Source organism: Apium graveolens, unplaced genomic scaffold (assembly GCF_009905375.1).
Source record: "Apium graveolens cultivar Ventura unplaced genomic scaffold, ASM990537v1 ctg499, whole genome shotgun sequence".
Classification (NCBI taxonomy): domain Eukaryota; kingdom Viridiplantae; phylum Streptophyta; class Magnoliopsida; order Apiales; family Apiaceae; genus Apium; species Apium graveolens.
The window spans coordinates 1-67,574 of NW_027418776.1; the positions used below are offsets into that span (position 1 = coordinate 1).

General features: G+C 37.2%; 1 non-coding gene across 1 annotated transcript; it reads right to left on the minus strand.

The window, feature by feature from the left end:
• Positions 1–30,848: 30,848 nt before the first annotated feature.
• Positions 30,849–30,955, minus strand: LOC141702400 (small nucleolar RNA R71). Its single transcript, XR_012567088.1, has one exon. It is a non-coding gene; the product is annotated as a small nucleolar RNA R71 (small nucleolar RNA).
• Between the last annotated feature and the right edge of the window lie 36,619 nt (positions 30,956–67,574).

A 67,574-nucleotide genomic window follows, 5' to 3' on the forward strand; every position in this document is an offset into this window, starting at 1 on the left:
GATGCTCAGTCCTAGCAGTTGATAGTGACAGTCAACAAAGCTGACAGAGGCACATGGATTGACAGAGATGTGGTAGCCTATTTCAGGAACAACAGAAAAAGCAGCCGTTTTTAGTCTGGTTCAAAATGGAAAGTCAACAGATAATTCCATATTATACTGGATAAAAATGGAACTGAAACAAGTGGAGAACTATTGTCTTATTGTACTTTATCTTTGTCTTCACTTGTAAACTTGGTGTTATATAAACCAAGTAGTAGCTAGTAATTAGATGTGAATTTTCCCTGAGCTGTTTAGAAATATCAAGAGAGAAAATCATCTAGTTTGTACTAGGAAGCAGCTGTGATTTAGTTTTGAATCACAGATTTTCTGAAATAACACATCTCTGGTGGAACAACAAATCCACCAGAAAAGTTTTTAAGTTCTTTGTGTTCATTACATTTGTGTTTGAATATATATCTGTCTGCATCAGCTCCAAGCAATTCACACACATTTGATCACTCAAACACTTAGTCTTACAAACTGCTCAAAACTTGAAAAAGTTTTGAGATTTACATTCAACCCCCCTTCTGTAAATCTCATTGTTAGTCCACTGGGAATAACAGTACGAAATAAAATACGGAAAAAGGCTATTTATATTTACGGAATATTAGTATCCCGTTGGATCATTCCGAATATAAAACGGTACGTTTATTTGTAAAAACTGATCCAAACAGTATCGGTTTTCGGGATAATTATCCAATATCAGTACAATTTGTACTGCGGTCTTGGTCTCAGCGCCTGGTTACACGTATTACGAAGTGATAATTGTGATAGTTTAATAAAAAGCTCCCGTTTATCGAAAATACGGGTTTTATTGATTTTCCGAAACGAATATTGTATCGGAAATGTTGCGCCGGGACCCGCGCAGGACAAACCGTACGCCGGATCGAAAAAGTCGAAACATGGAATATGCTCGGAATATTACAATTAGGTTAGGAAGGAGTTCTTGAAATAGTTTCGGGTTCCAAAAATGTAACAACGGTTGACGTCAGGTTGGTTCCCGTTTTTATAAAATAGATTTTAAATACTCGGAAAAAGATTTTATAAATTTCATATGATCCTTATAAATCCATAAATCAACATAAAAATAATTAGGAAGATATGACAATTATCTATGTTTTATTTTGGACATATAAAAATTAAAATACTCAATTAATATTATTTTTGAATATCCAAGTACAGATAACATTTAACAATTAACTCACAGAATAGATACTGAACTCACATAATAATTATTTAATAGCAAAATAATTACACGATATATCCCGGATATTACACTATGTCATATACACTTCCTCTTCAAGTTTCCCATTGAGGAAGGCCGTTTTCACGTCCATTTTCCAGATCTCATAGTCGTAGTAAGCAGCAATCGCAAGAAAATCCGAATTGATTTTAACAGGGCTATAGGCAAAAAAATTTCATCAAAGTCAATCCCTTGCCTTTGTCTGAATCCTTTTGCCACGAGCCTGACCTTATAGGTCTCCACCTGCCCATCTGCTCCAAATCTTTCTTTTGTATACCCACTTGCACCCAATAGGATTAACACCTTCAGGTGCCTCAACCAGAGTCCATACTTGGTTGCTATACATAGATTCCAATTCGGATTTCATGGCACTATGCCATTTCTCTGAGTCAACACTACTCATAGCCTCATTATAGGTCACAGGGTCGTCATCATCAATGATTGACAGCTCATTGTCATTCTCAATGACAAGGCCATAATACCTCTCAGGTTGGCGAGACACTCTCCCTGACCTACGAATAGGCTGTTCCACAGAAGGTTGTTCAGTCTGAACAGGTGTTTCCACTTGATCCGTAGTAGTTTGTGCTTCTTGAACTTCATCAAGTTCAATTTTGCTCCCACTGTTTCCTTCAAGGATAAACTGCTTTTCCAAGAAGGTAGCGTGTCTGGAGACAAACACCCGATGATCGGTGTAAAAGTAATACCCTAAAGTCTCTTAAGGATATCCCGCAAAATTACATTTTACAGATCGAGATTCCAGCTTATCTGGGTCAACTTTCTTGACATAAGCTGGACATCCCCAAATCTTAACGTGTTTAAGACTCGGTTTCCTTTCTTTCCGTATCTTATATGGAGTTTGAGGAACAGATTTGGAAGGCACCTTATTCAGTAAATATGCTGAGGTTTCCAATGCATAACCCCATAGGAATACTGGAAGATTCGTGTAATAACCCCAAAATTTTGGACTTTTTGTAACCCTTATGAATAGTGATTTTGCTGATTATGCTGAATAAGAAAACTTTTCATGCCACACTTTGTAGGGGTTCTTTTATGGTTATTCTGAGATCTTATTAGTACTCTATATGGTATATAAGTGTATGTAAAGATCGTCAGAATCCAAATTCGAACACTTTGAATTTTCCCGAAAATCCACCAGATACCGAAAAAATTGAGTATAAGGTAACATGACTAAAAGGATTTAAATTTAAGGATTATAAGAGAGGATCATAAAAGGAATATAATATATTCAGAAAGGTTAAGGGAACCCAAGTAATAAGATCCCGGATATGATCCCTCAAATGATTAGCAAGAACGAACGATAAACGAGTAGTAAAACAATTAAACGACAAGTAATGCAAGAGAGATTAGTGCAAGGATTATGGATGATAATCAAGCAATTAAGCAAGGATTAGCATAAGAAGATGCTTCCACTACCAAGTGATGACAAGTGGCAAATGATGAAGTCACCAAGATGATGTCATGCTTAGTCATACTCCACTCACTTTAATTACCAACAAATCATCCAAATATCCCATTCACTTCATTTTCCACCACAAAAGCATTCAACAAAGCAAACACTCTCCCAAGAACACCTAGCTCTCAGCTTTTTCATGTTTTCAAGGAGAACATTTCCAAAAATCAAGATTCTAGCTTTGTTGAATTGCAAGGTAATTACCCAAGGTCCCTTATGATTAGATAAGCATATCCTAGGAGTTTAAGCTTCTATTTCTTCATGAATCTCTTCCAATAAATCAAGGAAGAAGATGATGAATAGTGTTTTCAAGATTACTAACTTTATTTTCTTTGATTTCCTTTAAGATCCAAGCATTCCTAAGCTATCTCAAGGCTTCCTAGCTACTCTAATCACTCCAAGGAAGGTATAACCCCTCCAAACCCTAACTTTACTTTGAGTATTAGGTTTGATTTTGTTGTTATAGTTCATGAGAGACTGATTCATGTATATTTAGAGTTTGGTTGGATTTGTAATGAGTTTGAGTTGTAAATCTTGGTTATTGGTTAATGAACCTTAAGTATAGATAGTAGCTCTTGTTGTGATTGAATAAGATGGATAAAACATGAAGTAATGGACTGATTTAATAGGATTTGGATGAATTTTGGTTGTATGTTTGATTTGTGGTTGATTAGAGTAGTTTAAAATTTGGTAATCGCGTAAACATAGCCGTCGTAATGCCCGATTTACCTTAGACTGTTTTTGTTCTTAACATCAGGACCCGTGACCTCACTGTTAGGTTTTGACCATTACCATGATTAGATAGTTCATGTTACGAGCTTCGTTTTGATATAGTGGTTCGCTTGAATCCGATGTACGGTTTAGGAGAAACGACCGTTTTAAGTAACGGCGTTTCGCGAACAAACCATTACCCCTCGCCTTACTTTGAAACATTGGTTAAGGCCCTTAAATAACTAATTGGATTATGAAACAATTATGTAAAGTGGGTTAGACAGTTGGTAGGGTACTCGCGAAAGAATCGCCTTAAAACTCTTAATGGTTAATTTATTAAAAATGGTGGAGCCGAGGGTACTCGAGCGACTTAAATGAATCGTTAAGCGCAAAAGCGAACGTTAGGGTCTAATTGGTTAAAGTATAGATTCTTAAGCGACTTTGGTTTAATTCCAACTTATATGATGTTTATAGGTTACCAGACTAATCCCAGGACTTTTACCACCCCCAGTCGCTCAGGCAAGTTTTCTACCCGTTATACTGTTGTTGTGATGTATATATGTATATGCATTATCTTGTGATAGATGCATGATGGTTAATTAGCAAATCTTGCGATATATTGGAGCATGCTGATATGGGATATATGCATGTCTGTTTCATAATCTTGATATCTATCTGTTGATTCCAATGCTTATAGTTGCATAATACCTATGCTAGAGATAAGCAGTAGTTGCGTATACCCTTATTATAGGGGACCCAAAGGTGGATATTTTCTAAAACCGGGAGTCGATGTTCCCGAGTATATTATATCTATTTATATATATATATAGATATAGTTTTCAAAACTATTAATCGAATAAGGTTTATTCGATAACTTTATTTTATTTAATGAATATTACCTTAAATATTCATTCGAGGACTTATGACTCCGTTTATTTTATTTAATGAATATTATTTTGAATATTCATTCGAGGACTTACGATTCTGTTTATTATATTTAATGAATATTATTTTGAATATTCATTCGAGGACTTATGACTCCGCTTATTTACTAAATAATATTCTTTATTTTATTAAAGACTAATGTTTCGATAATCAAACTTATTTTCGATTATTCAAATAAAGATCATACTTTCGTATAAGTATATCTTTGGTTATTAATATTCATTTCAAGTATGAGTTTTAAAACTTCTACTTCAATTATTTTTATAAAAATTATTCTTTATGGAAATATTATTTAAATAATAATATTCAGATATTTTCTAAATATATTGGGACTGATTTATTTTATTAAATCAACATTACTCCAAACATTCTTAAAAATGTTTTCGAGTCTTCAAAATGATTTTTAAAAGTTAGGGCGGATCCCAAAACTCATTTTTATATTTAAGATCCTCCTTTCAAAGGGGATTAAAATACTCGCTCAAAACCTGAGGGATCCGGCTCTGTGGTGTATTTTATATTCACAACGAGGTTGTTGTTTTGACAAATGAATTGATTACTTACCCAACATTCGGGAAGTAAGCCCATCTAATTGAGTCGGCATAAGCGACATGCCGGGGTACGGTCTATCAAAGTGTAAGTGGCTGGGTGGCAGTCCATCAACGCATAAGAGGCCGGGTGGCGGTCCAGCACAAGGTCCTAATGAGGCCAGGGTGATGACCGGTGGGGGATTCATCCATCTACTAGTAGAAAAGGTTACTTATTGGTATCTTTGCCTGATCAGCAAGATATCAGGTTTATGCCAAAATTCTTTTCTTTCCAAAATTCATTGGATATTACAAACTCTGTTCATACTTTACATAACAGAGGTTTCCAGGAAATGTATAAGAGATATATATATGGATATATATATCGGGACTTAATGAAGTACCTCGTAACTTCATTTCATTCAATAATATTTCGAAGATTTAATCTATTCAAGTCTTAACTTGTGGTCTCATCTATGGGATGAACTTTTGAAACCTATTATACTTTGAACAGTGGTAGTTCAAGTAGTTTTTTAAAATGGTACAAGTATAGTGAAGTAATTGGTAACTTCATCTTCCCTTAAACTTATATCCAGTAAGTAATTACCTTACACTTGATAGAGGATTCTAGTAAGTTATCCATTTAGATACTTGCATTATTGTTTACACTATATATTATCTTGCGAGCTGTACTGCTCACTCTTGCTTCATTTCTTCATCACACAACAACAGTTAGGAAAGATGACCAGACTCAAGCAGACCCAGCGCAGGCGCGTGGGAAGCGTCCAGCGTCTTCCCGTTGATATCGTAGCTGCTATAGCTGCAGAGGTAGATCTATTTGTAGATCAAGCATTCTACTTTTGGGAATCAATTATGTATAATTATAACTTGTGGCAGATAATGGCAATTAACTGTAAACTTATCAAGTAATCATTTTGGGTTGTAATAACTTTTAAATTATGGATTGAAGGACTTGTACTTATTTCAATTTCATCTCTGAGACTATAACGTGTTGTGGTGTGTGTTAGTGTGGGGTCACAGTATGCGGTTATTTATTATTGATTAAGTTAAGTGATATTGTGGAAAGAAAGACCGTGATGACCCGGATTTCCGACCCCAGATCTGGGGGTGTTACGGAAATGGTATCAGAGCTAAGCGTTATAAACCTCAGAGATGATGCGACGATATAATAATAAACTCACAAAGATAATACGAACTCTTGCCAAGTTCATAGTCGGACTACTTAAAGTAGCATTGACAGTTAAAACTCTTACGGGAACCCTTATAAGTATCATGATAGTAACTTAGCTCGTTTAATGTGTAGGTTCATGAGATACAGGACCCAGAGATGTTCGAGCGTGAGCATGATGAGGCTGCTAGATGCCGAGAAACCGGAGGAGCCTGAGATGGAGGAGAAGGAGGACCCCTCAGAGGAGTCAGAGACGGAGGTTATTGCGAATTCAGATGAGGAGGACCCGGATGAGGTCCTAGTAGCTGAGGAGCATGTCGGAGCTATGGTAGAGTACACTGGTACCCCTTTACCCTCACTCCCGGTGGTCAGAGCTCCTACCCCTCCACCACTATCTTGGAGACCCTATGATGACAGCTCAGAGACCCATACTCCCGAGCCTAGGCAGACCGAGGAGGCACCCCCAGCGGCTCTGGATTCACCACCTCTCGACCCTGCCCATAGGCAGTCTTTGTTAGCTCACGGCTATATTCAGGATGTACAGAGGACCCGAGTGGCTGTTGCTGAGGCCTGACTGGATGAGGTCAGGAGGGAGTTGGATGCGGAGAGGGCGGGTAGGCGTGCCCGAGCTTATGAGACTAGGGCTACTATACCCCGATCCTTGAGGATGGAGCTGACGGGGGTAAAGCTCACGGCCCGTGCGAGACTCCGATCACTCCAGGGGGACAGGCACGACAGGATCTCTAGGAGGCAGGCTGACTACATCTTCCGTCGTGCGTTGGAAAGGGTGTGGGAGCTGACCCGCTCCGGTGTGTGATTCAGGACTGGTGATGGGGTAGTCTAGTCGTCTAGTTAGTCGAGGCCATAGTAAGAGCCAATTTTCCGGGATAGTTGACTTGTATATAGCATCCCTTTCTCTGACTAGACAGATAGACTCTTGTGTATCACTTTTGGGCAGATGGCTGTAGAACTGTTGAACTTTTGACCAGATCAAACTATGTATTTCCCGTATTATGTATATATTTGTTTCCTTTCAGTTCAGTTTCTTAGTGACGAGATCACTGTTTTTATCATTATTATTACTGCACTTCTTATTAGAACTGTCATAATATAATAGAATTGCGAGATACATTCTCCCCATTATAGAACTATGCAAGGCACAATTTTATGTATGAATGTGATTTAACGTTGAATTTCCCAAAAATTTATCAGTATCATGCCGCCAAGAAAGATTGGAACTAGGGGAACCCTGGATCTGAGGACCAGGGAAGCCATAACCAAGACGGTAGGAACCAAGAACACAGTGAAGAGGAAGATGGGGATTATTTTGAACAGGATGACTCCCTGTATGAAGAGGAGGAGGAAACATATGATGTTGAAGGATTTGAGATAGAGGCTGAAGAAAGAGAAACCGAGGTTGAGCAACCAGTACCAAACTCAGGCATGTTACCTATTGGACAATTCATGCAACTACTAAGGAAGAACTTGGAACGTCAACCCAACCCACCCCCTCAAGGAAATAACAATGTTATGGCAAACTCTTTCAGGGCTTTCAAGTCCCTTAAGCCCCCCTGAGTTCCACGGATCAGCCGACCCAGTTGAGGCAAAGGCATGGCTAAAGGAAATGGAGAAATCCTTCGAGATTCTGAGTACCGATGAGGCACAGAAAACTGTATTTGCTACCTACCTTCTGAAAGGAGAGGCTAACTATTGGTGGGAGGCCAAGAAAAACATGAAGACAGATGCTATTATAACCTGAGAGAGATTCAGTCAGTTGTTTTTGGGAAAGTATTTCCCGAGGTTTATGGAGAACCAGATGGAGCTCAAGTTCTTGGAGCTAAAGCAGAATAACTTATCTGGAGCAGAGTATGAAGCAAAATTTACTGAGTTATCAAGGTTTGTGCCGGAGTTTGTGAGCACCGAGGAAAAGAAAGCTAGAAGGTTTCAGCAGGGACTGAAACCGTGGATTCAGAATAGGGTGGCAATCCTTGAGCTTACTGATTATGCCACCCTGGTGCAAAAGGCAACAATTGTAGAAGCCGGAAGTGAACAGATGCAGAAGGAAAGAGAGAAGAAGGGAATAAAGAGAAAAAGTATGAGCATTGGTGGAGGTTCCGCAGGAAGGAGCTTCCCAACTAGATTTAATCGAGGAGCAGTGTCCCTACCGGGAAGGAACACTGGGTTTAAGCAGCCAATGAGTATGAATGTGAGCCAGAGCGGCCATAAGTCAAGAATGTCCTATTCCAACCAGTCTCGACCCCCATTGCCAGCCTGTAACACTTGTGGAAGAATGCATTCTGGGGATTGTAAAGGAAAGCCGATAATCTGCTTCATGTATGGTCAAGAAGGTCACTATTTGGACAAGTGCACTTTGCCAACCCCCATTACCCGCCCAACCACCACTTGTCATCAGTATGGACGCCCGGGTCATTGGAAGAGGGAATGCCCAATAAACAAACTAGCAGCTTCAGGAGCAAGCAGAGCTGCCTCCAATAAGCCACCTACTGCGAGGACTTTCTATGGCGCCCTCCAAACCCGGGTCAGAAGTTTGGGGTCCACACACACACATCTTATTTATAACCTGCTTATAACAATAATAAAGATAACAATAATATGCAGTGACCCTATTTACCAACTACCGCGGATCGCAACAGGTTAAAGTATGCACACAAGCCACACATCTACTTATATTACATATCGTTCAAATCTCAACCATTCAAACTCAAACTGAGTATTAAACTTTATTACAAACTTTTACAGACTTAAATTATTCCAAAAGAAGCCTACTAGCTCAGCTTTCTCAACCTGAACCCCTATCTCTCGCGCTGGACTGGGGATCCTCGTTACTAACTGGTTCCTTTTTAGCTGGAAAGAATATAAACAACATTGCACAAATGAGCTAACTAGCTCAGCAAGTTACAATGACAAAACTGAGAATAATGATCATCAGGTGAACATGATTATGATATCAAGTGAACAATGGATTATGATTTAGAATTGGATATTATACTTTTAATTTTGAAAAAAACAAGGTTAGGCTGCTGATCAGTCACGCGCTAACCCTGAGCAAGGCACACAGCATTGCTCTAACTACTGGATTCAAGGCACACATTAGCCTAACTTGACCATTATATGGTCTGACCACAAATCTGGTCCACAATTTTATAAAAACAATCCAATTCTAACATAATAACAGAATAAGCATTAATAAACAATAATCAGAATCATTAACAACAATGAGTGTTTAACAATGAAAGGGTTTCAATCCTTGTAAGGATCAATAAGATAATTTAAAAGCTTGGATTCTGGTATTGAAAGAATTTGATAACAAATGAATCAATACTTCAGGGTTTCAAAGATTTGGGCTTTCAAAGCATAGGATACAATGTTTGAGTATATAATTAATTGAGTTTAGTGTTTGGGATTTTGTTTGCATGTATTTGTGGAGTAGTATCGTATACTTGAGGTTCGTGTTTGGGTATACAACAATCAATGGTCTAGAAAGAATAAGGTTCATGGCTCAAGATCAATAACTGGAATCAGGGTTTAGTTTTCCGTGCTTCAAAGCACTTGCAATATCACAGGATTATCAAGTACTACAATATCTCGAGAAAGTTCAGAACACTTGCCTGGTATTAGCTTACTATTCTGCACTCGCTTCCAATCACAATCGTCTTACTCCTCAACTACCTGTTTCCCTTTCCTATGCCTTGACTCTTCTGCTCACATATCATAAACATCTATCAATAATGGACTCATAGAGTTCTATTCAACACATACTTCTATCTACCCTTCGTTTTACCCAAATCCGATTAACAGATTGAAAGTTATGCAATAATTAAGTAAACACCGAATATATAGACTGATAGTCAATCAACAAGTCACATATAGCACATAATACATCACGTAATCAATGATATATTATTTATAAAGAAGTCTCGGGTCATAAATAGGCTTTCGGGTATTTAAAATGATTTTTTAAACATTTTTCGGAATTAAAACGGGTCGTTGGATCAATTTCGGGTTAATAAACAGGGTTCGGTTGGCCAATTCTAGCTCCGAAATAATTTTATAATAATTATCGAGCCTTGGAAATAATTTAGAATAATATTTTAAAGCTCGAAACTATTTTTCGAAATTTTTAAATAATTTTTAAATAATTAAATCTAATTAAATAATTAACTAAAATCAATTAATAATTAATTAAATCAATTAATCAATTAATTTTCGAATTAATAGACCAATTAATCAATTAAAAATTAACTGAAATTAATTAACTAATTAATTCAGATTTATTTTTGAATTAAAAATAATTTTCGGAATTAAAATATTAATTTCTAGAATTTTCAGAAATTAAAAATGAATTTTTATAATAAAAATAAATAGGAAATACGATTTTTAAACATTTTTAAAACATGAATCCTAAATTTGCAAAGTCTGGAAACTTCAGGGACCAAACTGCATCGTTTTCAAAATTATAGGTACTAAACTGTAATTTTCCAGCCCCTTCGCTGGAAAATACAGGGGTGGCAGGAGAACACGTTCCCGGCGTCCTCACCCCACCAACACCTCCAGATCACATCTATAATTCACCAGGAACTTAACCATACCAACAAATCATTCTAATCATCCCTGAGTTGGCCGGAATTTGGCCGTGAAGTTTTCCAGTTTCCGGCGAACTTCGGAAAATTTCAAAAGACAACTCCCTTCTCTACAGACCTCGGTGATTCATGAAACTTATACGACTAGATTGCAAATTTCACAGAGAACACAATCCACTATATCACAACATCAATCTATTCCAGAATAAGAAACCCCCAAATTTTAATTAAGAACATTCATACGGGTTATAAACCCTAATTTTAAAATTCGAAAATCAAACTCAAATTTGAACATGTTATTGAACTCCAAATCAGACGTATAATATATCAAAATCATCAGGAAAACAAGCTCTACAACATGCGGTCATCAAATCATACACACAATCATCCGAACAAAAAATCATATTTTTAATAAATTTAATTCGAAAATAAATAAATTTCCAGAAAATAAACCTTTGATTCTGCAGTGAAACAAAGCTCAAAATCTGATATAACACTTCAAATCCTTCGTTTTGGTTACTCAAGCTTTGAAAATAGAGATTGGTAACGCCTTCGTTTTGCTGTTTGATTCTTAGAACAGTTTATGTAATTAGGGTTTTTCTCTGAAAATTATAAAATTAACTATCTGCAAATGATTTTGATACAAAATAAAATACGGTAAAAGGCTATTTATAATTACGGAAAATTAGTATCCCGCTGGATCATTCTGGATATAAAACGGTACGTTTATTTATAAAAACTGATCCAAACGATATCGATTTTCGGGATAATTATCCAAATCAATACAATTTGTACTGCGGTCTTGGTCTCAGCGCCTGGTTACACGTACTACGAAGTGATAATTGGGATAGTTTAATAAAAAGCTCGCATTTATCGAAAATACGGGTTTTATTGATTTACCGAAACAAATATTGTATCGAAAATGTTGCGCCGGGACCAACGCAGAACAAACCGTACGCCGGATCGAAAATGTCGAAACTTGGAATATGCTCGGAATATTACAATTAGGTTAGGAAGGAGTTCTCGGAAGAGTTTCGGGTTCCAAAAACGTAACAACGGTTGACGTCAGTTGGTTCCCGTTTTTATAAAATAGATTTTAAATACTCGGAAATTTTTTTTATAAATTTCATATGATCCTTATAAATCCATAAATCAACATAAAAATAATTAGGAAGATATGACAATTATCTATGTTTTATTTTGGACATATAAAAATTAAAATACTCAATTAATATTATTTTTAAATATCCAAGTACATATAACATTTAACAATTAACTCACAGAATATATACTGAACACACACATAATAATTATTTAATTAGCAAAAATAATTACACGGTATATCCCAGATATTACATCCTCCCCCCTTAAAAGGATTCTGTCCTCAGAATCTCCTAAAAAAACAAATGAGGGTACTTTTCTCTCATATCACTTTCTAATTTCTAGGTTGACTCTTCAACCTTTGGGTTTCTCCATAATACTCTTATTAACTTTACCACTTTATTTCTCAATACTTTCTCTCTCTCCTCTAAAATCTCTATCGGACTCTCTACATAAGACAAATCTGCCTGAAGCTCTATTGGCTCATATTCTATTACATGCCTGGAGTCTGGATTATATTTCTTGAGCATCGATACGTGAAAAACATTGTGAATGTGCTCCATGTGCGGTGGTAACACGAACTCGTAAGCTACTTTGCCAACACGCTTTAGGATCTCAAAAGGTCCGACATATCTTGGACTCAGCTTTCCTTTCTTTCCAAACCTCGTTAGTCCTTTCCACGGTGATACTTTCAGTAATACCAAGCTTCCTTCTTCAAATTCCATGTCTTTCCTTGACTGATCTGCATACTTCCTCTGACGATCTTGTGCGGCTATTAATCTCTTCTGGATAATTTTAACAACTTCCTTTGTCTGCTGCACCAATTCAGGTCCGAGTATTTTATGTTCTCCTACTTCGTCCCAATATACTGGAGATCTACATTTGCGTCCATAAAGGGCTTCATAGGATGGCATCACAATGCTGGCGTGATAGCTGTTGTTATAAGCAAACTTTACCAGGGGTAAATGCTCGTCCCAACTTCCTTTGAAATCAATAGCACAAACACGTAACATGTCCTCGATTGTCTGGATCGTTCTTACACTTTGGCCATCCGTCTGCGGGTGATAGGCCGTACTCATATTCAATTTTGTTCCTAAACATTCTTGAAAACTCTTCCAAAATCTTGAATTAAATTGTGGATCTCGATCAGATACAATAGACACTGGAACTCCATGACGAACTACAATTTCCTTTAGGTACATATGGACTAACTTGTCGAGCGAAAATCTTTCATTTATAGGCAGAAAATGAACTGACTTGGTAAGTCTATCCACTATAACCCAAATGGCATCATGATTAGCCCTTGTCCTTGGTAATCCAAATATAAAATCCATGGCAATGTGTTCCCATTTCCATTCTAGAATCTCCAATGGCTGTAGCAATCCACTTGGTCTCTGATGCTCTGCTTTAACTCTCTGACAGGTATAACATTTGCTAATCCATTCCGCAATTTCCCTCTTCATGTCTGGCCACCAATAATTCTTCTTTAAATCTCTATACATCCTGGTACTTCCTGGATGGATGGAATACCTTGAATTATGTGCCTCCTGTAGAATTTCATTCTTTAACTTTGTCACCGGTGGAATCCAAATTATAGATGAAAACCTCAGAATACCTTGTTCATCTTTCTGCGTGCATAACTCTTCCCCTACCAAATGATTTATATCTTGATCCATTACATCTTCCTGACATTTCTTTATTTTCTCTAATAATTCCGGTTGGAAAATCATACTATACACTTTTACTTCCTCAGGCTTGCAAACTCTAATCTCCAATTCCAATTTCTCAAATTCCTTATATATCTCTTCAGGTACGGACAACACATTTAACCTTTCCTTCCGACTTAACGTGTCTGCTACAACATTCGCTTTACCGGGATAATAATTAATCGAGCAATCATAATCCTTGATCAACTCTAACCATCTCCTTTGCCTCATATTAAGTTCCTTCTGGGTAAATATATACTTTAAGCTTTTGTGATCCGTGAAAATCTCGCACTTTTCTCCATACAAATAATGTCTCCAAATCTTCAAAGCGAAAACTATGGCTGCTAGCTCCAAATCATGAGTAGGATACTTCTGTTCATGTGGTTTCAATTGCCTTGACGTATACGCAATCACCTTTTTGTGTTACATTAGAACACATCCTAATCCTTTGTGAGAAGCATCACAATAAATTACGAAATTCCCTTGATCGTCTGGAAGTGACAAAACAGGTGACGTGATCAATCGTCGCTTCAACTCCTGAAAACTTTCCTCGCATTTGTCGTTCCATATAAACTTCTCATTCTTTCGTGTAAGCTTTGTTAATGGTGTGGCAATCCTCGAGAAATTTTGAACAAATCGACGATAATATCCCGCCAATCCTAAAAAACTTCTTACCTCGGTGGGTGTTTTCGGTCTCTCCCAATTCGTAATTGCCTCGATCTTTGCCGGGTCCACTTTGATCCCTTTATTACTAACTATGTGCCCTAAGAACTGAACTTCCTGTAGCCAAAACTCACACTTCAAGAATTTAGCATATAACTTCTTTTTCCTTAAAATCTCCAAAGCCGTTCTCACATGTTCCGCATGATCCTCTTCCGTCTTTGAATAGATTAAAATATCATCTATAAACACAATAACAAACTTATCCAAATACTCCTTGAAAATTCTGTTCATCAGGTCCATAAACGCTGCCGGGGCATTGATCAATCCAAAAGACATCACTAAAAACTCGTAATGTCCATATCTTGTTCTGAAAGCTGTCTTTGGTATATCTTCTGGCTTGATCTTTAGTTGATGATATCCTGATCTTAAATCAATTTTGGAGAAATACTTGGCTCCCTTCAACTAGTCGAACAGATCGTCAATTCTGGGTAACGGATACTTATTCTTGATCGTAAGCTTGTTGAGCTCACTGTAATCAATACACAGTCTCATGCTTCCATCTTTCTTCTTACCAAATAATATCGGGGCTCCCCACGGGGATACACTGGGTCTGATTACTCCTTTTTCTAACAGCTCTTGCAATTGCTTTGCTAGCTCTTTCATCTCAACAGGAGCCATTCTGTACGGGGCCTTGGATACTGGTTCTGTTTCGGTGCTAAGTCGATCGCAAATTTAATTTCTCTATCTAGAGGAAGTCCTGGTAACTCGTCAGGAAATATGTCTGGAAATTCATTCACAACTGGAATATCTTCAAGTTTTGTTGGTTCTTGACTTCTGTCAATCACATATGCCATGAAATGCTCACATCCTTGTCGTAGTAACTTCTTGGCTTGAATCATCGTTAAGAACTTCTTTACTTGTTTTTGACCTTTGAACGTTACTATCCTTTCGTCTGGCATTTTCACCATTACCTTCTTATTTCGATAATCTATCTGGGCATCGTGCCTGGATAACCAATCCATCCCTAATATAATGTCAAATTCTCCTAACTTAAATAGTATCAAATCTACACAAAACTTACTACCAGAAATCTCAACCTCACAATTCCCACAAACTTGATTCACAGTTACACGTTCTTGGTTTGCTAATTCCATAGTCATTATTTCATTTAAATACTCTACTGGACAAGTTAACTTGCTAAAAAAATCTTGTGAAACAAACGATCGAGTTGCTCCCGAATCTATTAACACTTTGGCACATAAAGAATTCATATTGAGCGTACCTGTCACGACATCTGTATCCTGGATAGCATCCTTTACTGACATGTTGAAAACTCTAGCCCTTGGAGTTTCATTCACTGTTGGGATAGATCCCATAATCCTCAATGTATTACTGACTGGGGATGGTGTCTTGCAATCCCTGGCCATATGTCCTGGCTTTCCACATTTGAAGCACGTAAATCCAATGGCTGGAACCTTCACTGCTGGATTCTGGATAGGTTGATCCTTATTTGCTGGCTCTCTTGCTGGCTGATTTCGGCACTCCCTCGAATAGTGCCCTTTCTGATTACATTTGAAACATACCACGTTCAACTTGTTACAAACTCCCCCATGCTTCTTTCCACAAACTTGACAATCTGGAAAAGTTAATCTCAACTGATTCGGCTGATTCACATTAGCTGGACGGTTGCCCTGGCCTCCGTCTCCTGCATTTTGTCTCCTGAAATTAAAATTTCTCCCTGGCTGAAACTTGCCCTTCTTAAAATTTGGAAACTTCCCTGGTTGTGACTGACCCTCACTTCCCTCAACTTTCCTTTTCTTGCTTTCCTTTTCCTTCTGGAACATCTCACTCTCTGTCTCTGCGATCATAGCCTTCTGTACTACTCCTGCATAACTATCCAATTCAAAAATGGCTACCTTCCCTCTTATCCATGGTTTCAAACCTTGCTGAAATCTTTTAGCTTTCTTCCTGTCAGTATCCACATACGACGGTACATACCTTGACAATTCCTCAAACTTACCCTCATAATCTGTTACCGACATGTTCCCTTGCTTGAATTCTAAAAACTTCAGCTCCATTTGATCCTGAACAAACTGAGGAAAATATTTTTCTAAAAACAATTCCTTAAACCTTTCCCAAGTAATAACATATGTGCCTTCCAATGTCTTCACCATTTCCCACCAATAGGTGGCTTCATTCTTCAGATAGTAACTTGCAAACTCAACCTTCTGTTCCTCTTTTACTTTCACTAAGGCAAATGCCTTCTCTATTTCGTTTAACCACACATTTGCTTCAATTGGCTCTAAGGAACCCTTGAATTCTGGTGGGTTTACTGCCTGAAAAGTTTTAAAAGTTACCTGGGGGTTGGTCTGTCTTTGTTGTTGTTGTGCCAGGTGAACTGTTTGTTGGGCCAAGATTTGAAGAATCTGGGCTATTGTTGGGTCTATGGGTCCTGGGTTCACATTTGGGTTCGTATCATCTTGGTTGTTATTGTTGTTGGTTTCTTCATTCTGGGTGTTGGTGCGGGTATTTCTTCTGGGAGGCATTTTCTGTAAAGAATCAAATAACTTATTCAGCTTTTGAATCAAATCTTTGTATAAAAGAATAGTTTTGTAAAACAGTTGTAATTAACCATAACAACATTGCTCAGCATCTCCATCTCTAAATCTCTGGCTCATGGCAAATCTGGACCTCCAATCTCCTCAAGCTCCTCTAGAACCCACTTAGCCCACTCCACTAAAAAATCAGGAGTGATATCCTCATGTGTAGCCTCAGTAATCCACACAGCAGCTGCTCTACGAAATGCCTGAAGCCTCTCCCTAAGTCGCCTCTCACCACTCCCCATCTCTCTGGTACGCATAATATGCAATAACTCCTGGATCTGACCTTGAAGGAATCGTTGCTCCATAAGGCAAGCCTCAAACTGATGATATGGGACAGGATAGGAAGAGAACTGAAAAGGTACTCCTGTAACTGGATGACTAGTAAAGCCTGAATCAGCAGGTGGGGATCCTCTAACAGGTGGCCTCATGCCTGAAGGTGGAATAGCCTGCAGTGGTACGGGCTGCAACACAGGTAGAGGTAGTATAGCCAGCACTGGTGGAACAACAGGACGTGGATCCGAAGACGGCACTCCAACTGAAGGCTCTGAGTGATCAGCTGATACAGGAATAAAAGAGTCGGCCATCGCTGCTATCTGAAATCATATCACAATATAAGAATCTCAACCCATAACGCGAATTACACTAATACCTGATATACCGAAGCACTCAACCTCTCAACGTTCTATCTTTATATTCCTTACTTCTAATCCTAACCCTCTACCCATTCCCATCAACCTAGGCTTGTGTCAGTGACTTATAACCTGTGGCTCTGATACCAAACCTGTGGCACCCTCCAAACCCGGGTCAGAAGTTTGGGGTCCACACACACACACATCTTATTTATAACATGCTTATAACAATAATAAAGATAACAATAATATGCAGTGACCCTATTTACCAACTACCACGGATCGCAACAGGTTAAAGTATGCACACAAGCCACACATCTACTTATATTACATATCGTTCAAATCCCAACCATTCAAACTCAAACTGAGTATTAAACTTTATTACAAACTTTTACAGACTTAAATTATTCCAAAAGAAGCCTACTAGCTCAGCTTTCTCAACCTGAACCCCTAGCTCTCGCGCTGGACTGGGGATCCTCGTTACCAACTGGTTCCTTTTTAGCTGGAAAGAATATAAACAACATTGCACAAATGAGCTAACTAGCTCAGCAAGTTACAATGACAAAACTGAGAATAATGATCATCAGGTGAACATGATTATGATATCAAGTGAACAATAGATTATGATTTAGAATTGGATATTATACTTTTAATTTAAAAAAACAAGGTTAGGTTGCTGATCAGTCACGCGCTAACCCCAAGCAAGGCACACAGCATTGCTCTAACTACTGGATTCAAGGCACACATTAGCCTAACTTGACCATTATATGGTCTGACCACGAATCTGGTCCACAATTTTATAAAAACAATCCAATTCTAACATAATAACAAAATAAGCAATAATAAACAATAATCAGAATCATTAACAACAATGAGTGTTTAACAATGAAAGGGTTTCAATCCTTGTAAGGATCAATAAGATAATTTAAAAGCTTGGATGCTGGTATTGAAAGAATTTGATAATAAATAAATCAACACTTCAGGGTTTCAAAGATTTGGGCTTTCAAAGCATAGGATACAATATTTGAGTATATAATTAATTGAGTTTAGTGTTTGGGATTTTGTTTGCATGTATTTGTGGAGTAGTATCGTATACTTGAGGTTCGTGTTTGGGTATACAACAATCAATGGTCTAGAAAGAATAAGGTTCATGGCTCAAGATCAATAACTGGAATCGGGGTTTAGGTTTCCGTGCTTCAAAGCACTTGCAATATCACAGGATTATCAAGTACAACAATATCTCGAGAAAGTTCAGAACACTTGCCTGGTATTAGCTTACTATTCTGCACTCGCTTCCAATCACAATCGTCTTACTCCTCAACTACCTGTTTCCCTTTCCTACGCCTTGACTCTTCTGCTCACATATCATAAACATCTATCAATAATGGACTCATAGAGTTCTATTCAACACATACTTCTATCTACCCTTCGTTTTACCCAAATCCGATTAACAGATTGAAAGTTATGCAATAATCAAGTAAACACCGAATATATAGACTGATAGTCAATCAACAAGTCACATATAGCACATAATACATCACGTAATCAATGATATATTATTTATAAAGAAGTCTCAGGTCATATATAGGCTTTTGGGTATTTAAAATGATTTTTTAAACATTTTTCGGAATTAAAACGGGTCGTTGGATCAATTTCGAGTTAATAAACAGGGTTCGGTTGGCCAATTCTGGCTCTGAAATAATTTTATAATAATTATCGAGCCTTGGAAATAATTTAGAATAATATTTTAAAGCTCGAAACTATTTTTTGAAATTTTTAAATCATTTTTAAATAATTAAATCTAATTAAATAATTAACTAAAATCAATTAATAATTAATTAAATCAATTAATCAATTAATTTTTGAATTAATTGACCAATTAATCAATTAAAAATTAACTAAAATTAATTAACTAATTAATTCAGATTTATTTTTGAATTAAAAATAATTTTCGGAATTAAAATATTAATTTTTAGAATTTTCAGAAATTAAAAATAAATTTTTATAATAAAAATAAATAGGAAATATGATTTTTAAACATTTTTAAAACAGGAATCCTAAATTTGCAAAGTCTGGAAACTTCATGGACCAAACTGCATCATTTTCAAAATTATAGGTACTAAACTGTAATTTTCCAGCCCCTTCGCTGGAAAATACAGGGGTGGCCGGAGAACACGTTCCCGGCGTTCTCACCCCACCAACACCTCCAGATCACGTCTATAATTCACCAGGAACTTAACCATACCAACAAATCATTCTAATCATCCCTGAGTTGGCCGGAATTTGGCCGTGAAGTTTTCCAGTTTCCGGCGAACTTCGGAAAATTTCAAAAGACAACTCCCTTCTCTACAGACCTCGGTGATTCATGAAACTTATACGACTAGATTGCAAATTTCACAGAGAACACAATCCACTATATCACAACATCAATCTATTCCAGAATAAGAAACCCCCAAATTTTAATTAAGAACATTCATACGGGTTATAAACCCTAATTTTAAAATTCGAAAATCAAACTCAAATTTGAACATATTATTCAACTCCAAATCAGACGTATAATATATCAAAATCATCAGGAAAACAAGCTCTACAACATACAGTCATCAAATCATACAAACAATCATCCGAACAAAAATCATATTTTTAATAAATTTAATTCGAAAATAAATAAATTTCCAGAAAATAAACCTTTGATTCTGCAGTGAAACAAAGCTCAGAATCTGATAGAACACTTCAAATCCTTCGTTTTGGTTACTCAAGCTTTGAAAACAGAGATTGGTAACGCCTTCGTTTTGCTGTTTGATTCTTAGAACAGTTTATGTAATTAGGGTTTTTCTCTGAAAATTATAAAATTAACTATCTGCAAATGATTTTGATACAAAATAAAATACGGTAAAAGGCTATTTATAATTACGGAAAACTAGTATCCCGCTGGATCATTCCGGATATAAAACGGTACGTTTATTTATAAAAACTGATCCAAACGGTATCGATTTTCGGGATAATTATCCAAATCAGTACAATTTGTACTGCGGTCTTGGTCTCAGCGCCTGGTTACATGTACTACGAAGTGATAATTGGGATAGTTTAATAAAAAGCTCCCATTTATCGAAAATACGGGTTTTATTGATTTACCGAAATGAATATTGTATCGAAAATGTTGCGCCGGGACCAGCGCAGAACAAACCGTACGCCGGATCGAAAATGTCGAAACATGGAATATGCTCGGAATATTATAATTAGGTTAGGAAGGAGTTCTCGGAAGAGTTTCGGGTTCCAAAAACGTAACCACGGTTGACGTCAGTTGGTTCCCGTTTTTATAAAATAGATTTTAAATACTCGGAAAAAGATTTTATAAATTTCATATGATCCTTATAAATCCATAAATCAACATAAAAAATAATTAGGAAGATATGACAATTATCTATGTTTTATTTTGGACATATAAAAATTAAAATACTCAATTAATATTATTTTTGAATATCCAACTACAGATAACATTGAATAATTAACTCACAGAATAGATACTGAACACACAAATAATAATTATTTAATTAGCAAAAATAATTACACGATATATCCCAGACAAGTTCATAATGTGTTCCATATGTCAATGCTAAGGAAGTATCATCGGGATGCCAGACACATAGTGGAGTACGAGCAGGTGGATAAGCAACCAGATCTGACTTACGTGGAGAAACCAGTAAAGATTATGGATAAGAAGGAGCAGGTGCTTCGAAACAAAGTGATCAAGCTAGTCAGAGTGCTATGGCAGAATCATAATGTGGAAGAATCAACTTTGGAACTAGAGAGCGTAATGCTAGAAAAGTACCCCCATTTGTTTTCCATCTGATTCCGGGACGGAATGCTTTTAAGGAGGGGAGACTGTAATAACCCCAAAATTTTGGACTTTTTGTAACCCTTATGAATAGTGATTTTGCTGATTATGCTGAATAAGAAAACTTTTCATGCCACACTTTCTAGGAGTTCTTTTATGGTTATTCTGAGATCTTACTAGTACTCTATATGGTATATAAGTGCATATAAAGTTCGTCAGAATCCAAATTCGAACACTTTAATTTTTCCCGAAAATCCACCAGATACCGAAAGAATTGAGTATAAGGTAACATGACTAAAAGGATTTAAATTCAAGGATTATAAGAGAGGATCATAAAAGGAATATAATATATTGAAAAGGTTAAGGGAACCCAAGTAATAAGATCCCGAATATGATCCCTCAAACGATTAGCAAGGACGAACGATAAACGAGTCGTAAAACAATTAAACGACAAGTAATGCAAGAGAGATTAGTGCAAGGATTATGGATGATAATCAAGCAATTAAGCAAGGATTAGCATAAGAAGATGCTTCCACCACCAAGTGATGACAAGTGGTAAATGATGAAGTCACCAAGATGATGTCATGCTTAGTCATACTCCACTCACTTTAATTAACCAACAAATCATCCAAATATCCCATTCACTTCATTTTCCACCACAAAAACATTCAACAAAGCAAACACTCTCCCAAGAACACCTAGCTCTCGGCTTTTTCATGTTTACAAGGAGAACATTTCCAAAAATCAAGATTCTAGCTTTGTTAAATAGCAAGGTAATTACCCATGGTCCCGTATGATTAGATAAGCATATCCTAGGAGTTTAAGCTTCTATTTCTTCATGAATCTCTTCCAATAAATCAAGGAAGAAGATGATGAATAGTGTTTCAAGATTACTAACTTTATTTTCTTTGATTTCCTTTAAGATCCAAGCATTCCTAAGTTATCTCAAGGCTTCCTAGCTACTCTAATCACTCCAAGGAAGGTATAACCCCTCCAAACCCTAACTTTACTTTTATTATTAGGTTTGGTTTTGTTGTTATAGTTCATGAGAGCGTGATTCATGTATATTTAGAGTTTGGTTGGATTTGTAATGAGTTTGAGTTGTAAATCTTGGTTATTGGTTAATGAACCTTAAGTATAGATAGTAGCTCTTGTTGTGATTGAATAAGATGGATAAAACATGAAGTAATGGACTGATTTAATAGGATTTGGATGAATTTTGGTTGTATGGTTGATTTGTGGTTGATTTGTGGTTAATTAGAGTAGTTTAAAATTTGGTAATCGCGTAAACATAGCCGTCGTAATGCCCGATTTACCTTAGACTGTTTTTGTTCTTAATATCAGGACCCGTGAACTCACTGTAAGGTTTTGACCATTGCCATGATTAGATAGTTCATGTTATGAGCTTCGTTTTGATATGTGGTTCGCTTGAATCTGATGTACGGTTTAGGAGAAACGACCGTTTTAAGTAACGGCATTTCGCGAACAAACCATTACCCCTCGCCTTACTTTGAAACATTGGTTAAGGCCCTTAAATGACTAATTGGATTATGAAACAATTATGTAAAGTGGGTTAGACAGTTGGTAGGGTACTCGCTAAAGAATCCCCTTAAAACTCTTAATGGTTAATTTATTAAAAATGGTGGAGCTGAGGGTACTCGAGCGACTTAAGTGAATCGTTAAGCGCAAAAGCGAACGTTAGGGTCTAATTGGTTAAAGTATAGATTCTTAAGAGACTTTGGTTTAATTCCAACTTATATGATGTTTATAGGTTACCAGACTCATCCCAGGACTTTTACCACCCCCAGTCGCTCAGGCAAGTTTTCTACCCGTTATACTGTTGTTGTGATGTATATATGTATATGCATTATCTTGTGATAAATGCATGATGGTTAATTAGCAAATCTTACGATATATTGGAGCATGCTAATATGGGATATATGCATGTCTGTTTCGTAATCTTGATATCTATCTGTTGATTCCAATGCTTATAGTTGCATAATACCTATGCTAGAGATAAGCAGTAGTTGCGTATACCCTTAGTATAGGGGACCCAAAGGTGGATATTTTCTAAAACCGGGAGTCGATGTTCCCGAGTATATTATATCTATTTATATATAGATATAGATATAGTTTTCAAAACTATTGATCGAATAAGGTTTATTCGATAACTTTATTTTATTTAATGAATATTACGTTGAATATTCATTCGAGGACTTATGACTCCGTTTATTTTATTTAATGAATATTATTTTGAATATTCATTCAAGGACTTACGACTCTGTTTATTCTATTTAATGAATATTATTTTGAATATTCATTTGAGGACTTATGACTCCGCTTATTTACTAAATAATATTCTTTATTTTATTAAAGAATAATGTTTCGATAATCAAACTTATTTTCGATTATTCAAATAAAGATCATACTTTCGTATAAGTATATCTTTGGTTATTAATATTCATTTCAAGTATGAGTTTTAAAACTTCTACTTCAATTATTTTTATAAAGATTATTCTTTATGGGAATATTATTTAAATAATAATATTCAGATATTTTCTAAATATATTGGGACTGATTTATTTTATTAAATCAGCATTACTCCAAACATTCTTAAAAATGTTTTCGAGTCTTCAAAATGATTTTTAAAAGTTAGGGCGGATCCCAAAACTCATTTTTATATTTAAGATCCTCCTTTCGAAGGGGATTTAAATACTCGCTCAAAACCTGAGGGATCCGGCTCTGTGGTGTATTTTATATTCACAATGAGGTTGTTGTTTTGACAAATGAATTGATTACTTACCCAACGTTCGGGAAGTAAGCCCATCTAATTGAGTCGGCATAAGTGACAGGCCGGGGTACGGTCTATCAAAGTGTAAGTGGCTGGGTGGCAGTCCATCAACGCGTAAGAGGCCGGGTGGCGGTCCAGCACAAGGTCCTAATGAGGCCAGGGTGATGACCGGTGGGGGATTCATCCATCTACTAGTAGAAAAGGTTACTTATTGGTATCTTTGCCTGATCAGCAAGATATCGGGTTTATGCCAAAATTCTTTTCTTTCCAAAATTCATTGGATATTACAAACTCTGTTCATACTTTACATAACAGAGGTTTCCAGGAAATGTATAAGAGGTATATATGTGGATATATATATATATATCGGGACTTAATGAAGTACCTCGTAACTTCATTTCATTCAAAAATATTTCAAAGATTTAATCTATTCAAGTCTTAACTTGTGGTCTCATCTATGGGATGAACTTTTGAAACCTATTATACTTTGAACAGTGGTAGTTCAAGTAGTTTTCTAAAATGGTATAAGTATAGTGAAGTAATTGGTAACTTCATCTTCCCTTAAGCCTATATCCAGTAAGTAATTACCTTACACTTGATAAAGGATTCTAGTAAGTTATCCATTTAGATACTTGCATTATTGTTTACACTATATATTATCTTGCGAGCTGTAATGCTCACTCTTGCTTCATTTCTTCATCACACAACAACAATTAGGAAAGATGGTCAGACTCAAGCAGACCCAGCGCAAGCACGTGGGAAGCCTCCAGCGTCTTCTTGTTGATATCGTAGCTGCTATAGCTGCAGAGGTAGATCTATTTGTAGATCAGGCATTCTACTTTTGGGAATCAATTATGTATAATTATAACTTGTGGCAGATAATGGCAATTAACTATAAACTTATTAAGTAATCATTTTAGGGTTGTAATAACTTTTAAATTGTGGATTCAAGGACTTGTACTTATTTCAATTTCATCTCTGAGACTATAACAGTGTTGTGGTGTGTGTTAGTGTGGGGTCACAGCATGAGGTTATTTATTATTAATTAAGTTAAGTGATATTGTGGAAAGAAAGACCGTGACGACCCGGATCCCCGACCCCAGATATGGGGGTGTTACAATTCGCATAGCTCATCATGGACCGAACCATGTCTAACAAAGTTCGATTTCTCCTTTCAGATACCCCTTTCAACCGTGGAGTATATGGAGGAGTCCACTAGGAGACTATACCATTTTCTTTGAGATAAGCTAGAAACTCTCCATTCAAGTATTCACCGCCTCGATCTGATCGAAGAGTTATAATACTATATTTGGTTTGTTTCTCCACTTCATACTTATATTCTTTGAACTTTTCAAAGGCTTCAGACTTGTGTTTCATCAAATACACATATTTGAATCTAGATCGATCATCTATGAAAGAAATGAAGTATGAAAATCCACTCATGGCTTGCGTAGTGGTCCACATACATCTGTGTGTACCAATCCTAGCAAATCTGCAGCCCTCTCTCCATGTCCACTAAATGGAGATTTTGTCATTTTACCCAATAGACAAGACTCGCATGTAGGATATGATTCAAAATCAAAGGGGTCAAGTAACCTTTCCTTATGTAATGTCCGCAGTCTATTTTCACTAATATGACCAAGTACGCAGTGCCACAAGAAAGTGAGATTTTCATCATCCCTTTTTCTTTTATTAGTATGTTCAATTTGTAGTAAATTATGCTCTACGTCACATACATACAGACCATTATTTAAAATACCACTTCCATAAAGAACGTTATATCTAAGAATTAAACATTTATTATGTTAGATATATTTGATAATGTCATGACTAATGTGATTTATGTTTAGTTTTCAGATCTTACTTAAACAGGACAAATCAGTACTTAACTGAAATCAGTACTTATACTGAAGTCAGAACTTAAGTCATCAGTACTTAAAGTTCAGGAGATATCTATCAGAAGATAATATTAGGACTTAAAGGAAACATTTAGATAAGGAAATCAGTTGATTTACAGGAAGAGAAGATCGAGACAAACATAAGAAGAGATATGCATGGAGAAGGAATTCTATGAAGAATAGAATACTTGGAAGAAAAGATATTTGATTGATATATTTTAGGAAGCAGAAATATATTCCATATCAATTAGTGATTATCTTGTAACTGTGTAGTATATAAACACAGACATAGGGTTTACACTAAAAGTGTTATCGTTATCGAGAAGATTATTCATTGTAACCCTAGCAGCTCTCGTGATATTTGTTCATCACTGAGAGAGGACAGTTCCATACTGTAACAGAGTTTATTGTTTTGAATAAAGTTTGTTTTCTGTTACTTGAGTTATTAAAGTTTGATTTGATTGTGCTATACACTGTATTCACCCCCCTCTACAGTGTGTGTGACCTAACAAGTGGTATCAGAGCCTATCTGTTAACACACAAACAATTTAAGATCCAAAAACAATCATGTCTGAAGTAGAAACTCCAACTAAGCCCACCAAAACTGAAGAACCTCCAAAGACACAAATTCAAAGCCGATATGAGACTATTAGAGTTCCTATATTGAGACCATCTGAATATCCCATATGGAAGGTGAGGATGCCCATGTTTCTGGAAGCTACAGATCCAGAATATCTTAATAGAATCAAGGAAGGGCCTCACAAACCAACCAAGCTCGCTGTTGCAGTTGCAGGTGAAGCAGCAAAGTCAGTACCAAAGGAAAAGAGTGACTACACTGCTGAAGATATCGCATCAATTGCTGAGGATGCTAAGGTACGACACTTACTGCATAGTGCCATTGATAATGTAATGTCAAAGAGGGTAATAAATTGCAAGACTGCAAAGGAGATATGGGATGCCTTGGAAACAAGATGTCAGGGAACTGATACGATTAAGAAGAACAGGAAGACAATACTCACTCAAGAGTGTGAACACTTTGACCCAAAGGCTAATGAGTCATTGACTGATTTATATGATAGATTTGTCAAACTCTTGAATGATTTGTCACTGGTTGATAAGGAATATGATCTTGAAGATTCAAACCTTAAATTCCTGTTGGCTCTTCCTGAAAGCTGGGATTTGAAGGCAACAACAATAAGAGACAACTATAATCTTGATGAAACAACTCTTGATGAAATTTATGGGATGCTCAAGACTCATGAACTTGAGATGGAACAAAGAAGAAAGAGGAAAGGAGGAAAGTCAAGGACAGTTGCTCTTAAGGCTGAAGAAGAATCCCCCAAGGCAGCTACCTCAAGGAAAGGCAAGGGTAAAGCTCTCTTCACAAAGTCTGATACTGAGTCATCAAGTTCTGAAAGTGATGATGACTCAGAATCTGAAAGCTTGCCTGAGACGGATGCTGATGAAGAGATGATGAAGCTGTGTGCTCTTATAGTGAAAGGAATCACAAAGATTGCATACAGGAAGTTCAGGGAGGGAAAGAAGTTGTCCAGGAAAGGTGCAAGTTCTGATAAGAAGAATTTCAGAAAATCTGAGGGCAGAGGAGGAAAGTCTGACAGAGGAGATTATACAAATGTCAAATGCTACAACTGTGGTGAGAAAGGCCACATATCTCCTGATTGCAAGAAAGTGAAGAGTGACAAAAGCAAGGCTCTTGTCACAAAGAAGAAAAGCTGGACAGACACCTCAGATTTTGAAAGTGAGGAGAATTATGCCTTGATGGCAAATGCTGATATGGCAAGTGTTGAAAGCAGTTCTGAAGCTGCTGAGTTAAAGGGCAACAGGAAAAACATCTTAGTTCTGGACAGTGGATGTTCAGGACATATGACTGGAAATAAAGCCCTGCTATCAGACTTTGTGGAGAAGGCTGGCCCAAGTGTTTCTTATGGAGGTGGCAACATTGGAAAAACATTGGGATATAGCAATATCAATCTCGGGAATGTCATCATTAAAGAAGTAGCTCTGGTCTCAGGACTTAAACACAATCTGCTGAGTGTTAGTCAAATCTCTGACAGAGGTTATCATGTGGATTTCTTTGAAGAACACTGTGAAGTTGTAAGTAAATCTACAGGCAAAGTTGTTCTGAAAGGATACAGGCGTGGTAACATCTATGAAGCCAAGCTTTCAACAAGTACTGATGGTTCTGCAATCTGTCTGATGAGTAGAGCATCAATTGAAGAAAGCTGGAATTGGCACAAGAAACTCCCTCATTTAAATTTCAACAATATAAATGAACTAGTCAAGAAAGATCTTGTGAGAGGACTGACAAAGTCAGTATTTGCTCCTGATGGCCTTTGTGATTCTTGTCAGAAGGCTAAATAAAGGAAATCCTCATTCAAGAGCATGACTGAATCATCAATTCTTGAGCCTTATCACCTACTGCATGTTGATCTATTTGGTCCAGTAAATGTCATGTCTATTGCAAAGAAGAAATATGCTATGGTCATAGTGGATGAGTTCACCAGATACACATGGGTGTATTTCTTGCACACAAAAAGTGGAACTGCATCTATCTTGATTGATCATGTCAGACAACTGGATAAATTGGTTAAAGATTCTGTGAAGATAATAAGAAGTGATAATGGTACTGAGTTCAAGAATTTGATAATGGAAGAGTTCTGCAAAAACCATGAAATCAAGCAGGAATTTTCTGCTCCTGGAACTCCACAGAAAATGGATTTATTGAAAGAAAGAATAGAACTCTCATTGAAGTTGCACGTATGATAAGTGGCATTTAATACCACTTAGAATATCTTAAAATGGCTTAAATGGGTGCCTTGAAATCAAGTATTTTGTGTATTTGATGCATTTTTCTAGTGTTTATGCATTTCAGGGTATTAGTTGTATTTCGGAGGAGTAATCATCAAGAATAAGCCTTGGCATGTGTTCACCATTGAGAGAGGAAAGGAAGGGGCAGATTACGGAGAAGAAACGGAGCAAACTCAGGAATTTTCCAGTAGGTCCTGAGCGCCCGCTCAGCAATGCTGAGCGGCCGCGCAGGAAGCTGAGCGCCCGCTCAGCTATGCTGAGCGGCCGCGTAGGGTCGGGAAAAAAGATAATTTATTTTAGGACTTCTACTTCTATTTGGCTTCCACTTCTATGTAATCTGAGTTTTATGGGACTATTATATAAGTAGATTTGGAGACATTTTCACGAGAGAGGATCGTGGTATTAAGCAAGGAGCGAAGGAGATAAGGAAGAAGACCGTTTTAGCACACAGCAACGAAGAGGAAGCATATTTTCTTGTGATTCTTGTTTCGTTGTAACGTTGGATGCTAGTTTTCTTACCTTGAACCTATCTACTCTTGTGACGTACTCTGATTTAATATAATTAGTTTAGTTATTATTTTCTTGTGTTTGTTTATCATGATTTCATATGAACCCATGATGACGATAAGTGCTATTATGGGCTAATCGTGATCATGGGGTCGCAATGGATTTACTATAGAATTCTTTAGTTAATTGTTTAATAATTTAGTGTGTGATGATTGTATGATATCTAGTATTGGTTGTGCGTATTCGTCTTATGTGCGTCGCGAACATATAAGATAGGGTGTTAATCTCTTGTGAAGCGACGGTGGATCTTGAGTTTTAGAACTTGCCATGCTAGCATAGGTTCATGTATGATGTGCATGATTAGTGGGTAACTCTAATAGTTTTATTCGCCCTGTGTAATCAAAAGGAATACTTTGTGCTTAAATCGTTGTGTTGTCAATTTCTGTAGACATATAGGAACTCAGCATAATTGATGACTATTCAACTTCTATCTTAATTGTTGATGTTTGGTAGAATGGTATTAGTACAATGAAAGTTGGCTTTTATCAGTTTTGTGTTATTCGATTAATATCATCACTGTCACATGCTAAAGGTAATAATAATAACTATTGAAGGAAGTAGTAATGAAGTTGTGATCTCATGAGTGTTTCAATATTGTTAATTTGAAGTGATTAATTAAGTAATTAATTGTAGTTAATATTTAGTCAACAATTCTAAGTGTTAGTGTCTTAACATTGAGAAGTAATCATACATTGGTGCGTGAGTTTAATTAGAAACTATAATTAGTCTGAGTCTCTGTGGGAATGAACTAGAAAGTATTCTATATTACTTGCGAACGCGTATACTTGCGTGAATATTAGCGCGTGTTTTCGCCCTAACAAGTTTTTGGCGCCGCTGCCGGGGACTCGGCGTATTTGTTTAGTTTATGTACTTACCATCATTGGTCATTAGGACTCAGTGATTAAGACATAGTAGTTACTTATTGTTTTCGGTTGTGTTTCAGGTACTTTAGCGAGCGTTTATGCAAACTCGTTCTCGTACTCGCAAGAGGACTTTAGATACAGCTGAGGAGACAGACGAAGTTCTTGATATTCCGGAGAAGATAGATTTTGAAGATTCGGATTCAGGAACTGAGCGGAAAGAACCAGTAAACATGGGTGATCATATTGTTCATGCTGATCCAGCTCTTATGGACTTTTCTTGGCCAAAAATTGATGGCATTCAGTCAAGCATTCTTCATCCGGCTATTCAAGCTAACACCTTTGAAATCAAGCCGGGCACTATTCAGATGGTGCAGAATTCTGTTTCTTTTGGAGGGGCTGCGACTGAAGACCCCAACATGCACATAAGGAATTTTGTCGAGATCTGCAGCACTTTTAAGTATAATGGCGTGACTGATGAGGCTATCAAGCTGAGGCTATCAAGCTGAGGCTTTTCCTATTCTCACTGAGGGACAAAGCTAAGGATTGGTTACATTCTGAACCAGCTGGGTCCATCACTGCTTGGCAAGATCTTGTGCAAAAGTTTCTGGTGAAGTTTTATCCGATGGCAAAGACTGCTGCTATGAGGAGTGCTCTTACTCAGTTTGCGCAGCAACCTACAGAATCTATGTGCGAAGCTTGGGAACGCTACAAGGAAATGTTGAGAAAGTGTCCACATCATGGAATGCCCGATTGGATGGTGATCACTGGTTTCTATAATGGTTTGGGGGCCCAATCTCGACCCATGCTCGATGCAGCAGCTGGAGGCGCCTTATGGGCTAAAAGCTATACTGAGGCTTATAATCTTATCGAGACTATGGCTGCAAATGAGCATCAAAACCCAACTCAAAGGATGATGCCTGGGAAGGTAGCAAGTATTCTGGAATTCGATACAGCCACCGCTATTGCAGCGTAGCTTCAAGCGCTGTCAATGAAGGTTGATTCTCTGGCTACATATGGAGTTAATCATATAGCTATGGTTTGTGAGCTTTGTGCAGGTTCTCATGCTATGGATCAGTGTTTTCTTGTCAACGAATCTGTTCAGTATGTGAATAATTATCAGCGACAACAGCAGCCTGTGCCAGCTACTTATCATCCTAATAACAGAAATCATCCAAATTTCAGCTGGGGTAATAATCAGAATGCTATTCAGCCACCATATCAGCAAGGTGTGAGTAAATAGTTTAATCCACCTGGATTCCAGCAAACACAGCAGTATGCTCCAAGGCAATCATATCCTCAACAGGGAAGTGCAGCTGCACCTACTAGTGCTGATTTTGAGGAACTTAAGCTGTTATGCAAAAGTCAGGCGGTTTCTATCAAGACCTTGGAAAACCAAATAGGTCAAATAGCCAATGCAGTGCTCAATCATCAACCTGGCACTCTTCCCAGTGACACTGAAGTACCAGGCAGGAAGGAAGCTAAAGAGCCAGTCAAGGCTATTACCTTAAGGTCTGGGAAAGTGGCTGATGCTGAAAAGCCAAAAGAAGGAGAAACTGAAATTAGAGATGAAGAAGCTAAGCAAAAGGAGAAAGCGGTGGAACCAAGGAAGACTACTGTTGAACACACTCTGCCTGAGGGTAATACAGGGGAGAAACAGCTCTATCCTTCACCACCTTTTCCTAAGAGATTGCAGCAACAAAACCTGGATAGACAGTTTGGTAAGTTTCTGGAGGTGTTCAAGAAACTTCACATCAATATACCTTTCGCTGAGGCTCTGGAGCAAATGCCTAGTTATGCGAAGTTTATGAAGAATATTCTTTCAAGGAAGGTGAAACTGGATGACCTTGAGACCGTTGCTCTCACGGAAGAATGCAGCGCTGTTCTGCAGCAAAAGTTGCCTCCAAAGCTAAAAGATCCAGATAGCTTCACCATTCCTTGCACCATTGGCAAGTTGACTTTTGACAAGTGCCTTTGTGATTTGGGAGCAAGCATCAATCTGATGTCGTTGTCGATCTTTAAAAAGTTGGATTTGCCTGATCCAAAACCCACATACATGTCTCTTGTAACACCCCCAAATCCGGGGTCGGGGATCCGGGTTGTCACGAGTTCCATTTCCCTTAATAACACCCAATCTTAATAAATAATCAACTACTCTGTACTGTGACCCCACATTAAACACACACACCACAAGTTATAGTCTCAGAGATGAATATCCAAAAATAATCACAAGTCAGTTTTATTCCACAATTATATGCCAATACACCTTAAAAGGGTTTCTGAATAAATTTACATTTCTTTGCCATTATTACAATTCATAAATATACATAAATCTGGTATATAAAAAGTTGAAGCCTAGCCTATTGGTAGTTCCTTCCTCAGCTACAGCGACATTCAATGCCTATAGGAAACTGCGGAACGTTTCCTATCCGCTCGCGAATTGGGAGCTTGGTCCTGTTCATCTTTTCTATCTGTTGTTGTGTGATGAAAGAAGAAAGCAAGGGTGAGCAGCAAGCCCACCAAAATAATATGTATAATGATTTACAGTATATGAGCCTTCTCATAGTACTCATGAAAGTCTTGGTCAAAAGAAATGAACCAAGTTTGATATCTTAATGCGATGAAGTCGCAAAATATTTAGTATATATACATATATACTTTTCAAAATCTTTGAAATCCTCTGACATGTATAATATACACAGAGTTCCCGTTTATAACTGTATAAACTATCGTTGCAAGGTGATCTCATATATCTAACCTTGTCTCAACGGTTTTCCGAAAATCTTTGACATGCACAAGATAATCATTTACTAGATATAAGTTTAAAAGATGAAGCTACAAGATACTCCAATATACTTATATCTGAATACTACTTGAACTACCACTGTTCAAGTTATAATCAGTTTCAAAAGTTCATCACATAGATGAGACTACAAGACCAGATTTGAATAGATTAAATCTTTAAAATATCATCAAAATAAAATGAAGTTACAAGATACTTTATTTGATGCAAACATCATTTTGAAAACTTGACCCTGCCAACACTCAACAATCGCCCAACCGTAGCCTTTCTATCGAAGTGCTCTGGGTAGTGTTGCAGAAATATCCAATTGGATGATGAACTCATTACGGGAGTTTGCCGCGCCAGGAAGACCACTTACGATGATCAGTCGTAGTAGTACAACCCCACCATTTTCTACATGTAGAGGAGAACCTGTCGGATTTACTTGTTAACCGAACACTGAACTCCTAAGGAATGGACCGCCTTAGCGGAACTTCCAGGCCATTTGGGCCAATATAATAAGGCTGGGCCGGTGCCACTCGACCACTTACGCCACTCCTAGTTCAGATGAAATCCATGACTCTGAAACGTAAAGCTCGTTCCCCTTTTCCCCAAGTAGAAACTTGTTGATACGGCTCCACCAAGAAGTCGTATCTAGTTGGAAAGGAAAACTCACCGATATTTCCTAGGCGATGCCTGTTAATGGATTAACTTGTTCCAAGAATTTTACTTCCCGGGTGTTGGGTAAGTAATCAATTCATTTATCAAAACAGCAACCTTGTTGCGAATATAAAACACACCACAGAGCCGGATCCCTCAGGTTTTGAGCGAGAATTTAAATCCCCTTCGAAAGGAGGATCTTAAATATAAAAATGAATTTTGGGATCCGCTCTAACTTTTAAAAATCATTTTGAAGACTCGCAAAACATTTTTAAGAATGTTTGGAGTGATGCTGATTTAACAAGGTAAATCAGTCCCAATATATTAGAAAATATCTGAATATTAAATAACCAAAGATATACCTATACGAAAGTACTATCTTTATTTGAATAATCAAAAGTGAGTTTGATTATCGACACCTTATTCTTTAATAAAATAAAGAATATATCTCAGCAAATAATCGGAGTCATAGATCCTCAAATGAATATTCAAATAATATTCAATAAATAAAATAAGTTGAGTCGTAAGCCCTCGAATGAATATTCGAAATAATATTCAATAATAAAATAAAGGAGTCATAAGTCCTCGGATGAATATTCGAAATAATATTCAATAATAAAATAAAGGAATCATAAGTCCTCGGATGAATATTCGAAATAATATTCAATAATAAAATAAAGTTATCAAATAAACCTTATTCGATTAATAGTTTTGAAAACTATAACCATATATATATAAATATATATATATATATAATCTACTCGGGATCCTCGACTCCCGGTTTTAGAAAATATTTTCACCTTTGGGTCCCTATACTAAGGGTATATGCAAATTACTGCTATTCTCTAGCATAGGTATTATCAACTGAACCAACAGATATATATGGCAAGAATACGAAACAGGCATGCATATATATACCATATCAGCATGCTTCAATATATTGCAAAATTTTCTAATTAACCAACATGCATCTATCACAAGATAATGCATATACATATATACATCACAACAACAGTATAACGGGTAGAAAACTTGCCTGAGTGACTGAGGGTTATGAATGGCTCGGGACGAGTCTGGTAACCTATAAACAACAAGTAAGTTGGAATTAAACCAAAGTCACTTGTAAATCTATACTCTAACCAACTCAGACTCTAACGCTCGTTTGGCGCTTACTGATTCTCTTAAGTCACTCGAGTACCCTCGGCTCCACCATTTTTAATAATTTAACCATTACGAGTTTTAAGGCGATTCCTTCGCGAGTGTCTTACCAACTGCCTAACACTCTTACCATAATTGTTTCATACACTAATTAACCCTTTTTGGTCTTTAACCTATGTTTCAAAGTAAGGCGAGGGGAAAAGTTTCGTTCGCGAAATGCCGTTACTTAAAACGGTCGTTTCTCCTAAAACGTATATCGGAATCAAATGAACTATATATCAAAACGAAGCTCGTAACATGAACTATCTAAATATGGCAATGGTCAAAAATTAGCAGGGAGTTCTCGGGTCCTAATATTATGAACAAAAGCAGTCTAAAGTAAATCGGACATTACGACGGCTATGTTTACGCGATTTCCCAAATTTTTACCATTCCAAATCATATCAATCCAACTACCAATCAACAACAACTCAAGATACACATCAATGATAATGATTTCAGTCATAATAAGCTCAAGGATCTCAATCCAATCATATATTATAACATCTCCAAATTCAACTAAACTACTTAACAATTAAGCTCGAATCATGCTTATTATTCAAATTACTACTCATCCATCCAAACCATCTCCAAACTTCAACATTCAAACTTATTACTAAAGGGTGTGAAGATTTATACCTTCCTTGGGAGGTGTTAAGTTTCTAGGAAGCCTTAGGGAGCCTCCTACAAGCTTGATCTTTCCAAAGAAATCAAGAACACAAAGTTAGGCTTTGAAGTTTCTAAAAGTCCGATTTAAAGAACTGTAAAAATGAGGGTCTTACCATGCTTATTTTGAAGATACTTGTGAACCCGAGTTGTAGGACATCTCAATACCTTTCTAACGAGATATAGAACACAACATTTGAGTGAGTATTGAAGGAGATATGGCAGTTTGAAGTTGCTGGGTTTGTTTTAGCCGAGAGCTTTCTTCTTGAAATGGGAAAGTCAACTTCTAATTTTTGTGTTTTATGATATTTGCTTGGTTGCTTCTCCTTTTTGGCCTTGGAAAATGTTTCAGCTTTTTATCATGGTAAATTTTACATGGCCCAAAATCAACCAACAAAACAAAACCCCTTGTCATGCTTATGTCATCTTGCACATGTCATAATGCTTCCACTTGTCCACACCTTGTTAGTTTGATGACATCATCATCCCTAACCTCCTTGATTAACTCCTAATTGCTTACCTAATGACCGCTGATCTGTTATACAGTTCGCTTAAATTTCATTTTCGTTTATCGTTTGAGGGATCATACCTGGGATCTTATTACTTAGGTTTCTTTAACCTTTCTCAATACATTATATTTCTTTCATGATCCTCTCTTATAATCCTTGAATTTAAATCCTTTTTATTCTGTTACCTTATACTCAATTCTTTCTGTATCTGGTAGATTTTCGGGAAAAATCAAAGTGTTCGGAATTGGATTCTGACGATCTTTACATACACTTATATACCATATAGAGTACTAATAAAATTTCAGAATATCCATAACAGAACCCCTACATAGTGTGGCATGAAAAGTTTTCTCATTCAGCTAAAACACTATTTATAAGGGTTACAAAAAGTTCAAAATTTTGGGGTTATTATAGTCTCCCCTCCTTAAAAGGATTCCGTCCCGGAATCAGATAGAAAATTAATAGGGATACTCTCTTAGCATTGCACTTTCTAACTCATGAGTAAATTTTCCCACATTGTGGTCCTACCACCAAACTCTGCCTAGTTTAATAACCCTTCTCCTAAGCACTTGTTCATTTTCACTCCATAACCCTTCCTGGTTGCTCCATATAGGTTACGTCGGGTTGCGTGTCTATGCGCTCATATGCCCCTATTTGTATGGCATCCGAATTATACTTCCTTAACATTGATACGTGGAACACGTTATGACTTGCTACATGTTCGGGGGTAGGGCTAGCTCATATGCTAACTTCCCAAAACGTCTTAATATATCCAAGGGTCCAACAAATTATAGACTTAGCTTCCCTTTCCTTCCGAACCTCATCCTTCCTTTCCAAGGGAATACCTATAACAACACTAGGTCCCCCACTTCCTATTCCTTGTCCTTTCATGTCAAATCAACATACTTCGTGTTCCCATCTTGGGCTACTACTAGCCGTCCTCTGATTAAAATCTATTTTATCCTTGATCCATTGGACTACTGCGGGTCCGAGCATCTTGCGCTCTACAACTTCATCCTAACATAAGGGAGATCGACATTGTCTTCCCTCAAAGATCTCATAAGGCGATATCTCAATACTGACATATGATTTATTATCGTAAGAAAACTCAATCCGTGTTAAGTGATCATTCTAATCTCTTTCAAGTCTATGACACAGACTCTCATTATAGCTTTTAGCATTAGAGCTTTTGCTTCTTAATACCCATTCTTTTCCAGTTCATAATCGCTACTACCTTCCGTTCCTACTATTATACTGGTTATACTTTTGCTAGTTAGCGTTCTATAACCTTTTAATAACCACGTCAACCTCAGTATCACGAACGCGTTAGAATCGGAATACCACCGTACTGATACTACTTCCTTTAGCTGCTTCCATCTTCGAAAGCTTGGTCCTTCATATAGAAGTAAAAGAATTTATTGAGAGATCACTATGATCATGAACACTTGTTATATCGCATAGTTAGTACAGAAGGTGGCCAGCCTTTAGTACTTGACAAGCAATTAAACAATAGCTGGTATCCTACTCGGCTTCTATCACACAGATAGATAGTCATTCGGCAATACCTCCCCTTCTGGAAGGGTTGTTCTTCTCAGCTTATATGAAATGAAAAGAAGAGAAAAGAACGAATTGAAGAGAATTGTATATATGAAAAAAAATATACTGCCACAAAATATCTGGCTTGGAACCTACCTCTGAATTATAGAGGTTTGTCATAGGAGAACAAAACATATGTGTATATATCAACATCAAGTATTATAGCATCGTATTTCACATGCCTAACTATTTTTGCTATTCCGTCCATCATTCTATGAACCCATGCTCTTCCTCGAGCTTATACACCATCACCTTTGAAACTCCCTCGATATCGAAAATCGAATCTGGGATCTCATTCTAGACATCACTGTTACTAGAATTCTATGCTTGCATCGCAACCTTCCTCGTATAGTAATACGACTCTCTATTCATAAGAGGGAATAAATATTCAATAGGTAGATACTCTACTTAATTAGTCTATCAATGATAACTTATACACTACCACGACCCGATTAGTGGTACTCAATCTCAACATCCATTCCAATACAACTCTCACGGTTGTAATCAGCTCATTACTCGCAGAATCATTGCTGCATTACTATGGTCCACCACTGACCTACTGTAGTCATTCATTTTCCATGAAGTCTTAATAGCTAACCATACGGAGTCCATACATCTCGTATCGAATTCTTCTAAGGAGTTACATAATCCCCATTCATAATTCATGAAGAACACTCCAGATCCTGATGTACTTTCATGAAATGAAGCAGATAAAATTGCAGAAGAGTTTTAATCAAAGCAACGATAGCAGGTTAATACCATTCTTAATCATATGCCTTCAATAGAAGACTTAACTCAAAGGTTCGTCTAGTCCTTTTTGAAACATGGTCCTGGCTTATCTCAAGATAGTATCTTCTGAGATAGATAGCCCGCTCATGGCGATTACACGAATTAAACCTTTACCAACTATTATTACGGTGGGGTATTGCACAGTCATCAAAAGGAATGTCAATCTTCCGAACCATAATACAACCTTCATAGCTTTAACCATCATCACTGTATTCCTTTGGCACAAGCGCCTATAATTATCCTCTTACCTTTAAAGTGTCGGCCACCTCTTTGGCCTTTGCTGATAGTAAAATTTCCTTACAGTCAATGTCATTTTAACCACCTCCAAATAAATTTTCTACCTCATTTTAATCATAGCTTATGTGAAGATGTTTTCCTTAAAATCTGATGAGAAAAAAAAATATCACCATTTTCCATAAGTTATTGCCTCAGTCTTTAGAGGTTAATCACTGTCACGACTGACTCTCAATCATACTTAGAACATCTTTTATCTTAGGCTCTAATTGCCCTGAACAATTTCGACCTTTACTGGTTCGATCCATACTTTCTCGTGGTTTAACACGTGCCCCACTTGGCATCATTATAATTACGTCATATTCCCTTTTTATCAACATTTCAATTCCTGAGAATTTTGAATATTACCTTTCTCCTTGTAAAACTTCTAAGGTTATCCTTAATTCGTTCCTCCTGTATTCCCTAGATACAGGGCATATCAAAATACCATTTACTAATACCAGAACCATTGTCTATATACTTCTGAAAATTTCTCCACTGATCCTTAAAGGTTGTTATTACCTTAATCCTTTCCAATTCATACTGTCAAAACTCATACTATCCCTATTAAGGGTGAAATGCCAACCTTTATGCATTCCCCTAGGATTCATTTTAAGTTACCGATGTTCTATCCTTAATTCCACCTTTAAAAGGTACCTGCATCCTTCCATGGATAACTCAAGTCATATATCCCTGATAAGGGTGTCTTATTCAATCATTCCCACCTCGATAGTATATGCATAATTTCACAATAACACCTGTATTCAAAATGAGGTCAATCAATATGGCCTCCAAAAGATAATAACGGTTATCCGCTTTTCTTGCCTAATTTGGTAACGATAACAAGGATGTTCTGGAAGATATTGGTCGTGTTCAACGTGAACCTCTTCTTTATAATTCTTATTTACTTTTGTTGTTTATCTCAACAGTCACCTCGATGTTGGGATATCTTTCATACCTGGCGTCTCCCTTTCTGGGTATAAAGCCACTGGTCTTACACTTCACCTTCTTGAAGGTCACTTCCTTAATCCGATTTTCTTAATTTCTTACTTTCTTGTCTCCTCAGTCTATCCGCGTCTCCTTATTTATCCTTCGAATTATCTCAAGGTTTCCTCAAAACCTCCCAACTTACAGGGGATAAATATATGTATCTCTTATTCCTTCAACCATCAATTTAACTCATGGTGAATCACCCTCATCCTGACGATTACATACTTTTTTATTTCTATTGCTACGAGTCTTTAGGGTTTCCTCATACCCAACTCCCTTATCATTCCTCAAACTCTATTGCCTTTATATTCCTTTCCACTTCAGTTTCTTTTTATTCTCCTTTCTCTTATCATTATCCCATGAACCAACACAACATAAGCATTGATTTCAAACATCTCGTCATTCTGGATTCGTGTCCCTAGAACGAATCTTGACAACTTTTACCACTTAGCTTCATATTTCATCATACTCGTCCGCCTTTGTTCTGGCTCTAAAGCTTTTACACTCTCTCCATAACCTTGGGAATTACTTTCCCGAAAACAATTGGCTGAACTTTAATCCGTTTATTATAATCTCTTGCTCCGTGCCTTCCTTGGCCTTTCACCAGCGGGTGGTCTCTCTCTTAGGAGGGTAAGTGACAAAAACAGTCTTTTGTGGTTCGTCAATCATTTAGAATCTCAATGATTCCTCTATTTCCTTTAGCCAGGCTCTTGCCTCGATGGGGTCAACCTGTTCCTTGGAACTCTGAGAGCTTAGCGACTTAAAGGTCATGAAAGAATTTCCTACCGCATTGTTTCCTCAAGGTGGTGGTTGGGGATAATAGTCTAAGTTCTTTTTAGACAGGTCCATGAATTGCCGTATAGGAGTACCGTCCCGGGTCTCCTTTCCTTACTCGACTTTCTGTTTCCTTAGTATGAAATGTTTCATCCTTCTCCCATACTTGCGGTTATCTTATACGTTAAAATCCTCATTTTCTACTCCATTATGTTATGGGTTCCTTCTATCTTGATGGCGACCTCCCTGACTATCATGTTCAGGGTTTGCTCTAAATCTTATTCCTCAAATTAGCTTTCATCTAAGATTTCATCTTTAGGCTCTTGAACATTTAGAACCCAAATTCTGTAGGAATACCTTATTATTCCTTTATCATCTTTCTCGGTATTAATCTTTTATCTAATTGTTGGCTCTCTGCCTTCATTCATCACTTTTTCCGGCACAATATGTTCTCTTCCGATAATTCAGACTGTATTGCTAATCTCTAACATCTTTTCGGTACCGGCTCCGGTTACCTTCACTTCTATTTCCATTTTCTCAAAATCTCTTATAAACTCTCTCAAAGACATGATCATCTTGAGTCTCTCCTTTTTACTAAGGGCATCAGCCACCACATGGGCTTTCCCCGAATGATACAGAATCTCCCAATCATAATTCTTGATTAGCTCTAACCACCTCATTTGGCGCATGTTGAGCTCTTTCTGCGTGAAAATGTACTAGAGCACTTATGGCTTGTGTAAATCTCGCACTTTTCTCTATACAAGTAGTGCCTCCAATATTTAGGGCAAAACTATTGCCACGAGCCCAAGCTCATGGGTGGGGGTATCGAATTTTATATTCCCTTAATTGTCTTAACGCGTACACGATTACCTTGTTGTGCTGTATAAGAGCACCCTAATTCCTTATGCGAAGCGTCAATACAAATCACAAAATCTCCCTTTTCCATCCGACAATGCCAACATAGGGAACGTCACCAACCTTTGCTTCGGTTCTTAAAAGTTGTTCTCGCATTTCTCTGTCCATTCGAACTTCTCAGTCTTACGAGTAAGCCACATTAAAGGGGCTACTATCTTTATAAACTTGAACGAACCTCCGGTAGTGACCGGCCAATCCTGCCTCTGGTAGTTTCCCTAACCATGGTCATCAATTCCTCAATGGACCTTTATTCATTCTTGTCAGGATCCTTCACGGGATCCTCCTCAGCAACAATCCCTTCTAGGACAACATCCTCAACCGCTACATCCTCAATATGAACATCATCCGATCCCGCGTTAGAACGCTCTATCGGATTCATAATCTGATCTCCAATAAGTAATAAAACATCATCGCGTTGTTGCTCCTCAACCTCAGGGTTCGGAGTCCCGCTACCATATACGATCACGAACTACGCTTCTACCACGATATTTATAAGGGTTCCCATAAGGGTTTTAACTGTCAGTACTACGTTAGGTAGCCCGACTATGAACTTGGCAAGAGTTCTTATTATCTTAGTTATAATCTTAACGTCACATCATCTCTGAGGTATATAACGCTTGGCTCTGATACCATTTCTGTAACACCCCCAAATCCGGGGTCGGGGATCCGGGTTGTCACGAGTTCCATTTCCCTTAATAACAACCAATCTTAATAAATAATCAACTACTCTGTACTGTGACCCCACAATAAACACACACACCACAAGTTATAGTCTCAGAGATGAATATCCAAAAATAATCACAAGTCGTTTTATTCCACAATTATATGCCAATACACCTTAAAAGGGTTTCTGAATAAATTTACATTTCTTTGCCATTATTACAATTCATAAATATACATAAATCTGGTACATCAAAAGTTGAAGCCTAGCCTATTGGTAGTTCCTTCCTCAGCTACAGCGACATCAATGCCTACAGGAAACTGCGGAACGTTTCCTATCCGCTCGCGAATTGGGAGCTTGGTCTTGTTCATCTTTTCTATCTGTTGTTGTGTGATGAAAGAAGAAAGCAAGGGTGAGCAGCAAGCCCACCAAAATAATATGTATAATGATTTACAGTATATGAGCCTTCTCATAGTACTCATGAAAGTCTTGGTCAAAAGAAATGAACCAAGTTTGATATCTTAATGCGATGAAGTCGCAAAATATTCAGTATATATACATATATACTTTTCAAAATCTTTGAAATCCTCTGACATGTATAATATACACAGAGTTCCCATTTATAACTGTATAAACTATCGTTGCAAGGTGATCTCATATATCTAACCTTGTCTCAACGGTTTTCCGAAAATCTTTGACATGCACAAGATAATCATTTACTAGATATAAGTTTAAAAGATGAAGCTACAAGATACTCCAATATACTTATATCTGAATACTACTTGAACTACCACTGTTCAAGTTATAATCAGTTTCAAAAGTTCATCACATAGATGAGACTACAAGACCAGATTTGAATAGATTAAATCTTTAAAATATCATCAAAATAAAATGAAGTTACGAGATACTTCATTTGATGCAAACATCATTTTGAAAACTTGACCCTGCCAACATTCAACAATCGCCCAACCATAGCCTTTCTATCGAAGTGCTCTGGGTAGTGTTGCAGAAATATCCAATTGGATGATGAACTCATTACGGGAGTTTGCCGTGCCAGGAAGACCACTTACGATGATCAGTCGTAGTAGTACAACCCCACCATTTTCTACATGTAGAGGAGAACCTGTCGGATTTACTTGTCAACCGAACACTGAACTCCTAAGGAATGGACCGCCTTAGCGGAACTTCCAGGCCATTTGGGCCAATATAATAAGGCTGGGCCGGCGCCACTCGACCACTTACGCCACTCCTAGTTCAGATGAAATCCATGACTCTGAAACGTAAAGCTCGTTCCCCTTTTCCCCAAGTAGAAACTTGTTGATACGGCTCCACCAAGAAGTCGTATCTAGTTGGAAAGGAAAACTCACCGATATTTCCCAGGCGATGCCTGTTAATGGATTAACTTGTTCCAAGAATTTTACTTCCCGAGTGTTGGGTAAGTAATCAATTCATTTATCAAAACAGCAACCTTGTTGCGAATATAAAACACACCACAGAGCCAGATCCCTCAGGTTTTGAGCGAGAATTTAAATCCCCTTCGAAAGGAGGATCTTAAATATAAAAATGAGTTTTGGGATCCGCTCTAACTTTTAAAAATAATTTTGAAGACTCGCAAAACATTTTTAAGAATGTTTGGAGTGATGCTGATTTAACAAGGTAAATCAGTCCCAATATATTAGAAAATATCTGAATATTAAATAACCAAAGGTATACCTATACGAAAGTACTATCTTTATTTGAATAATCAAAAGTGAGTTTAATTATCGACACCTTATTCTTTAATAAATTAAAGAATATATCTCAGCAAATAATCGGAGTCATAGATCCTCAAATGAATATTCAAATAATATTCAATAAATAAAATAAGTTGAGTCATAAGCCCTCGAATGAATATTTGAAATAATATTCAATAATAAAATAAGGAGTCATAAGTCCTCGGATGAATATTCGAAATAATATTCAATAATAAAATAAAGGAATCATAAGTCCTCGGATGAATATTCGAAATAATATTCAATAATAAAATAAAGTTATCGAATAAACCTTATTCGATTAATAGTTTTGAAAACTATAACCATATATATATATAAATATATATATATATAAAATCTACTCGGGATCCTCGACTCCTGGTTTTAGAAAATGTTTTCACCTTTGGGTCCCTATACTAAGGGTATATGCAAATTACTGCTATTCTCTAGCATAGGTATTATCAACTGAACCAACAGATATATATGGCAAGAATACGAAACAGGCATGCATATATATACCATATCAGCATTCTTCAATATATCGCAAAATTTGCTAATTAACCAACATGCATCTATCACAAGATAATGCATATACATATATACATCACAACAACAGTATAACGGGTAGAAAACTTGCCTGAGCGACTGAGGGTTACGAATGGCTCGGGACGAGTCTGGTAACCTATAAACAACAAGTAAGTTGGAATTAAACCAAAGTCACTTGTAAATCTATACTCTAACCAACTCAGACTCTAACGCTCGTTTTGCGCTTACTGATTCTCTTAAGTCACTCGAGTACCCTCGGCTCCACCATTTTTAATAATTTAACCATTACGAGTTTTAAGGCGATTCCTTCGCGAGTGTCTTACCAACTGCCTAAAACTCTTACCATAATTGTTTAATACACTAATTAACACTTTTTGGTCTTTAACCTATGTTTCAAAGTAAGGCGAGGGGAAAAGTTTCGTTCGCGAAACGCCGTTACTTAAAACGGTCGTTTCTCCTAAACCGTACATCGGAATCAAACGACCTACATATCAAAACGAAGCTCGTAACATGAACTATCTAAACATGGCAATGGTGAAAACCTAGCAGGGAGTTCTCGGGTCCTAATGTTATGAACAAAAGCAATCTAAAGTAAATCGGACATTACGACGGCTATATTTACGCGATTTCCCAAATTTTTATCATTCCAAATCATATCAATCCAACTACCAATCAACAACAACTCAAGATACACATCAATGATACTGATTTCAGTCATAATAAGCTCAAGGATCTCAATCCAATCATATATTATAACATCTCCAAATTCAACTAAACTACTTAACAATTAAGCTCGAATCATGCTTATTATTCAAATTACTACTCATCCATCCAAACCATCTCCAAACTTCAACATTCAAACTTATTACTAAAGGGTGTGAAGATTTATACCTTCCTTGGGAGGTGTTAAGTTGCTAGGAAGCCTTAGGGAGCCTCCTACAAGCTTGATCTTTCCAAAGAAATCAAGAACACAAAGTTAGGCTTTGAAGTTTCTAAAAGTCCGATTTAAAGAACTGTAAAAATGAGGGTCTTACCTACTTATTTGGAAGAGACTTGTGAACAAGAGTTGTAGGACATCTCAATACCTTTCCAACGAGCTATAGAACACAATATTTGAGTGAGTATTGAAGGAGATATGGCAGTTTGAAGTTGCTGGGTTTGTTTTAGCCGAGAGCTTTCTTCTTGAAATGGGAAAGTCAACTTCTAATTTTTGTGTTTTATGATATTTTCTTGGTTGCTTCTCCTTTTTGGCCTTGGAAAATGTTTTAGCTTTTTATCATGGTAAATTTTACATGGCCCAAAATCAACCAACAAAACAAAACCCCTTGTCATGCTTATGTCATCTTGCACATGTCATAATGCTTCCACTTGTCCACACCTTGTTGGTTTGATGAAATCATCATCCCTAACCTCATTGATTAACTCCTAATTGCTTGCCTAATGACCGCTGATCTGTTATACGGTTCGCTTAACTTTCGTTTTCGTTTTCGTTTATCGTTTGAGGGATCATATCGGGATCTTATTACTTAGGTTTCTTTAACCTTTCTCAATACATTATATTCCTTTCATGATCCTCTCTTATAATCCTTGAATTTAAATCCTTTTTATTCTGTTACCTTATACTCAATTCTTTCTGTATCTGGTAGATTTTCGGGAAAAATCAAAGTGTTCGGAATTGGATTCTGACGATCTTTACATACACTTATATACCATATAGAGTACTAATAAAATCTCAGAATATCCATAACAGAACCCCTACATAGTGTGGCATGAAAAGTTTTCTCATTCAGCTAAAACACTATTTATAAGGGTTACAAAAAGTTCAAAATTTTGGAGTTATTACATCTCTACAATTGGCTGATCGTTCTATTACTTACCCGAGGGGCATAGTGGAGGATGTGCTAGTCAAGGTGGATAAGCTCTTCTTTCCTGCAGATTTTGTTATTCTGGATTTTGAGGAAGATAAAAAGATTCCCATAATCTTGGGAAGACCTTTCTTGGCTACTGATCGTACCTTAATAGATGTGCAGAAAGGTGAACTTACGATGCGGGTACAAGATCAGGATGTGACCTTCAACATATTCAAGGCAATGAAATTCCCTACAGAAGATGAGGAGTGCTTAAAAGTGGATGTGATTGATTCTGTGGTTACTTCGAAACTCGATCACATGCTAATGTCTGATGCATTGGAAAAGGCCTTAGTGGGGGATTTTGACAGTGATGATGAAGATGGCAATGAGCAATTACAATATCTGAATGCTTCTCCCTGGAAGCGAAAGCTGGATATGCCGTTTGAATCTCTTGGTGCTTCTGACCTCAAGAATGCTGAAGGAAAGCTCAAACCATCAATAGAGGAAGCACCTACTTTGGAGCTCAAGCCATTACCTGAACACTTGAGGTATGCTTTTTTAGGTGATGCATCTACTTTACCTGTTATTATTGCATCTGACCTTTCAGGTAGTGAGGAAGACAAGCTCTTAAGGATTTTGAGAGAATTTAAATCGGCTATTGGATGGACCATAGCAGACATCAAGGGGATCAGCCCTTCATATTGTATGCATAAAATTCTTCTAGAAGAAGGTAGTAAGCCGACTGTTGAACAACAGCGCAGACTTAATCCTATCATGAAGGAGGTGGTGAAGAAAGAAATTCTGAAATGGCTAGATGCAGGCATCATTTATCCTATTTCTAACAGTTCTTGGGTGAGCCCCGTACAATGTGTACCTAAGAAATGAGGTATTACTGTGGTAGCAAATGAGAAGAATGAGCTCATCCCCACTCGAACAGTTACAGGATGGAGAGTATGCATGGATTATCGAAAGTTGAACAAAGCCACGAGGAAGGATCACTTCCCTCTTCCATTCATTGATCAGATGCTTGACAGGTTGGCTGGTCATGAGTATTATTTTCTTCTGGATGGCTATTCAGGGTATAATCAGTTTTTTATTGCACCAGAGGATCAGGAAAAGACTACCTTCACTTGTCCATTTGGCACGTTTGCTTTTCGCAGAGTTTTGTTTGAGTTATGTGGCGCCCCGGCCACTTTTCAGAGATGTATGATGGCTATATTCTCTGACATGATTGGAAATAATGTCGAGGTGTTCATGGACGACTTCTCCGTCTTTGGACATTCGTATGATGAATATTTGAATAATCTGCGCGCCGTACTCAAAAGGTGCGTGGAAACTAATTTGGTGCTCAATTGGGAGAAATGTCATTTTATTGTGCGTGAAGGCATTATTCTTGGGCATAAGGTCTCTAGCAAGGGTCTGGAGGTGGACAAGGCCAAGGTGGGAGTCATTGAAAATCTTCCACCACCTATTTCCGTGAAAGGAATCCGTAGTTTTCTTGGTCATAGCGGGTTTTTATCGGCGATTCATCAAGGACTTTTCGAAGATGTCTAAGCCGTTGTGCAATTTGCTTGAGAAAGAGGTGCCTTTCAAATTTGATGATGAATGTTTGGAGGCATTCGAGACTCTCAAGAAGAGTTTGATCACTGCACCAGTTATTACAGCACCAGATTGGACAGAGCCGTTTTAGATGATGTGTGATGCGAGTGATTATGCGGTAGGTGCAGTTCTGGGGCAGCGCAAGAATAATCTCTTTCATGTGGTCTACTATGCGAGTAAGACCTTAAATGGGACCCAAATGAACTACACCACTACGGAGAAGGAGCTCTTGGCTATAGTCTTTGGTTTCGAGAAATTTCGATCTTATCTGCTGGGGACTAAAGTAACAGTATTCACTGATCATGCGGCCATTCGCTATTTGGTTTCCAAGAAGGATTCGAAGCCGAGACTCATTCGTTGGGTGCTTTTACTTCAGGAATTTGAGTTAGAGATCAAGGATCGAAAAGGTACTGAGAGTCAAGTGGCTGACCATCTCTCTAGGTTGGAGAATCCCGAGTCTGCTTCACAAGATAGGACATTAATCAATGAATCTTTTCCGGATGAGCAGTTGTTCGCAGTTCAGGAGGAAGAGCCATGGTTTGCAGATATTGTAAACTATCTTGTCAGCAATATAATGCCTCCTAATTTGACCTCAGCTCAAAAGAAGAAGTTTCTGTATGAGGTGAAGTGGTATATGTAGGATGAACCATATTTGTTTAGACAGGGAGCTGACCAGATCATCAGGAGATGTATCCCGTTCTGTGAGATGGAGGGGATATTACGAGATTGCCAATCCACGGTTTATGGTGGACACTATGGTGGTGAGAAGACGACAGCTCGTATTCTGCAAGCAGGTTTTTTCTGGCCTACTTTGTTTAAGGATGCTCATCAGTTTGTTTTAAGGTGTGATCGTTGCCAAAGAGTGGGAAATTTGACGAGAAAGGATGAGATGCCGTTAAATGTGATGCTTGAAGTCGAGGTCTTTGATGTTTGGGGAATCGATTTCATGGGGCCTTTTGTCTCGTCCTGCAATAATCAGTACATCTTGCTGGAAGTCGATTATGTCTCAAAATGGGTAGAAGTCAAAGCTTTACCGACAAATGATGCAAAGGCAGTGCTGAATTTTCTTCATAAGCAGATTTTCACAAGGTTTGGAACACCTCGGGTAATCATAAGTGATGAAGGGTCACATTTCTGCAAGCGTAAGTTCACTTCTATGATGCAGCGTTATAATGTGAATCATCAAGTTGCTACTGCCTATCATCCGCAAATAAATGGTCAAGCGGAAGTGTCTAACAGAGAGATCAAGCGCATTCTAGAGAAGGTTATTTGTCCATCAAGGAAGGATTGGTCTTTAAAGCTCGATGAAGATGTTTGGGCTTACAGAACAACATACAAAACACCACTTGGTATGTCCCCATTTCAGTTGGTGTACGGTAAGGGATGTCATTTACCTGCGGAGCTTGAGCATAAGGCCTACTGGGCGTTGAAAAAGTTGAACCTGGATTTAGATGCAGCTGGTAAGAAAAGAATGCTTCAGCTTAATGAACTTGATGAATTTCGACTTCAAGCGTACGAAAATAACAAAATATATAAGGAAAAGGTGAAGAGGTGGCACGATAGGAAGCTACACCCTAACTTATTCATGTCGGGGCAACAAATTCTCTTATTCAACTCTCGTCTCCGACTTTTTCCTGGGAAGTTGAAATCAAGGTGGTCTGGACCTTTTATTGTCAAAACTGTGTTTTCACATGGAGCGGTGGAAATTTTTGAGAATGATCCGGACCAAGCATTCAAGGTTAATGGTCAGCGTTTGAAGCACTACTATGGGGACATGGCAAACCGAGAAGTGGTTAGTGCCATTTTATTGACTACGTGAGAAAGGTACGCAACGTCAAGCTAATGACGAAAAAGAAGCGTTGTGTGGGAGGCAACCCATGATTTGTTGTTACAGGAACCCTTAGAAGTTAATAACCTATCCAAAAATGTAATAACCCTCAATTTTTGGAATTTTTAAAACACGGATGAATAGTAACTTTTGCTGAAAATGCTGATTAAGGAAAATTATCAGACCACGTTATATAGGAGTACTGTTATGGAAATTCTAAGATCGTATTAGTATTCCATTAATTAAATGAGTGTATGTAAAGGTCATTAGAATTCGGATCCGGACACTTTGATTTTTCCCGAAAATCCACCAGATACCGAAAGAATTGAGTATAAGGTAACATGATTAAAAGGATTTAAATTCAAGGGTTATAAGAGAGGATCATAAAAGGAATATAAAATATTGAGAAAGGTTTAGCGGAACCCAAGTAATAAGATCCCGGATATGATCCCTCAAACGATCAACAAGAATGAATAATAAACGAGTCATAAAGCAATTAAACGACTAAGGATCAAGCTTGGGCAAGTAGCTAGGGGATTAGCAAGGATAATACAAGTATTAAAGCACCTAATTAATAAGGATTAAGCTTAATGAAAAGCTTCCACCATAAGAAGAGGACAAGTGGCAAGAGTGATGCAAGTGGTGACATAGGCTTGCTTACATCACTTTCCACTAACTAACCAAGAGTTAGCCAAACAAATATCCACCTACCATTCCATTTACACCACAAAATAAGTCAACACAAGCAAGCTTTTTTCTCCCCCATTTTCATTGCTCTCGTCCAAAACAGAACCAGCACATTAAAACTACTGTATCTCCTTCATTTCTCACTCAAATGTTGTGTTCTATAGCTCGTTGGAAAGGTATTGAGATGACCTACAACTCTTGTTCACAAGTCTCATCCAAATAAGCATGGTAAGACCCTCATTTTTACAGTTCTTTAAATCGGACTTTTAGAAACTTCAAAGCCTAACTTTGTGTTCTTGATTTCTTTGGAAAGATCAAGCTTGTAGGAGGCTCCATAAGGCTTCCTAGTAACTTTTCCACCCTCCAAGAAAGGTATAAATCTTCACACTCTTTAGTAATAAGTTTGAATGTTGAAGTTTGGAGATGGTTTGGATGGATGAGTAGTACTTTGAATGATAAGCATGATTCGAGCTTAATTGTTAAGTAGTTTAGTTGAATTTGGAGATGTTATAATATATGATTGGATTGAGATCCTTCAGCTTATTATGACTGAAATCAGTAGCATTGATGTGTATCTTGAGTTGTTGTTGATTGGTAGTTGGATTGATATGATTTAGAATGGTAAAAAATTTGGAAATCGCGTAAACATAGCCGTCGTAATGTCCGATTTACTTTAGACTGCTTTTATTTATAACCTTAGGACCCGAGAACTCCCTGCTAGGTTTTGACCATTGCCATGTTTAGATAGTTCATGTTACGAGCTTCGTTTTGATATGTGTTTCGTTTGATTCCGATGTACGGTTTAGGAGAAACGGTCGTTTTAAGTAACGACGTTTCGCGAACGAAACATTACCCCTCGCCTTACTTTGAAATATAGGTTAAAGACCTTAAATGACTAATTGGAGTATGAAACATTTATGTAAAGTGTAATAGGCAGTTGTTAAGACACTCGCGAAGAAATCGCCTTGAAACTCGTAAAGGTTAAATTACTAAAAATGGTGGAGCCGAGGGTACTCGAGTGACTTAAGAGAATCAGTAAGCGCAAAACGAGCGTTAGAGTCTAAGTTGGTTAAAGTATAGATTTACAAGTGACTTTGGTTTAATTCCAACTTACTTGTTGTTTATAGGTTACCAGACTCGTCCCGAGCCTTTTATCACCCCCAGTCGCTCAGACAAGTTTTCTACCCGTTATACTGTTGTTGTGATGTGTATGTGTATATGCATGATCTTGCGATAAATGCATATTTGTTATTAGCAAATTCTTGCGATATATTGTAGCATGTGATATGGTATATATGCATGCTTGTTTCATATTCTTGGATTATATATCTGTTGGTTAAAATGCTTACAGTTGCATAATACTTATGCTAGAGATAAGCGGTATTTGAATTTACCCTTAGTATAGGTGATCAAAAGGTGAACATATTTCTAAACCGGGAGTCGATGTTCCCGAGTATAATATATATATTTTTATATATATATGGTTATAGTTTTCAAAACTATTAATCGAATAAGGTTTATTCGATAACTTTAACTTTATTTTATTATTGAATATTATTTCGAATATTCATTCGAGGGCTTATGACTCAGTTTATATTATTTAATGATTATTAACTGGATAGTCATTTGAGGATGTATTGACTCATTTATTGTATTTAATGAATATTATTTATAATATTCATTCGAGGTATTATGACTCCTGCTTATTATTTAATAATATTCTTTATTTTATTAAAGAATAATGTTTCGATAATCAAACTTATTTTCGATTATTCAAATAAAGATAGTACTTTCGTATAAGTATATCTTTGGTTATTTAATACTCATTTCAAGTATAAGTCTTACAACTTCTACTTCAATTATTTGTATAAAGATTATTCTTTATGGGAATATTATTTAAATAATAATATTCAGACATTTTCTAAAAATATTGGGACTGATTTACTTCATTAAATCAGCATTACTCCAAACACTCTTTAAAGTGTTTTCGAGTCTTCAAAATGATTTTTAAAAGTTAGAGCGGATCCCAAAACTCATTTTTATATTTAAGATCTTCCTTTTTAAGGGGATTTAAAATACTCGCTCAAAACCTGAGGGATCCGGCTCTGTGGTGTATTTTATATTCGCAACAAGGTTGCGGTTTTGGTAAATGAATTGATTACTTACCCAACATTCGGGAAGTAAGTCCATCTATTTGAGTCGGCATAAGCAACATGGGCTCAGTGGGCGTCCATGATAGTGTAAGTGGCTCAGTGGGAGTCCATCAAATGCATAAGTGGCTGAGTGGCAGTCCAGCATAAGGTCCTATTGCGACCAGGGTGATGACCAGTGGGGAATTCGTCCATCTACTAGTAGAAAAGGTTACTTATTGGTATCTTTGCCTGATCAGCAAGATATCAGGTTTATGCCAAAATTCTTTCCTTTCCAAATTTATTGGATATTGCAATTCTGTTCATACTTTACATGACAGAGGTTTTCAGGAAATGTATGTATATATATAGGTGTATATACATATCGGGGCTTAATGAAGTATATCATAACTTCATTTCCTTCAAAATATTTCAAAGATTGAATCTATTCAAGTCTTATCTTGTAGTCTCATCAGTGTGATGAACTTTTGAAACTAATTATAACTTGAACGGTGGTAGTTCAAGTAGTATATGGAAAAGATATAAGTATATTGGAGTATCTTGTAACTTTATCTTTTAAACTTATATCTAGTAAATGATTATCTTATGCATGACAAAGATTTTCAGAAAAACGTTGAGACAAGGTTAGATATATGAGATCACCTTGCAACGATATTTTTATACAGTTATACACTGGAACTCTGTGTATATTATGCATGGAAGAGGACTTCCAAGATTTTGAAAAGTATATATGTATATATACTGAATATTTTGCGACTTCATCGCATTAAGATATCAAACTTGGTTCATTTCTTTTGACCAAGACTTTTATGAGTACTATGAGAAGGCTCATATATTGTAAATTATTATACATATTATTTTGGTGGGCTTGCTGCTCACCCTTGCTTCTTCTTTCATCACACAACATCAGATAGATAAGATGAACAGGACCAAGCTCCCAATTCGCAAGCGGAAAGGAAACGTTCCGCAGCTTTCTGGAAGCGTTGAGGCCGCTGTAGCTGAGGTAGAAATTACCAATAGGCTAAGTTTTCAACTAATAATGTACCAGACTTATGTATATTATGAATTGTAATAATGGCAAAGAAAATGTAAATTTATTCAGAAAACCTTTTAAGGTGTATTGGCAGATAATTGTGGAATAAAATGACTTGTGATTATTTTTGGCATGTTCATCTCTGAGACTATAACGTGTGGTGTGTGTGTTTATTGTGGGGTCACAGTACAGAGTAGTTGATTAATTATTAAGATTGGGTGTTATTAAGGGAAATGGAACTCGTGACAACCCGGATCCCCGACCCCGGATTTGGGGGTGTTACAGAAGTGGTATCAGAGCTAATTGTTATAAACCTCAGAGATGATGTGACGTTAAGATAATAAGTTCACTAAGATAATAAGAACTCTTGCCAAGTTCCTAGTCGGGCTACCTAACGTAGTACTGACACTTAAAACCCTTATGGGAACCCTTATAAATATCGTGATAGAAGCGTAGTTCGTTATCGTATATGTTAGCGGGACTCCGAACCCTGAGGTTGAGGAGCAACAACGCGATGATGTTTTATTACTTATTGGAGATCAGATTATGGATTCCAATAGAGCGTCCTAACGCGGGATCGGATGTTGTTCATGTTGAGGATGTTGTCCTAGAAGGGATAGTTGCTGAGGAGGATCCCATGGAGGATCCTGACAAGAATGAATAAAGGACCACTGATGAATTGATGACCATGGTTAGGTCGACTACCAGAGGTAGAATTGGTCGGTCACTATCGGAGGTTAGTTCAAGTTTGTAAAGATAGTAGCCCCCTTTAACGCGGCTTACTCGTAAGACTGAGAAGTTTGAATGGACAGAGAAATACGAGAACAACTTTTAAGAACTGAAGCAAAGATTGGTGACGACCCCTATGATGGCGTTGCCGGATGGAAAAGGAGATTTTGTGATGTGTAGTGACGCTTTGCATAAGGAATTAGGGTGCTTCCTATACAACACAACAAGGTAATCGCGTACGCATCAAGACAATTAAGGGAATATAAAATTCGATATCCCCACCCATGAGCTTGGGCTCGTGGCAATAGTTTTGCCCTAAGATTGGAGGCACTAATTGTATGGAGAGAAGTGCGAGATTTACCTAAGCCATAAGTGCTCTAGTACATTTTCACGCAGAAAGAGCTCAACATACGCCAAATGAGGTGGTTAGAGCTAATCAAGAATTATGATTGGGAGATTCTTTATCATTCAGGGAAAGCCAATGTGGTGGCTGATGCCCTTAGTAAAAAGGAGAGACTCAAGATAATAATGTCTTTGGGAGAGTTTATAAGAGATTTTGAGAAAATGGAAATAGAAGTGAAGGTAACCGGAGCCGATACCGAAAAGCTGTTTGAGATTGCAATACAGTCCGAATTATCGGAAAAGAACATATTGTGCCAGAAAAAGTGATGAAGGAAGGCAGAGAGCCAACAAATAAATATGAGATTAATACCGAGAAAGATGATAAGGGAATAATGAGGTATTCCTATAGAAGTTGGGTTCCGAAAGTTCAAGAGCTTAAGGATGAGAACTTAGATGAGAGCCATAGTTTGAGGAATAAGATTTAGGGCAAACCCTGAATGTGATAGTCAGGGAGGTTGCCATCAAGAAAGAAAGAACCCATATCATAATAGAGTGGAAAATAAGATTTTTAATGTATAAGATAACCCCGATTATAGGAGAAGGATGAAACATTTCATATTAAGGAAACAGAAAGTCGAGTAAGGAAAGGAGACCCGAGATGGTACCCCTATACGGCAATTCATGGACCTGTCTAAAGAGAACTTAGACTATTATCCCCAACCACCACCCTGAGGAGACAGTGCGGTGGGAAATTCTTTCAGAACCTTTAAGTCGCTAAGCTCTCAGAGTTCCAAGGAACAGTTTGACCCAGTCGAGGCAAGAGCCTGACTAAAGGAAATATAGGAATTATTTGAGATTCTAAATGATTGACGAAGCACAAAAGACTGTTTTTGTCACTTACCCCCGTAAGAGAGAGGCCACCCGTTGGTGAAAGGCCAAGAAAGGCACAGAGCCAGAGGTTATAATAAACTGATTAAAGTTCAGACAATTGTTTTCGGGAAAGTACTTCCCAAGGTTATGGAGGTAGTGTAAAAGCTTTAGAGCCAGAACAAAAGCGAACGAGTATGATGAATTATGAATCTAAGTTCTAAAAGTTGTCAAGATTCGTTCTGAGGACACGAATCCAGAATGACGGGATGTTTGAAATCAATGCTTATATTGTGTTGGTTCATGTAATGGTTGTAATGGAAACGAAAATAAAAGACTGAAAAGGGAAGGAGTATAAAGGGATATAAAGGAAATAGAGTTGAGAAGTGATAAGGGAGTTAGGTATGGGAAACCCTAAGAAACCCTTGCAATAAATATAGAGAAGTGTGTCATCATCAGCGCGATGGTGACTGATCATGAGATAAATTCAAGGTTTGAAGGCTGTAAGCGATACGTATAGTTAATTCCCTTGAAGTTGACAGTATTCGATGAAACTTTGAGATAGATCGATTGATTAATAAGGAAACGCGGATGGACTGAGGAGTCAAGAAAGTAAGAAATTAGGAAAATTGGATGAAGGAAGTGACCTTCAAGAATATGAAGTGTAAGACCGGTGGCTTGATACCCAAAAAGGGAGATGCCAGGTATGAAAGATATCCCAACATTGAGATGACTGTTGAGATAAACAACAAAAGTAAATAAGAAATTATTAAGAAGAAGTTCACGTTGAACACGACCAATATCTTCCAGAACATCCTTGTTATCGTTACCCAATTTAGGCAATAAAAGCGGATAACCGTTGTTATCTTTTGGAGGCCATATTGATTGACCTCATTTTGAATACAGATGTTATTGTGAAATTCAGCATATACTATCGAGGTGGGAATGGTTAAATAAGACACCCTTATCAGGGATATATGACTTGATTATCCATAGAAGGATGCATGTACCTTTTAAAGGTAGAATTAAGGATAGAACATCGGTAACTTAAAATAAATCCTAGGGGAATGCATAAAGGTTGGCATTTCACCCTTAATAGGGATAGTATGAGTTTTGACAGTATGAATTAGAAAGGATTAAGGTAATAACAACCTTTAAGAATCAGTGGAGAAATTCTTCAGAAGTATATAGACAATGATTCTGGTATTAATAAATGGTATCTTAATATGCCCTGTATCTAGGGAATACAGGAGGAACGAATCAAGGATAACCTTAGAGGTTTTACAAGGAGAAAGGTAATATTCAAAATTCTCAAGAATAGAATTGTTGATAAAGGAAATATGACGTAATTATAATGATGCCAAGTGGGGCACGTGTTAAACCACGAGAAAGTATGGATCGAACCAGTAAAGGTCGAAATTGTTCAGGGTAATTAGGGCCTAGGATAAAAGATGTTCTAAGTATGATTGAGAGTCCGTCGTGACAGTGATTAACCTCTAAAGACTGAGGCAATAACTTATGGAAAAATGGTGATATTTTTTTTTACTCATCAGATTTTAAGGAAAACATCTTCACAAAATCAGTGATTGAAATAAGGTAGAAAATTTATTTGGAGGTGGTTAAAATGACATTGACTGTAAGGAAATTTTACTATCAGGAAAGGCCAAAGAGCTGGCCGACACTTTAAAGGTAAGAGGATAATTATAGGCGCTTGTGCCAAAGGAATACAGTGATGATGGTTAAAGCTGTGAAGGTTGTATTATGGTTTGGAAGATTGACATTCCTTCTGATGACTGTGCAATATTCAACCGTAATAGTAGTTGGGTAAAGGTTTAATTCGTGTAATCGCCATTAGCGGGCTATCTATCTTAGAAGGTCCTATCTTGAGAATAAGCCAGGACCATATTTCAAAAAGGACCAAACAAACCTTTGAGTTAAGTCTTCTATTGAAGGCATATGATTAAGAATGGTATTAACCTGCTATCGGTGCTTTGATTGAAACTCTTCTGCAATTTTATATGCTTCATGTCATGTATGTATGTCAGGATCAGGAGTGTTCTTCATGAATTATGAATGGTGATTATGTTAACTCCTTAGAAGAATTCTATACTACATGTATGGACTCCGTATGGTTAGATATTAAGATTTTATGGAAAGTGAATGACGACAGTAGGTCAGTGGTGGACCATAGTAATGCAGCAATGATTCTGCGAGTAATGAGCTGATTACAACCGTGAGAGTTGTATTGGAATGGATGTTGAGATTGAGTACCACTAATCTTGTCATGTTGACGTATAAGTTATCTTTGATAGAAAAACTAGGTCGATTATTTACCTATTGAATATTTATTCCTTCTTAGGAATAGAGAGTCGTATTACTATACGAAGAAGATTGCGGTGCAAGCATAGAATTCTAGTAACGATGATGTCTAGAATGAGATCCCAGATTCGATTTTCGATGTCGAGGGAGTTTCAAAGGTGATTGTGTATAAGCTCGAGGAAGAGCATGGGTCCATAGAATGATGGACGGAATAGCAAAAATATTTAGGCATGTGAAATACGATGCTATAATACTTGATGTTGATATAAATATATATATGTTTTGTTCTCCTATGACAAACCTCTATAGTTCAGAGGTAGATTCCAAGGTAGATATTTTATGGCAATAAAATTTTTTTTTACGAATATACAATTCTCTTCAGTTCGTTCTTTTCTCTTCTTTTCATTTCATATAAACTGAGAAGAACAACCCTTCCAGAAGGGGAGGTATTGCCGAATGACTATCTATCTGTGTGATAGAAGCTGAGTAGGATACCATCTATTGTTTAATTGCTTGTCAAGTACTAAAGGCTGGCCACCTTCTGTACTAACTATGTAATAGAACAAGTGTTCATGATCATAGTGATCTCTCAATAAATTCTTTTACTTTTATACGAAGGACCAAGCTTTCAAAGATGGAGGCAGCTAGAGATGAAGTGGTACCAAGTAAGATGGTATTTCGATTCTAACGCGTCCGTGATACTAAGGTTGATGCGATTATTAAGAGGTTATAAAACTCTAGCGAGTAAAGGTATATCTAGAATAGTATCATGTACGGAAGATAGTAACGATTACGAACTGGAAAAGAATGGGTATTGAGAAGCAAAATCTATAGTGCTAGAAGCTATGATGAAATTCTGTGCAATAGACTTGAAAGAAATTGGAATGATCACTTAACACGGATTGAGTTTTCTTACGACAATAGATCATATGTCATTATCGAGATGTCGCCTTATGAGATCCTTGAGGGAAGACAATGTCGATCTCCCTTATGTTAGGATGAAGTTGTAGAGCGCAAGATGCTCGGACCAGCAGTGGTCCAAAGGACCAAGGATATAATAGATCTAATCAGAAGACGACTGGTAGTAGCCCAAGATGGACATAAAAAGTATGCTGATTTGATAATGAAAGGACAAGGAGTATGAAGTAGGGGACCTAGTGTTGTGAAAGATATCCCCTTGGAAAGCCTTGGAAAGGATTGATGAGGTTCGGAAAGAAAGAAAAGCTAAGTCCACGATTTGTTGGACCCTTGGAGATATTAGGACGTATTGGGAAGTTAGCATATGAGCTAGCCCTATCCCCGAACCTGTAGCAAGTTCATAACGTGTTTCACATATCAATGTTAAGGAAGTGTAATCCGGATGCCAGACAAATAAGGGCATATGAGCGCATAGACATGCAACCAGGCGTAACCTATATGGAGCAACCGGGAAGGGTTATAATTGGAAAGGGATTAAGTGCTTAGGAGTAGGGTTATCAAACTAGACCAAGTTTGGTGGTAGAACCACCATGTGGGAAAAATTGACTTGGGAGTTAGAAAGTGCAATGCTAGAAAAGTATCCCCAACGGTTTTCTATCTGATTTCGGGACGGAATCCTTTTAAGGAGGGGAGACTGTAATAACCCCAATTTTTGGAATTTTTAAAACACGGATGAATAGTAACTTTTGCTGACAATGCTGATTAAGGAAAATTATCAGACCACGTTATATAGGAGTATTGTTATGGAAATTCTAAGATCGTATTAGTATTCCATTAATTAAATGAGTGTATGTAAAGGTCATTAAAATTCGGATCCGGACACTTTGATTTTTCCCGAAAATCCACCAGATACCGAAAGAATTGAGTATAAGGTAACATGATTAAAAGGATTTAAATTCAAGGGTTATAAGAGAGGATCATAAAAGGAATATAAAATATTGAGAAAGGTTTAGGGGAACCCAAGTAATAAGATCCCGGATATGATCCCTCAAACGATCAACGAGAATGAATAATAAACTAGTCATAAAGCAATTAAACGACTAAGGATCAAGCTTGGGCAAGTAGCTAGGGGATTAGCAAGGATAATACAAATATTAAAGCACCTAATTAACAAGGATTAAGCTTAATGAAAAGCTTCCACCATAAGAAGAGGACAAGTGGCAAGAGTGATGCAAGTGGTGACATAGGCTTGCTTACATCACTTTCCACTAACTAACCAAGAGTTAGCCAAACAAATATCCACCTACCATTCCATTTACACCACAAAATAAGTCAACACAAGCAAGCTTTTTTCTCCCCCATTTTCATTGCTCTCGGCCAAAACAGAACCAGCACATTAAAACTGCTGTATCTCCTTCATTTCTCACTCAAATGTTGTTTTCTATAGCTCGTTGGAAAGGTATTGAGATGGCCTACAACTCTTGTTCACAAGTCTCATCCAACTAAGCATGGTAAGACCCTAATTTTTACAGTTCTTTAAATCGGACTTTTAGAAACTTCAAAGCCTAACTTTGTGTTCTTGATTTCTTTGGAAAGATCAAGCTTGTAGGAGGATCCATAAGGCTTCCTAGTAACTTTTCACCCTCCAAGAAAGGTATAAATCTTCACACCCTTTAGTAATAAGTTTGAATGTTGAAGTTTGGAGATGGTTTGGATGGATGAGTAGTAATTTGAATGATAAGCATGATTCGAGCTTAATTGTTAAGTAGTTTAGTTGAATTTGGAGATGTTATAATATATGATTGGATTGAGATCCTTGAGATTATTATGACTGAAATCAGTAGCATTGATGTGTATCTTGAGTTGTTGTTGATTGGTAGTTGGATTGATATGATTTAGAATGGTAAAAAATTTGGAAATCGCGTAAACATAGCCGTCGTAATATCCGATTTACTTTAGACTGCTTTTGTTCATAACCTTAGGACCCGAGAACTCCCTGCTAGGTTTTTACCATTGCCATGTTTAGATAGTTCATGTTACGAGCTTCGTTTTGATATGTGTTTCGTTTGATTCCGATGTACGGTTTAGGAGAAACGGCCGTTTTAAGTAACGACGTTTCGCGAACGAAACATTACCCCTCGCCTTACTTTGAAACATAGGTTAAAGACCTTAAATGACTAATTGGAGTATGAAACATTTATGTAAAGTGTAATAGGCAGTTGGTAAGACACTCGCGAAGAAATCGCCTTAAAACTCGTAAAGGTTAAATTACTAAAAATGGTGGAGCCGAGGGTACTCGAGTGACTTAAGAGAATCAGTAAGCGCAAAACGAGCGTTAGAGTCTAAGTTGGTTAAAGTATAGATTTACAAGTGACTTTGGTTTAATTCCAACTTACTTGTTGTTTATAGGTTACCAGACTCGTCCCGAGCCTTTTATCACCCCCAGTCGCTCAGGCAAATTTTCTACCCGTTATACTGTTGTTGTGATGTATATGTGTATATGCATGATCTTGCGATAAATGCATATTTGTTATTAGCAAATTCTTGCGATATATTGTAGCATGTGATATGGTATATATGCATGCCTGTTTCATATTCTTGGATTATATATCTGTTGGTTAAAATGCTTACAGTTGCATAATACCTATGCTAGAGATAAACGGTATTTGAATTTACCCTTAGTATAGGGGATCAAAAGGTGAACATATTTCTAAACCGGGAGTCGATGTTCCCCAGTATAATATATATTTTTATATATATATGGTTATAGTTTTCAAAACTATTAATCGAATAAGGTTTATTCGATAACTTTAACTTTATTTTATTATTGAATATTATTTCGAATATTCATTAGAGGGCTTATGACTCAGTTTATATTATTTAATGATTATTAATTGGATAGTCATTTGAGGATGTATTGACTCCTTTATTGTATTTAATGAATATTATTTATAATATTCATTCGAGGTATTATGACTCCGCTTATTATTTAATAATATTCTTTATTTTATTAAAGAATAATGTTTCGATAATCAAACTTATTTTCGATTATTCAAATAAAGATAGTACTTTCGTATAAGTATATCTTTGGTTATTTAATACTCATTTCAAGTATAAGTCTTACAACTTCTACTTCAATTATTTGTATAAAGATTATTCTTTATGGGAATATTATTTAAATAATAATATTCAGACATTTTCTAAAAATATTGGGACTGATTTACTTCATTAAATCACCATTACTCCAAACACTCTTTAAAGTGTTTTCGAGTCTTCAAAATGATTTTTAAAAGTTAGAGCGGATCCCAAAACTCATTTTTATATTTAAGATCTTCCTTTTTAAGGGGATTTAAATACTCGCTCAAAACCTGAGGGATCCAGCTCTGTGTTGTATTTTATATTCGCAACAAGGTTGCAGTTTTGGTAAATGAATTGATTACTTACCCAACATTCGGGAAGTAAGTCCATCTATTTGAGTCGGCATAAGCAACATGGGCTCAGTGGGCGTCCATGATAGTGTAAGTGGCTCAGTGGGAGTCCATCAAATGCATAAGTGGCTGAGTGGCAGTCCAACATAAGGTCCTATTGCGACCAGGGTGATGACCAGTGGGGAATTCGTCCATCTACTAGTAGAAAAGGTTACTTATTGGTATCTTTGCCTGATCAGCAAGATATCAGGTTTATGCCAAAATTCTTTCCTTTCCAAATTTATTGGATATTGTAATTCTGTTCATACTTTACATGACAGAGGTTTTCAGGAAACGTATGTATATATATAGGTGTATATACATATCGGGGCTTAATGAAGTATATCATAACTTCATTTCCTTTAAAATATTTCAAAGATTGAATCTATTCAAGTCTTATCTTGTAGTCTCATCAGTGTGATGAACTTTTGAAACTAATTATAACTTGAACGATGGTAGTTCAAGTAGTATATGGAAAAGATATAAGTATATTGGAGTATCTTGTAACTTCATCTTTTAAACTTATATCTAGTAAATGATTATCTTATGCATGACAAAGATTTTTAGAAAAACGTTGAGACAAGGTTAGATATATGAGATCACCTTGCAACGATATTTTTATACAGTTATACACTGGAACTCTGTGTATATTATGCATGGAAGAGGACTTCCAATATTTTGAAAAGTATATATGTATATATACTGAATATTTTGCGACTCCATCGCATTAAGATATCAAACTTGGTTCATTTCTTTTGACCAAGACTTTTATGAGTACTATGAGAAGGCTCATATATTGTAAATTATTATACATATTATTTTGGTGGGCTTGCTGCTCACCCTTGCTTCTTCTTTCATCACACAACATCAGATAGATAAGATGAACAGGACCAAGCTCCCAATTCGCAAGCGGATAGGAAACGTTCCGCAGCTTTCTGGAAGCGTTGAGGCCGCTGTAGCTGAGGTAGAAATTACCAATAGGCTAAGTTTTCAACTAATAATGTACCAGACTTATGTATATTATGAATTGTAATAATGGCAAAGAAAATGTAAATTTATTCAGAAAACCTTTTAAGGTGTATTGGAAAATAATTGTGGAATAAAATGACTTGTGATTATTTTTAGATGTTCATCTCTGAGACTATAACGTGTGGTGTGTGTGTTTATTGTGGGGTCACAGTACAGAGTAGTTGATTAATTATTAAGATTGGGTGTTATTAAGGGAAATGGAACTCGTGACAACCCGGATCCCCGACCCCGGATTTGGGGGTGTTACAAAAAACACAAAAAAATCAGAAAATCGGGACTAAAATTTTTTTTTTTCCAGTGACCCCCTGAGCGCCCGCTCAGCTCTGCTGAGCGACCGCTTAGGGGTCGGCTGCCAGAATTTTTTTTACAGTTCATAAAATACAAAAAAATCAGAAAATTAAAAAAACCCATCACAGCCCATAAACCCACGAATTCTTTTCCTATTACCCCATGATTTTATCCCTCAACCCCACTCCTAATCTAATTTAACCTAATCCACACCCTATATATACATACACCTATCCTACATATCTCACACAAACTTTCTACACTTAAACTTTCTCCCAAACACAAAAACTCAGTTCTTAAACACTTTTATTCAAGATTCAATGGCACCCAAGAGAGCACGAACTATTGATAGCAGCAGCACAGTCCCTACTGCTGATTCATCGAGGGGTACTGCTGCAAGGCCTCGGTTGAATGACAGAGCTGTGGAGGAGGAGTACACTAGGCTTTTGGGGAAGCCGATTCTGAAGGAGAGAGGGTTTTTACCATCGGGGAGGGATGGTGAGTTGCTACCCATGATTGCAGAGAAGGGGTGGATAGCTTTTTGTGAGTCGCCCGTAGCAGTGCCGATGAGCGTGGTTCGCGAGTTCTATGCGAACGCGAAGGCCGAAAAGAATGGGTTTTCTGTGGTCCGAGGGCTGACGGTTGATTATCACCCAGCGGTGATTCGCCGTGTGATTGGGCAGCGAGAGAGGAAGCCCGAGGAGGAGAACTGGAATGAGAAGACTGCTGAGGATTTTGACTTGGATTTGATTTGTCCTACTCTCTGTAGGCCGGGCACAGTTTGGACCTTCAAGACCGGCACTAATGAGTATCGTCACAACCCCGGTGATCGCTATGAACAGGTATGCCCGTGCATGGAATGCATTTATTTGTGCTAATATTTTACCTTTTTCGCATGCACACGAGGTCATAGTTGAGAGAGCACAGTTGTTGTGGGGAATTCTTAATGAGGAGTACTATGTGGACCTTGGTGAGTTTATCTACCAAGGAATTCTGAAGTTTTTTTAGGGGAGCTAAGCATATGAACATCCCTTATGCATCCACGGTTACAAAGCTTTGCCGAGCAGTGGGAGTGAACTGGCCGGCTCATGAGCAGTTGCAGTTGTCGGCCGCTCCAATTGATTCTGGGACTCTGAATGGGATGCAGGAGTGGACCGGTGGTGAGCCCGATGAGCATGGGCTAGGTTATCGTCTTCCAGGAGGGCGTCCAGCAAGATGTGCTACTATGGCTAGGCCTAGGCGTGATGAGGCTGGTTCTTCGAGAGCTCAGGAGGGTGCTGGGATGGCTGATACCCAGTATAGGAGGCTTTCACGGTGGATGGATGCCATATACGAGACGCAGAGCAGGTTTGCTCAGGAGCTCACCCTTACGTTAGGGACTGCTTTTCGGGGCCTTGGAGCTGATATCCAGTGGCCAGTTTTTGGTGAGGACTCTGCATACCCGCCGCCTGATACTCCACCCACTGAGGGTGATGATGATGATGACTCCGAGTAGGTATACCCTGAGTTCCTTTCTACTACCTTCACTGGGGACAGTGAAGATTTTAAGTTTGGGGGTGGTAGTTAAGGAATATTTTGTGTGTGTCATATAGCTGCATATTCATGATAGTTTAGTTCATATAGTTTCATAATTTTTGCCATATAGTTTTTTTTATTTTATAGCTTTATTTGTTTATCATGTCATGTAGCTCATGCATATACCATGATCCCTTTTGCGATGATTTATCGACTGAATTGTGATATTGATGCGAGTGTAGTGATAACATTAAAGTGATATTGAGTCGTGTAGGTTGATATGCATGCTAGAAGCACTTGTAATTTCACTAAGTCTTAGAGAATGCTTAAGGGCTAGATTGTTGTTATGATCTGATTATTTTCGAGGTTAATCTATTTATTATGCTTAGAATTCGATAATAGGTTCTTAGTGATAAAGGCATGAAAAAGAAAAAAAAATGGAGTAAAATGGAATTTGTTGCTAGTTGTGGATAGGCGTCAAATGGCTAGTAGCCGGCTCGCATGTTATGCGAGTAGTCTAGGGTTGAGCAAGATGGAGCGAAACGCACTTGCTCAGAAATTTAAAAAAAAAAAGAAAAAAAAAGGAAAAAAAAGAAAAAAAAAAGAAGAAAAGAAATTGTTTTGGTGTTTATGCATAATTGATCACGAGTGGGCTCTTTGGTATTCGAGTTATTAAGTTCTTAGGGGACTTTGTGCCTAGTGACCTAAGGCTTTTAGAGTTTGGGATCCGCTAACCTAACACTCGTTACATGGATACCATTATATAAGTCTTTTGTGGACCTCACTTATTGCACGGTCAAATAAGCATTGTTGTCGTAAATAAAAAGCATGATTCCATAATAAGCTCCAAAATTCTTGTAGTGTTATATGTCGCTTTGTGCCTATAATTTTTATTCTTTGTATAATCATGTGATTGCCTTGATCATAATTGAGTCATAATAATTGGTCTAGTTCCGAAGCATATCTGTTAAGCATCTGCACACACCACGTTTCTGGCTGTATGTTCGTTTGCATGAGTTTATTGATCTTTAGTCGCCTAACTGCATTTGTTGAGATGTTGCAATTTGGTTGGTTTGTTCGTAGTAAGGGGGATCGCTGCATTTTCATATAGATTGCATTCATGCATGTTTTATTTGTTTTTGGGTCTGTGACGCTTGAGGACAAGCATCGATTTAAGTTTAGGGGTGTGATAAGTGGCATTTTAAACCACTTAGAATATCATAAAATGGCTTAAATTGGTGCCTTGAAATCAAGTATTTTGTGTATTTGATGCGTTTTTCTAGTGTTTATGCATTTCAGGGTATTAGTTGCATTTCGGAGGAGTAATCATCAAGAATAAGCCTTGGCATGTGTTCACCATTGAGAGAGGAAAGGAAGGGGCAGATTACGGCGAAGAAATGGAGCAAACTCAGGAATTTTCCAGTAGGGTCCTGAGCGCCCGCTCAGCAATGCTGAGCGGCCGCGCAGGAAGCTAAGCGCCCGCTCAGCTATGCTGAGCGGCCGCGCAGGGTCGGGAAAAAAGATAATTTATTTTAGGACTTCTACTTTGTTTGGCTTCCACTTCTATGTAATCTGAGTTTTATGGGACTATTATATAAGTAGATTTGGAGACATTTTCACGAGAGAGGATCGTGGTATTAAGCAAGGAGCGAAGGAGATAAGGAAGAAGACCGTTTTAGCACACAACAACGAAGAGGAAGCATATTTTCTTGTGATTCTTGTTTTGTTGTAACGTTGGATGCTAGTTTTCTTACCTTGAACCTATTTACTCTTGTGACGTACTCTGATTTAATATAATTAGTTTAGTTATTATTTTCTTGTGTTTGTTTATCATGATTTCATATGAACCCATGATGACGATAAGTGCTATTATGGGCTAATCGTGATCATGGGGTCGCAACGGATTTACTATGGAATAATACTTTAGTGTGTGATGATTGTATGATATCTAGTATTGGTTGTGCGTATTCGTCTTATGTGCGTCACGAACATATAAGATAGGGTGTTAATCTCTTGTGAAGCGACGGTGGATCTTGAGATTTAGAACTTGCCATGCTAGCATAGGTTCATGTATGATGTGCATGATTAGTGGGTAACTCTAACAGTTTTATTCGCCCTGTGTAATCAAAAGGAATACTTTGTGCTTAAATCGTTGTGTTGTCAATTTTTGTAGACATATAGGAACTCGGCATAATTAATGACTATTCAATTTCTATCTTAATTGTGGATGCTTGGTAGAATGGTATTAGTACAATGAAAGTTGGCTTTTATCAGTTTCGTGTTATTCGATTAATATCATCACTGTCACATGCTAAAGGTAATAACAATAACTATTGAAGGAAGTAGTAATGAAGTTGTGATCTCATGAGTGTTTCAATATTGTTAATTTGAAGTGATTAATTAAGTAATTATTTGTAGTTAATATTTAGTCAACAATTCTAAGTGTTAGTGTCTTAACATTGAGAAGTAATCATACATTGGTGCGTGAGTTTAATTAGACAATAATTAGTCTGAGTCTCTGTGGGAACGAACTAGAAAGTATTCTATATTACTTGCGAACGCGTATACTTGCGTGAATATTAGCGCGTGTTTTCGCCCTAACAACGTACAATGCTTGATGAAGCAAAGCTTCCAAC